At 36.5% G+C, this 72,089-nt stretch overlaps 2 protein-coding genes, 1 long non-coding RNA gene and 4 other non-coding genes across 7 annotated transcripts; 5 read left to right on the forward strand and 2 right to left on the reverse strand.

Moving 5' to 3' along the window:
- Positions 1–4,958: 4,958 nt before the first annotated feature.
- On the reverse strand, positions 4,959–6,119 carry LOC106351765 (E3 ubiquitin ligase BIG BROTHER-related-like). The gene has a single exon (XM_013791515.3). It carries the CDS (start codon positions 5,836–5,838, stop codon positions 5,185–5,187), a length of 654 nt encoding a protein of 217 aa, XP_013646969.2. The 5' UTR covers positions 5,839–6,119; the 3' UTR covers positions 4,959–5,184.
- Positions 6,120–13,572: 7,453 nt separating this feature from the next.
- Positions 13,573–14,469, forward strand: LOC111198899. Its single transcript, XR_002653017.2, has 2 exons — positions 13,573–13,793; positions 13,905–14,469. It is a non-coding gene; the product is annotated as an uncharacterized LOC111198899 (long non-coding RNA).
- Positions 14,470–26,947: 12,478 nt separating this feature from the next.
- LOC106347713 (asparagine synthetase [glutamine-hydrolyzing]) lies at positions 26,948–30,399 on the reverse strand. The gene is made up of 10 exons (XM_048734855.1): positions 30,150–30,399; positions 29,652–29,790; positions 29,478–29,573; positions 29,065–29,397; positions 28,832–28,996; positions 28,068–28,370; positions 27,855–27,989; positions 27,602–27,769; positions 27,405–27,512; positions 26,948–27,312 (listed from the first exon to the last, which is right to left on the reverse strand). Exons 1-10 carry the CDS (start codon positions 30,227–30,229, stop codon positions 27,079–27,081), a joined length of 1,761 nt encoding a protein of 586 aa, XP_048590812.1. The 5' UTR covers positions 30,230–30,399; the 3' UTR covers positions 26,948–27,078.
- A 12,124-nt stretch (positions 30,400–42,523) lies between these two features.
- Positions 42,524–42,609, forward strand: LOC125576033. Its single transcript, XR_007314567.1, has one exon. It is a non-coding gene; the product is annotated as a small nucleolar RNA SNORD25 (small nucleolar RNA).
- A 15-nt stretch (positions 42,610–42,624) lies between these two features.
- Positions 42,625–42,774, forward strand: LOC125576020. The gene has a single exon (XR_007314556.1). It is a non-coding gene; the product is annotated as a small nucleolar RNA snoR136 (small nucleolar RNA).
- Positions 42,775–42,818: 44 nt separating this feature from the next.
- On the forward strand, positions 42,819–42,893 carry LOC125576003. Its single transcript, XR_007314540.1, has one exon. It is a non-coding gene; the product is annotated as a small nucleolar RNA snoR64a (small nucleolar RNA).
- A 189-nt stretch (positions 42,894–43,082) lies between these two features.
- On the forward strand, positions 43,083–43,177 carry LOC125575989. The gene has a single exon (XR_007314529.1). It is a non-coding gene; the product is annotated as a small nucleolar RNA R38 (small nucleolar RNA).
- The last annotated feature ends 28,912 nt before the right edge of the window (positions 43,178–72,089 follow it).

Raw genomic sequence — 72,089 nt, forward strand, 5'->3', positions numbered from 1 at the left:
ACCCTAAATCGCCATGGATGGAGTCAAGAGCAACGGCGGAGAAGACAAGATAAAAAAAAAGAAATTAGGGTAACCTGAGACCTTTACTTTAAATGTGTCTCTTTTGTTTTTATTTTTATTTTTACCTTTTTGAATATTAAATCAGTTACGAAAAATTATAATTGTAAATATATTTCATATTAATTGGTTAATTTTAAGGGTATTATGGTATTTATAGAAATTGAAATCCTATTTTCCTAAAAAATCTGCTAAAGGTCCTATTTGTTGGACTCAATTTCGGTCAATACATTAATGGGTCAGTATCGAGGATATGGGCTACGAAGAGTTAAAGCCCATAGCGAACACACGAGCTCAAGACGGAGACTTCAAAGATCCAGAGATCGCGGAACGGTTGCGAAGATGACGGGAGCAGCCCGTTATAAGAAGAGATCAATGCATAAGAAAGGGAGACGTGGAAAACCCTAGAGAGAGGTACACCCACACTTCGACCTTGTTTTAATCTAGTTTTAGTCTTTGATCTGATTAATCTCATTTTGTAACATTCGATCTCAATCCATTCATTGTATTCATCCATACTCATCAAAAAAGTCCATTTTTGCCTACTGGAAACTGATTACATCGTTGTGTTCTAAAGATATCATTGCTTACATCATTTATCTTCCCTACTTAGTGTAGATTTTAGGATCTACATTTTGGCGCCGACTGTGGGAAAGATAAACGAAAAATATCTTTGCTAAGAAACCGATCTAAGTTTCCTAAGCGCGACTATGGATCCTAATCAAACCGTCGGAACCACAACATCGAGAGGCAACAACATCAATCCTACGGGATCCGACTCAGGAACCAAAACCTTACCCACTGGGCCAACGGGAGCCGATGGAGCGATCAGAACAACCCAGACACAACGAATCCCTCCGATCGGAATATCGAGTCAAGATCGATTTTCCCCGATTGATCGGAATTTGATTCCAGATCGAATCTCCATCCCTGAACGAGCCAGAGCCCGAGTCTGGAACCGTCACGGAGAAAGGAAGTCTGCCGACGATCTAACCTGATCCCAAACTACTAGACCGATATCTCCGACCCTCTAGCCCAGACTCGAGAAGAAGTGACCGAGCTTCGAGGAATGGTCTCATCGTTAATCGATGACACTCGCAACCAAAAGATCGCCTATTGAACCGTCGCTGACCGACTGGATCAGGACGAACGGGAACGCTTGAGAAAGAAACCAAACACCGCTTGACCCGTTAAGGGGAACGTTGAATCCCCAAAATACCGGATTGTTTAGCACCCCAGAGATCCCAAGCGCCCGATCCGGGTGCTACACGGGAGAAACTCCAACGACCGCCGCAGCAGGGCATGACCCACCGAAGCTTAAGCTACAACGGATTGGATGAGATAGATACTGGGCTGCAAGGTCCACGAAGCACTCCAATCCAATCCCAAAACAGATGTACGGGAAGACCTGGGGAGCCAAGAACTCGAATCCAGACGCCAAGTCATCCGACCTCCGAAAATCTAACTCCATCTGCTACGGGGACCTTTCATCAAACAGGGTTCGATGACCCAATAGGACAGGCTCGGGGGTACGACCTCTGCAGACCCATCGATGTGGATCTTCAAATGGAAGACCCAGTGATCCAGAACTATATCGAAAGAAACGATGCCGAGCTTAAAAGGATACATGCCATCGTGCATATGGCGACGAGCTACGCCCCAGACATTGAGTTTCATCAGGAGTTTAATTGTTCACGTGGTTATAGCTGCTATTTTATTGCAATAATGTGCCCACTACGTTTACCACGTTAATTCCATGTTCACTTATTTTTTTTAATAGAGTTTTAATAAATGATGGTGGTCATAATTAGTTTCATTATTTAAATTTACGACAGTATTTTTTACTCACAGATTTAGTTTCATTATTTAAATCTGATCATTGTTGAGTCTGCATTATGTTCTTTGGTGTATCTGTGTAGATGTTTCTTTGATTTCCTTCTCAACTTATATGTTTTTTTGTTGGTATCGAAGATCTGATAATGTTTATTGTCTTTCCTTCAGATAATGCTTCGATCATTTATCCAACAAAGATAATTAAAGCAGCCCAACCGGTAATCAAGAATTGGTGTTACAGTTACAAAAAATAAAGAGATCTGATGGATTCAAAATAAATGGTATACGGGATTCATCTTTGTGTCAACTCCTTTATTATAATATTATTACTGAAAGTGTTTGATTACATAGCCATGGTTCGTCCTTCTAGCTTTCACAACACGTTTCCACGGTTCAAGCCGTTTGCCTTTTTGAAGTTCCTTTTCAATTTTTTTCCACCTTAGCCACCAGCCCTGCAGATGTGAAGCATGAGAAGTAATATTTACAGATCAAGCACAACAAAATCTCCTTTTAGGATCAACAATGTAACATCCCGAGTTGTGATATATGAAAAAGGCTTAAGATAATTGATTTGGCTACCTATGTCACCAAAGTTGACTTACTTTTTCTGGAGCACATCCTGAAAGAACTCCAGAGTTAAGCGTGCTTGAGCCGGAGTAGTGGAAGGATGGGTGACCTATCGGGAAGTGATTCGCGATAGCGTGCGAGTGAGGCCAAAGCATGGGAAAAGGTCGGGTGGTGATTGCAGGGTCAGTAAACAGTGATTTCGAGCCTTTAGAAAATTAACGGACTGACCGTCAGACGGGATGGGGCTCACGGGCCGAGAGAGCGGGCGTGGGTGGCCCATTAGCCGTGGGCGGGTCGGGGCGTTACAAACAAACTTTGGATGCATTAGCAAAATCTCATGTGACCTGCATTATACCATCCAACTCTTTTCTCATTTATTTCAGCTTATACGGCTTATGAAACATGAGAAGAGATTACAGGTTAACCATAATAGCTATATGTTGTAAAGGCAAACAAACTCAGATGTACAACACCATTCTCACTTACCTTTTTCAACGACTTGGCTTTAGCCAACGACTGTAACATGAGAAAGAAAAATCAGATGGAGAGACAGATAAAAGAAACAACCGTAGTCCATAAAAAGACCCTCAAGACCAAAAAGGTTTCGAGTCCACTCATATATCACAACAGATCAGATCTCCCATTTCTTGAGCTACATACCATCAGGAGGAGTGCTCTCGATTTTCTTAGTTCCAACCTCTTTCCTGTCTATTGAGAACACTGTCCCATTAGATTCCACTTCTTCATTGTACAAAAAGAAATCGCAAGAGAGTCAATAAAAAATGACACAAAATTTGTAGTCTCCATGAGAGAAGAAAGACTACAGAGAAGATACTCACAAATGATTTGCTCATTTCACGCCTCATATCCTCATCAGCATTTGAATAAATTTTACGGAAGAACTTGTTCAAAGCCGTGTCACCTTCGGGCTTCTCATTCTTCTCATGTTTCTTCACTTCATCTTCAAGCTTGTCCCAGTCCTTAACACGCATGGAAGAAGGATAAGCCAGTCTCATAGAAACATTTGCACCAAAGTTCCAAATGTCAAGAGACTGTGATTTAAACCTCAAATTAAATAAGAAGAAAGTGTAAAAAACCTGTTGAGACATTAGGCTTTGGCAAAACCGTAGGCCCTTTGCCGTGTTTAAGAGAGGCCCATGTGATGATCTCTTCTTTTGCAAGACGTTTCTCAATCTTGGTTGACATTACTTCATATTTGCACTTCTCTGGTACTGCATGAATTAAATAAACAAAAGGTGAAACAATGATTTTCAAAATCAGTCTCGGTTGGAGATGATATGCTTCCTCTCCAGGAACATCAATCACAACACTCAGCTGCAAAATCACAGCACAATTAATACACACAGTTATAAAAGAAAGCTTCTACGTTGGAGTTGATCAAACATGGAATTCAAGTGTGTGAACATCAAATACTTAAGAGAATCTAAATTCAAGGAAGCGGAGATGTGTAAAACATTGAACCGGTGATTTCAGAAGGTGAAAGTGTGTGAACATCAAATATTTACAACATCAATCACCAGAAGCTGAAAAAGGACTCGGTGTGAAATCTATCTATCATTTAACCGGTGAAACCAAAACTAAAGGCGGAGCTAAATATATAACTTGAGAATCAAGCAGGAGCATGTCGACTCCCATGTGATCTCCACCACGGCGTACACTCCGGGCCTCCCAGAAACGGAACAGGCGAACTTGGACGGAGAAGGAAGAGCGGCCAGTATGTAGATCGGAGAGGAAAACCAAAGCGTTAGCCATAACTAAGAATTTTTGGTTTGCTTTTTAACTTTAGAATAGATGAGAGATGATTGTAAATTCAGAAATTCATACCTTTTTATATTCAAACGCAATCACCTCGCAGTCTCAAGAGCCGTATTGAATATAGATTGTGGATGTCGATTAATGGAGGTTTTTATGAGGATAATCGGTTACTGGTACTGTTAGGAAGAAGATGAAAGATCTCGACTGCGCAAACGAATAGCCATGAGCTTTAGAGTTGCGAAGATGATCTCGCGTTAAACCTAATGGAGGAAACACAGCGTTTCATCCGGATGATTCTGTCGACATCGACACAACGTTACGGGCCTCCGACACCAAAAGCCCAAATATGAATCAATATGGATCAATGCAGGAGACAAAAAAAATCTGACTGGTTAGAACAAAATAATTGACACGTGTAATGCTCTCCTTTCCCTATTTTCTTAGGTGGCAAAAGGAAAAAAGAATAAAGCTTTACTTTATATTAATAGATAGGCATGTAGATGAATTAATCAAAGAACTTAGGTTGGTCAATTGAATTTTACACTTGGATTGGGTGGGTGAGCTTTGTGCTGGGTTTTGTTTATCTGACAAGCAAATTTTGTAAAATAATTTTTGTTGCAAAATTGTGGACAAGTTCTTGTAATTTACAGTTTGGTATTAATTGTTTGAGGCATACTTAGTTGAACCATTAAATTAAATTATAAATAAAATTGACGAAAGCTAAAAGTATAAATAAGTATGAATAGAATGGGTTAATGTAACTAGAGACTAAAATTTCACATATAGAAAAACATTCACGAGGCTAAAAGTATAAATTGCGATGTATGATATCAAGACGAAGTTTGTATGATTATGAGACAAGTACAACTGAAGAATGTATAGAACTTTTTAAAGTGAAGAATGAATTTTGGCGACGTGTTTCTAATCGATGATTGAAATATCTCCGAGATTTTATCCGTGAGATGGTTCAGAGCCGCAAATGGGACAAACTTTCTTTGTCTGAAGCCATTTGGTTATACATTCAGAGTGGTACGGATGGTTACAAAGTCGGAGTACGACCAAAGATTCTCCTTCTTCAAACTCCATTTGGCAAACCACACAACGATCAATCTCGTTTTTGTTATGTGAAAATACGTAGCTAGATGGCTTCAGACACGTGGAGATTTCGATCTGCGTCAGGCCACGTTTTTCAACTCCGATGAATTCTCCAAGTGCAATCAGTTCCTCGTAAGACAACTGGTCGGGGTCAATCTCGTCTTCTTCCTCCAGGAAATCATCCTCCTCAACGTAAGAGTTGCTTTCTTGGTCCTCAAGATACTCATTGATTTCATCTTCATCTTCTCCAAACCCATTGCTATCGAAATACTCGTAGTAGTTATCATTTCTTCCTTCTTCGTCTTCGTCTTCATCTTCATCTTCATCTTCAGATTCTCCATCACTTTCCATCATGGAAAACCTTGAGGAGGCCAAATCATGGATACGAGGGGGAAAATGGGAATTAGCTTGGGAGGCAGCAAGAGCAACTTCTGAATTTGCTTGCTCAAAGACGGTTAGATCAGGAAATTTGTTTGGAGGTTGCTTGGGATCTTCTTCTTGGTTATCCATAGGAGAAGAAGAAGAAGCAGCTTGTTTTGTGGTTAGGAAGCCTTGCTCTAAGATTTATACGAAAATAAGTTTCATGCAATAAGGTTACTTAAGCGTCAAGACAGGAATAATGTAGACAGCCTCAGTACAAAGTAATACATAAGATAGAAGTTAGGGTATCCTTTTTCACTGTTGTAAGCAAAGTAATGCATTAAAATTTAGTTTACAGATCAGGTCTGCATTTTCTTTAACGTTGGGTCTTCCAAAAAAGTCATAAATATAAATGATAAATATAATTAAATAAGTTAATAAATTATTTTATTTATTAAAAATTAAGCTTGAATAAGTATGCATATAAAACAACACTATTTTTCAAATAAACTTAATTTTTGGTAAGTTAATATCCTAAATAAAATATTTAAATTAGTATCAATTGAATTTAAATTTTTATTAATTAAATATAAAATATTAAAAGTTAGATCAATATATTTAACTTAGAAAAAGATATATAAATTACTAAAATTATATTGTGGATCATATTTTTAATAGATGCTCTTACGATTACATGTATATTCACCAAACATATAAACTATTTAAATTAATAAACGATTTAAAGAACGATTTATCTCATTTTGTTAATAAAAATACTGAATCAAATTTTGACTAGTGTGAGGTGAGTTAAAAGGATTGATCTACTCATTTTAATAATAGAACATTCAAAAATCCAATGAAAGACAAATTACATAGACTAATCTTTTCAACAATAACTTTATTTAATTTTATCAACTAAATAAATCATAAAAATCAATTAATGAAGAGTTATATTTTCAAACTACAACAATTTTAGTCCAAACAAAAGTATATGAACAATAAATTCTTATCTAATCTATTAAAATGGGAGTATAAAATTAAATTAACCCTTAGTTTTACCACTTATTTACAATGGCATGTCATTGAGATATTTATTGAACATATATTTAACTATGTTTGTCTTTTCTTGATTTAAATTATAAAATTTCTTTAATCGAATCTTAACCAAAATATATTTTCCAATAGATTTCCTAATATATTTTATATTAATGTATTAAATGTTTTCTGATATTTATTAGTAATAATCTAATCTATTAAAATGGGAGTATAAAATTAAATTAACCCATAGTTTTACCACTTGTTTACAATGGCATGCCATTGAAATATTTATAGAACCTATATTTAAGTATGTTTGTTTTTTTCCTAATTTAAATTATAGAATTTATTAATCTAATCTTAACCAAAACAGATTTTCCAATAAATTTCTTAATTTTGTATTAACGTATTAAATGTTTTCTGATATTTATGAGTGATAAATAATAAAGTAAAAACCACATATCGTAATCAATTCATATAATATACAAATAAAATATAAAATAATCTATTCATAAATTATTGGTATAATGTTTTCATATATATAAGTCCAGTTAACTAATTGGACTTATATATATGAAAACATTATACCAATAATTTATGAAGCACTGTGATATAATAAACGATTAAAATAACAACAATATAATTATTCAAAATAATAAATAAAATTGTTAAGTTTTAAAATGTTACTAGATTTCAAGCGCGGGTTTTTTGGATTATATTATAATATAAAATTTTATTATATCGAAAAATATAATTTTTTAACAGTTATATAAACTACGAATTAGTTTAGTTGAGATTTTATATATACACTTTTATGTAAGTTTCTTTTAGGCATGATAATTATATCCGTATCAAAAAAAATAAACCGAACCAACCCGAAAATATAGGTTTAGTTCAGGTCCAGAGAAGATAACCTATTGAGTTTTTTTTGAACTGCAGGCTTTTGTTCGAGTCTGGGTCCTACTCTAGACCCGATCATAAATATATTGTGTTTATTAGGTATATTTGGATATTTCGATATGGATATTTTTTTAAGTTTTTGGTTTACGATTATTGTTTTTGATTTCATGTAAATTTTCAAATTAAGAAAAAAATCGGGTATTTTTCAGTTCATCGTGTCAAATTTTGAATAAGATTTTGAATTTTTAGGTATTTGAATTTTTTGAGTATTTGTTTAGAGTTTCGAGTATTTTTCAGATTTTTTAGATATTTTGAATATGTTTCCGGTATTATGGATCTTTTTTTAAGTTTTTGGTTTATGATTATCGTTTTTTATTTCATGGAAATTTTCAAATTAAAAAAATGGGTATTTTTCAGTTCATCGTATCAGATTTTGAATAAGATTTTGAATTTTTAGGTATTTGAATTTTTTGGGTATTTGTTTGGAGTTTCAAATATTTTTTAGATTATTTAGACATTTCTATTTTTTATAGGATCCTAAATACCCAAACATATATGGAACGTTATTGTACAAAAAATGGTTGATGAAATATTTTTCTGAGTAAAGGTATCATAAGTAATAATATTAGGATTTGTTGAAAAAAATTAAAATATTGTATGGTTAGAATGATTAATGGTATTACAAAAAAAATATTATACATGATTCCAACAACTTTTTTTATATTAGATTTTTAAGACTATTTCTCTTTTAATAGTATTGATTCGTTTTTAAGTGGAAAATATATAAAAGTATAATATCTAAACCAATAATTTTCAAAATCGTGAATAATCAATACTGATATCGTGAAGTCGGGTTAACTTTAACAGAACCAATGAATTTCTACATTTTTCTGAAGGTAACATGAATATTCAGAAAATTCATTTTTAAATATAAAAATATCTATCAAACTATAGATTGTTGAAAGTTTAGTATATGATATGAGATTTTAGTGGGAAAGTTTATATATGATATGATTACTTTATTATAAAGGAAAGAGGAAGTTAGAATGTACACATATATATCGTGTAACTTCTCTTGCCTTAAATCATATATTATATGATAAAAAGATAATATAAAACATTAGTTTCAATGCTTTTACGATTAAAAATCAAAATGGTAAATATAATAATAGTAGTGATTAGGATTTAGGAGTGAGATTTGAATAAATAAAGGAATTGAATAAATTATTGTTAGAGAAATATATGGTAACATATTGTTAGTCTATATTTAAGGTAAGACAAAAATATAATGAGATAAATGAAAGGGTCCAAACAACTTTCATAGGTAGATTTTTTAAGACTCCTTCCCTTTTAATAGTATTGATACTAACAATTAGTTAATACATTTTAATTTACAAATATATATTATACCATTTAGTACAAAAAAATTAAAGTGGAAACGAATATTCAGACAGTCAGAGGTCAAACTATAAAAATAAACAATAACAGAGCAGGATAATATTTTAACAATTTTTTTAATAGAAATCTTAATTCAAATTTTTTTAAAAATTTATTTTAAGGGGTGCTAAAATTTTGGAATTAGAAATATTTATGACCCAACCCTATATTGTTTTAGTATGAATAATTGAAATTTATATCATGGTATTTTATTAAAATTTTAATTTTACTTTTTGTTATAATTGCATAGTTTACTTTTCAATCTAAATCTATGAATAAACGGTGCAACTTTATTTTGTGATATACATTTTTGTTTGTGAAAAATAATTTAAAATATATACTACAAAGTTTTATGGAGTAAGAGCAAATAAATATAAGACTTTAAAATTCTTGAAATTATCTGTAAAAATGGTAGAAGAAGTAAAGGAAGAAGAAGATCATACATGTTGACTATTGCATTATTTTGTTCAAAAAAACCATAAATGTTTGAAAAGATGGTTAATGTTAAGAGTATTTACCATTAAGATGTAGAATTATTTTTTTACATATATAAAAATGAAAACAAACACCCGCGCGGTTGCATGGATCAAGATCTAGTATTAAATTACAATTACACCCAGAGAAACATTCGATGACAAGATGATACATGAGCGTAATAAAGCATAGATGTGGCAAATAAGAGAAAAGATCTGTAGAGAAGCTATACTTGGAATCCTAAAGCCAATGGTCGAAGGAACCTGATGAAATCGGGTTCAAGAGGGACATTGAAATACCCTACTAATGGGGTTTGAGAGCGATTGATGACCGTCTCTGATGATGCTAGGAGAGCTGGAGAGAAGTACTGAAAGGTCCTCCATGAAATCTCCTTGGTGTAGGAGAGATGGCCGTGAACTCTGGTTCTAGTATTCATTGAAAAATTACTAGATACTCTTTCCAAATCAGAATGACCCATTGTGACAGTTATAGGCTCGACGGTGCAGCGCGACGAATGAAAAGTTGGGTGAATAAAGGGCAAGCCGACGACACTAATAGTAGAGTCAACAATTCTGGTTCTAGAGTACTCATCAGGAAAGACAAGATGCCATTTCTGGGACAATAAAGAGACTCATCGTGACAATGTTTCCAAAATTTTCTAGTCCTAATATACTGTTGGATATATCGATTACTTAAGATGAAGAAACAGAAACATCTGCTATAAGAATATGAAGAGAAGAATATTTTGTACAGTTCTGTTAACAGAAACATTTTTTATATGCTCTATGGGCACTGGAAATATGTCTTAGAAACCACTGGATATATGTCCTAATGATTCAATAATAACTTTTTACCCTTTTTTTTATATGCTCTATGGACAGATACGGCCGATCTTGGAAGAACACACTTAGTGATAGAAAGCGGACTGGTTACTACAACTGTGTATTTCCTCTTTACATTTCCTAGTATTTTCATGCATCGTCATTAATTCAAATGAAACCACTAAATCAATATAAACTTCTAAATCGGTCAAACTTAGCAAAGGTGAATTGAAAATTTTATACCACATTTCACGAATGAAAAAATCTGAAATCTGTATATATGCAGAACAAAAAAAAAATGCATATAACAATGGAAATTTATGTTGACTTTAGGTCTTCATAAATTAAAGACGAGGTGACGACAACATTACGATGATAAAGAAATTGTCGTAAAATGGATGTAATCTTATAAGGAAGACATTTGTCGTAGAACATACAGCACATTAACAAGTTTTGTAAAGAGTCATCGTAAAATCTTTGTAAAGTAATGAATAGTTTGCGACAAAATATATTAAAACAAATGAGTGAGTAAAAACAATAGTAGGTGGAATATGATTGTAGTGTGTTATACTAACATATTTCGTTGTAAATTAACTGTTATATGGATGTAAAAGTTGTTTCCTCTGAACTAGTTAACGTAACACTCTCCCAAAAACACACATACCATAATATATTAAAGCAATTATAAGGTTATCCAATGTAATATCTCATCCTCTTATATATTAATTGAGAAGTCACTTTAATGACTTCTGCTGACGTGACACTCATACATGCAGTTTGAGAAAAAATCCTTATAATTTCATTGGTCAAAATTTTTAATTTTCATTTTTTTTTTAATAATTCGAAAGTTAATCCTAGAAATAACATAATCCTATTGCTAAACAACTAAAAATTTTAACCTAAAATTTATTTCTTCGCTATCTCCGTCGTTAACATAAACAAAACATAATTACCAGATTTGCTCACCATACATCAGATCATGCAATCGCCATTGACGTAAGAAGGAGGCAAGCTTTTCCATGTATTCTTCTTGTCCTACTTATGCATCTTGTAGATTGTAGGTTCTTTTTATTCTATGGCAAGTAGCAACAATAGGCTGCTATGTTCATTGATCTCAATCTTTCTCTTTATTATGTTTCTCATACTTACACTTAATTGGGTATATGTTAAAAGCATAAAGGTTAAGGTTGTGCCTTAAAGCTTGGTACTGTCTTCTAATAAGTCAATTTTTTGTAGGTTGTGTTACTGTATTCTAAATTGAAGGTGCATGATATATAACAACGAAAGGGAAGCGAGGCTTCGGGACAGTTTATGGGGAACGTATGATCAAGGGTTTGATGAAGCTGACTTCTGTACATGATAAAAACCAGTTGTATAAACATGGGATATTGGGACTCAAGAGCTTTCTGTTCGAGTACAGTTACCTACAAAGATTAATTTTTTACATTTGTATGCTTCCTTGGAAACATACATCAAGTGAAGGTAACCATGGGTTTGACTATTTATTAGCTGATGATTCTTTATAGTGATCAGGAGCAATTCTTAGTTTATCTTGTTGAGTTTCATGCCTAGAGTTGCAATATTGATTTCTAAACTGAAATTGCAATACACGCTATTAGTACATGTAAACATGTCTGGATGGAATTTTGAGTAATGTTACTTTATGCATGTGTTTGCTTTAATACGATCTGAGGATCCATATTGGATCCCTCGCATCTTTTTGTAGTTACATATATGAGGATTCATATAAAAGATGGTACTAGACGCTGCTAGATTTTAATCTCTCGGGCTTCAAGCTCTTGGGATTCAAGTTTGTGGAGCTGCAGGGCAAGAACTGGTATCCACTTCCTCCTTTCTGCCTGAGACTTCTCGTCACCATTATTATTTTTGTTTCGGTTGTCAGTGGAATTTACCGGCTTTTATTTCTGAATAGACAATGGCTTAGTTGTTCAGTTTCTCGATGATTTCCACTGTCTTATTAGCCATGTGCCTAAAGACATGTCAAAACATGTTGTTCATCGTATCTTGTTTTGATTCAATATTTATGACGTTTTGTGTTATTTTTGTTTGTTGTTGGCCGATCAGTCCAAGATTTCCACTTTCTTGTTTCTTGATCAAATCGTTTGGATTGGTAGTGATTTATATCATAGACTCGTCCAACAAGGTAAATTTTGTTACTACTAAGTAATGTAATATAATTATTAAAGAATTTAACCCAAAAATAAAAAAGCTACACATCTATCTATATATATAAAGAAATGTTTCTTCCTCCTGGTGATGCCACGTCAGAAAGTCAAGATTCATATGCTGACATGTGTCATCTATTAAAACTCCGCGTAATGCGTTTTGTTTACTGGTTACTTAATATTTTATGGGTTTTAATAACGTGATCCAGCCCAAAAGACAGCGAGCCCAACAAACAACACTGAGTTTTAGGTTTCATGATCTTCTTCCGTCGTTGAATCCAAGAGTCTTCTCCTTCTTTCTCTGATACGAGCCATGGAGTTTCCAGATTTCAATCCACGTGAGGAATCATTTTTTGAATCTCCAATCGCGACGTTTTGTCTTCTCTGCTAATCAACGGAAACGTTACACGTTATTGATTCATTGCCTTTATCATACTCCTTAACTCCATCACACCCCTTCGAGCATGATCTGTTATTGAATGCAGCTTATTCTTTTGCAAGGCAGTGTCTTTGCTCCTATAAAAGGTAACCTTTTTTCCTTGAACTTCATCCTCTCAATTCCAGAAAACAGTAAAGAAAACATATGTCCTTTGCAAGGTGTTATCTATTTTTTTGTTTAATTTTAACTTTCTTTGATGATTAGGTTACGGCAATGACAACCCGTCAATAGAACAACATATGTCTTCAATGATCTTTCATCAAACTTTTTTGTCCAGTTATTAATATATATTTTAAGAGTCCCTATATTTAAAGGTATACTTCTCTCACTTTCTTGGAAAATTTTGTTGTATGAGTCTTGGATTGTCAGCTAACAATAGGTTTATTCTAGGATTTAACATGCAGAGTCAGACACCGACCAAAACAATTTTATAGAATTTGTTTCCAATTCTTTTGTATAAACCAAGTATAAGATGATGATCTTATTCTTCAAGAAGCTGATATATTTTTCTGTTTCTCTTGCAGCATAACGAGAATGCAATTGAGAAAGAGACGCCTCCTCTGTTCCCAATGTTCCAGGTGCACTCCTTCTAAAAAACCTTGACCTTTTGGACACAAGTACACATGTTCTGTTTTATGTGCTTAGACTGGTGTTTATATAAATCAAAACTTTGTTTTCCCAAATTTTGTTCTAAGATTGTCTTTAATTCACCCTTTTGATTCTTCTTTCAGGATCTCCGATCAATCTCCCTACCAAGAATTGGTTTTAAAGGTTTTACTTGCCAATGAGTGACGTTCCATACATATTTCCATGGTATAGGAAAAAAAATTATTGAGTATCTTTCTTTCTTTATTTATGTTCTATGAATCTTTTATGTCATAAGCGTTCTATGATGGTTGATGTTTTTGATTTTGATATTGGCAGGTGAGCCACGAAGCCGTTTGCTTCATAGTGGATGGAGCGTGTTTGTTTCATTGATGTGAAGTATCTAATTTTTCTATAGAGGCGAGGATGTGGAATCACTTGAGAAAGTATTAAAAAGGACGAATTAAGTAAGAGGGAAGATTCAATGCAGAAAAATGTATCAATGGATCAGTTGCAGTCACCAATTTATATTAAAATGAACAGGGGAGGAGCTTGATATTTTCGTAAACGATGGAGGCTGCATCATGGAGAATCGGGGATGGTCTCTCAAGTGGCATCTGGAGCTATACAGTGTCTTTATAATTAATCCAACTCTCATGCCAGATTTTTTTATCAATCTCATAAAAAAAATTTATGTATTTTTCTCTGTTTTTCAATAAATGTTGAGAGCTTTGCAAATCTATCAAGAACACTTAGCAATTGTAAAGGAGAGTCCTTTTATTCACGTTTGATATCGTAACACCATTTATATGTAACGACATAGTATGTATCTTACAGCTATACACACTAAGTTACAGAATGTAACCGACCTATATATGGCCAAATACTTCATTAAGGTTACAAACATCCAACTTGAATAGACAAACACTTAACTCAAGATTTGTAGTTATAAAAATTTGTAAATCATTTTTATTTAAACCAGCTTCAATTTATAAACCACTTTCTGCTAACAAATTCATGCTAAAGTACAAGATGCATCAAAAATGGTTATTCGATTGTTTCTTATAAATTTTGAGATCTGAGATTAATATGTAGTGTACAAATTAAATAGGATAAAAGTAATCACTGTTTTGTTAAATGCGTGAAAATAAATAAATAAATATATATATATAATTGGAGGATTAAATTGACGCTATGTTGAATGTGTCATTAAAATTCTTAAAATGAATAGTAAAAATATATAAATAAAATTGTTGTAAAACAATTATGAACCTTAATGCTATTTTTAGTTAATGTATATTAAAATTTAAAATATATATTTTTTTATTAGTTTATTCACACGTCCGCCCGTAGGGCGGGTTTACCCTAGTATATATTATAAGTAGTTAGAATACATACAATTTTTTAGTTTTACAATGTGTATTACTGTAATATACTCCTATATATTAATTGAGAAGTTACTTAAGTGATTTATGCTGACGTGTCGCTTATAGAAGAACTTTCAAATAAATCATCTTAATTTGATTGGTCCATAATTTTATGTTTAATTAATTTAAAAAAAAATCGAAAGATCAATATTCCTATAGTAACTTCTTGCTGAAATGTATAAAAGACATTGTTTATTTCATATATATGGTAAAAACATAAGCGAGAAAGAGAAAGTTAGTAATTAACAATTTGGAAAATAATTAATGAGGCAAATTGTTAAAAAATATCAATGAGGCAACAGATTTGTAGAAACATTCTCGCGATAGTTATAGCTGTGTTTTTTTTTTTTTTTTTTTTTGACAGCAAGCATTTACAGACTCATGTTGACTATGTAAACCAAATTGGCAATTCCGCATCCATGTGAACGATGAAGGACGTTTGTTTCCTAGCACTGCGTGCTAAGCTATCCGCCCGTTTATTCTCCGTTCGGGGAACATGAACGATGTCTGAGTTTAGAAAACTTCCTTTCAAAAGCTCAATATCTTCTAAGTAGCTTTCAAATGCTGGTCATTCCTCTGGTTCTGAAACCATCTTTACCAGCTGAGAACAATCCATTGCAAGTGTTACTTGAGATTGTCTTAAGTTCTTCATACATTCCATTGCCCAAATTAATGCTTCCACCTCCGAATGCAGGGGTGAAAGACTTGCCCTGACATTCCTTGCCCCTAATAAACCATCAAAACCCGGTAAAGTACTATACCAGCCTTGGCCAGAAAAAACCTCCTTATCCTTTCATAATCCATCTATGAAACACCATCGTCCTTGGGTTACTAAAGTGGAACTAGGTCGTACCTGGTGCCCCCTCGTTGGATCACGTGCTACCTGTGCCTCAGCCCATAGCGATGATTCTAATTCTGCTTTTTGAAGTGTTTCCCTTGGATCTATATCTAAATTACTGAAAATTTTATTATTTCGCCCTTTTCCATATATACCATAATATCCAGGCAAATTGATGATCCTCCATCTTAGGATTAACCCGCCAAAAAAGATGATCCATATTAGCGAAAAATGAGCTAATAGGAAAAATATTGGGAGACGATGGTATCTTGGATAATGCCCACACTTGACGTGCTGGAGGGCATTCAAAGAACACATGGTTTATTGATTTCTCCGGGTCGCCGCAACAAGCACAACATATATCCCCTTGTATCCCTCTCGACTTTAGATTTTTCATAACTGCTATACATCCTCAGAGAAGTTGCCATAAGAAATGCTTTATCTTCGGAGGACATCGCACTTTCCAACAAAACGCTTTTAGGGTATCCACTGTGGGTCCATAAAAGTCGGGTGGTTTTTCCTTATCAGGATAAACCCGCTCCACCTGATAACCTGATTGGACCGAATATTTTCCATTATTAGTAAAATGCCACCCATTCCTATCCTCCATCGGATTTTTGCTTAATGGGATACTTTCAATAATTTTTACATCCTGAGGATCCACCAAAGCCCTAATTGCCTGAAAATTCCATGTTCGGGATTCCGGATTAATAAGGGAATCCACTGTGAGATCCGGGTAACTGTTTTGAAGGTGTTTGTTTGCTGGTCTCGGGCGAGTGGCTGGGATCCAAGGATCATTCCATACTGAAATAGATGAACATGTTCCCACCCTTTTAATTAGTCCTTTACAAACCAGAGATCTAGCAGAAATAATACTCCTCCAGCCGTATGACGGGGAGTATGAACGAATCGGTTCCAGGGGTGAAGCATTCCTAAAGTACCGTCCTTTGAAGACTCTTGAAAAAAGAGTATTCGGCTTTTCAATCAGCCTCCACAATTGCTTACCAAGCATTGCCGTATTAAAGTCCATAAGATCCTTAAAACCCAATCCACCCTTTTCTTTAGATACACATAATTTGTCCCAAGATTTCTAATGCATACCTTTTGTGCTTCCTCCTGGACTCCACCAAAACTGGGCTACTGCACTTGTTAGCTTTTTAATTGTAGTCTTCGGTAACCGGTAAACAGACATGACATGGTTTGGCAAGGCCGTAACTACCGACTTAATAATTACCTCTTTCCCTCCTTTAGTAAAAATCTAAACGTCCATCCATTAACCCTTTTATTCAAGCGGTCTTGTACAAACCCAAACACTTGTACCTTAGAACCTCCAAGGCTTTCTGGTAATCTCAAATAGGATCCCATCCCACCTATATTCTGAATTCCCAAAATATCTCTCAATTCCTGACGGCTAGTCTCCTCGATCTTATGTCCAAATTGGATTGAGGATTTTTGGAAATTAATTTGTTGCCCTGAGACAGCCTCATATTTCTTTAAAATTCGTAGGATAGTTTGACACTCCTCCTTATTTGCCTTACAAAAGAATAAACTATCATCTGCGAACAGCAAATGAGAAATCGTCGGACAAGCTCTTGCCACCTTTAGACCAGTTAATTGCTTCACCCTTTCCGCCTTCTGTATATTCCGGATTAATGCCTCAGTACACATAATAAATAAATAAGGAGACAAAGGATCTCCTTGACGCAAACCCCGCTGTGGAGTAATGAGGCCCCTTGGTTGACCATTAAGAAGTACCCTATATTGAACCGAAGAAATACATTCCACCATTAAATTAATCCATCGAGGATCAAATCCCATTTTGTGAAGAAGAGCCTTAATAAAATTTCATTCTATCCTATCATACGCCTTGCTCATATCTGTTTTTATCGCCATAAACTTATTCTGGCAAGATTTATTGGTCCGTAATCCATGAAACATTTCCTGCGCTATAAGAATATTATCTGATATTAACCTGCCCGCTACAAAAGCCGATTGTGTCTCTGAAATTAGCCGTGGTAAACACATTTTCAATCTTTGACACAAAACCTTCGAAATAATCTTGTAACCAACATTACAAAGACTTATTGGCCTTAATTCCGTCATCCTTGTGGGTCTCTCTGTTTTTGGGATCATACAAATATTAGTCATATTTAAACCTGGATCCAAATTTCCTGTAAGTAGAAAGTTATTCACCATCTCCACCGCATCCTTCTTAATAACATGCCAAGAGTGCTGGAAAAAAAGAGCTGTCATCCCATCTAGCCCTGGCGCCTTTTCCGGGTGCATCATAAATAGTGCTTGTCGGACCTCTTCCTCTGTTGCCAGTTTCAATAAATGTTGATTCATTTGAGGAGAAATGGAAGGAACTATCTCTTCCAAAAAACTATCAAATTCCATTGGTCCCGTGGTCTGAAACAGACCGTCAAAATAGTCAACCGCCACCTTCTCAACTCCGTTCTCATCAGTTATCCAGTTACCCAGATCATTATGGAGATCTACTATTTTATTACGGACCCTCCGTTGTTTAGTCAGTGCATGGTAAAACTTAGTATTAAGATCTCCTGATGAGTGCCACATATTTCGACTTTTCTGATGCCAATATTCCTCCTCATCCTTATAAGCTTCCTGTAACTTTCTCGAGACCTCAAGAATCTCCTCTTGTGATTTATTGTTATCCATTTGGACTTCTTCCAGAGCCTGCTGAAGTTCTTTAATTTTGTCCTTCCCATATGGTTGATTATCTTTTCGCCAGGAAGATATTTCATGACGACAATTATTAATTTTTGTAACAAAATCCACAATTTGTCCTCCCTGTCTTTCCGTCCAACCTGCCACGATTGAATCTATAAGGCCCTCTTGTCCGATCCACCGCTTATCAAACCTAAATTGTCCCCTTTTTTTCTTTGAAAACTTGTCTTCCAGAACAGCAACCACAGGGCGATGATCAGAACCCACCATCTTCAAATATTCTGTATAGGAACAAGGAAAAAGCGTATGCCATTCCTCATTTGCCAAGGCCCGATCCAACCGACATCTGATCGTCACTGCTCCTTTTCCTTTGCCTCTCCTTCCTTGCCAAGACAGTGTATTACCTCGAGCCGGAAATTCTAATAGTCCACTATTCCTTATCATGTTATTAAAAGGGATAAAGGAAGTTGTGCATCTCAGGGAACCCCCATCCTTTTCATGATTCCCGGTAATCTCATTTAGATCACCAATAATAAACCAGGGATCCGATCGTGATAAACCAAACCGAGTTAATCTCTCCCAAACTTGTTCTCTTAACTTTGGTACTGGATCCCCATAGACAAAAGTGAGATATACTTGTTTTCCTTTAACCACCGCCTCAATATCTATCATCCTTTTACTAGAATATAAAACTTTAACTTGATGCTCATTGTTATAAAAAAGAGCCAGCCCACCACTTCTCCCATTTGGGTCCACAGTAACCAAACTATCGTATCCAAAATGAGCTTGGAACCCTTGTACGAATTCGAGATCCTGTTTCGTTTCAGATAAAAATAGAAACTCTGGTTTATGTTTGTGCCATATTTCCCGAAGATAACTTATAGTCCAATGACTTTCTAGTCCTCTACAATTCCAACTGAGTATTTTCATAAAAAATAATATTTATATTGATCCAAAGAGCCATAAAGTACAGGTTTAATGATACCCGAATTTGTCCAAACCTCGTCCAAATAACTAAAGGGACTCAATGCCATCAGTTTCAAATTGTATTTCAATGACCCGTAGCGCCAAGTGACCCAGAAAACACCCAAGAAGAACCAAGTTACTGCAAAAGAACCACTAGACCAATCATACTGTAATATCAGACAAGAATGGTCACTCAAGAACATAAATTCATATCAACAAGATAAACTAAGAATTATATTTATCACGATTCTTAGTTTATCTTTGTTGAGTTTCATATTTATAGAAACACTTATTTATTTTATGAACTCATTCTATGAAACTATAGTAACTATTACTTGAAAGAAATAAATTCATATCATACGGATATATATTTGCTACCATATGTGTTCGTATAATAAATAATTTCAATGACCATTATAATAACCTTAACCAACTAACGTGATAGATTATCTTTCCGATACCAAGTATTTATGCTAATATGGATTATCTTTTTTGGAGAAAGAATAGTATTTTGGAACCCGAGGATGATAGAGATCCTTATCCTTGGATAATTTGGTATATCTGGAAAGCTAGGAATGATAAACTGTTTAGAGGTATAGACAGAGATCCATTGGAGCTAGTTAGGTATGCAGAGGGAGAGTGTCAAGCGTGGTATAATGCAAGAGAAAATGTACCGAATCTGCCAAATGCACAGAATAATGAAGAAACACAAGTCTTAAGCTTGAGTAATATTTGTATGGTGGATGGTTCATGGACCTCCACAGCGCAGTTTAGTAGAATGGGATGGGTTTGAAAAGATACTTTGGGAAAGATACAGCTCATGGGGTCAAGGAATCTGCGGAGGAGGGAGACATCACTACATTCGGAGCTGGAGGCGCTAAAGTGGGTCATGGAGAGTATGCTACAACACTCGACCTGTTAGAGGTTTGGGACGGACTGTAAGGACCTGATTGCAATGATAGAGCAGCCACAAGATTGGCCCAACTTCTCAACTGAGCTGGAAATCGTTCAAACTCTTCGGTTATGTTTTTCGGACTTCAAGATAAGCTACGTTCCAAGGACGCAGAATGAGATTGCGGATTCGTTAGCTAGGAATGCACGTTCTTTTCATAGATCCTTATGTTTTATTGGTTGTTCTATTCCGGTCTGGCTTCCCAGACCACCTCAAGTTTGAGTAATAGAATAGCCGTTTGCCGTTAAAAAAAAAAAAACCAACTAACGTGATAGAAACCTCTATGTATATATTCTATATTCACCTTATACACAATCTATACTAATAAAGTAGATTTTTTCTCTTCTTCTAACAAGTGGCAGGAGGTTTTTACGACACGTGGTATCTATGTATTTTTAATATATTTTAGATTCTTCTTTTTTTAGATTATTGCAATTTGGCTAAGTACTTTCTAATCGTGAATTATCTAATTAATCATTTTCACACTAACTAGTATGAAGTTTGATAATCTATTTTATTGTTCACTAAAATTCAAGATAAATAAAAAAATAAATAAAATAATAAAATATGTTTTACATATTTAATTTATTCACAACTAAAAATAACATAAATTTTTGTTGTTTTATTATTTTTTACCATTTTCTATTATTTAATTTACAAATTGTATATTTTTTTAACTATTAAAAATATAAAATGACCAAACTAATTCGAAGAAATTATAGTGCAATACATAATCTAAACATAAAACTTCTACAATCACAGAGAAAAAGCAAAATATCATATTAACACTAACTCAATAAAAGTTTGGAGTTGAAAAAAGATCAACAAAGAAGACTTACCTATCTCATCTTACCATAGAATGTTTTGGCTAGAACAAGCAGATGTCAGAAAAAAAGTAAAAAGATAAAATATGAGACAAAGCAATCCCCAGAACACAAAGGATCGCAATCAAGCACCAAAGCAAAAAACCAAAAAAGCAGGTCAGAGAAAGAATAATCATCGGAAGAAAAAAGCCACCACGAAACAAAAAGATGCATGTCTAAAGCACCGGAAGCATAACCACTAGCTAAGAGATAAGAAGTACCTCACAAACTAAATAAGCACATACAAGGCGCTCATGCCAGCGAAGAACCACGAAGCTCTGAATAAAAAAACCAAAGCTCCAAAAGACTAACTTCGCACACCTACACCAAGGGATACATGAGAAGAAGATAAACAACCTGAGTGGGGAGAATGGAAACCAACCACCGGGAAACCAAAGTTTAAGCTTGAGACCATAAACAACGTTCGAAGCGCACAAAGCATACACAGAGAAAAGCACTATCCAAACCTTGAGTAGAAAATATGGCGAAAGGGAGAGCCACAAGAGATGTGATCAGCGATGAAAGGTGCAACGAGATGATAGAATAAAGAGATAAAAAGAGACAAAATGAAATCAACAAACCGTGGAGCCATCCTCGAGCTATGAAAAAAGCATAGAAGTCAGATCACCAAAACAAAATCTTGAAAATCAAGACGAGCAGAGACTATTGACGGTAAACCATCGACGAAGAAAACAACATCAATGAAAACTAAACTCTGAACCAACCCAACGAGATGTAGTTTCTACCTTAGCCAAAACCTAAGGAAAAAGAAGACCAATACTAACCGAAATAATATACAACGTTGTAAGAAACAACTTCACAATATGGAACTAATATACCTGATCTATAACAAATACCAGATAATCTCACAGAAAAAGAAGCTGAGGAAAAACAAGAGCACAGAGGTGAGTCTTCTCCCAGTGATGGTGAGAAGCATTTCACACCAGAGAAGTAAATAAAATACATAGATTGTGATGGCTCAAGGTCAAAATATGGGGGAGAGTGCGAAAAACACCTAAAAAGAGTAATGTTCAAAAATGTGAAAAATTAAAATATAATTTTGACACTGTTAACCTTAGAATCAACAATATCTAAAGACAAAGTTATTGAAATTCAGTATGTTTTACATTAGAAACTCATTTCACCACTAACAAATAGTATTATGCATACAACAACACATTATTAAAGAGACAAACACATAATATATTAACTTATTAACTACTACTACATAACATAATAAAACATCAAATAATGCTCTTCACAAATAAATAATGACCACATAATCACATCATCAGAAAATCATATTTAAGAACAATAAAACAATATTCCGCGCGAAGTGCGGACACCCCTAGTAATACATAAACTAGAGTTATTTTAGCCATGTCTCCTTTTTATTAATGTCAAGGGTTTGTAGTGTTTATGTAAAACTCTTCGACATATTGATTGTTGTGTTTATGTAAAAAAATATTAATGTTTACCGTAAAAAACGTATATGTTGAATCACTTGAGGCTATATTAGCCAATGACAAGGTGAATGTATTTTTGTTTGTGAAAAACTATATTTTTTGGAAGTGTATTTTGGTTTTCTAACACATTCTTCTGTATTTTATGTATTATCTTCTGTATTTTATGTATTAAATCACAATTACAGAATACAAGCTTCTATTAAAAACTAGATTGTCAGCAAATATGAACCAGAGCTGACTGATGGTGTAAACTGGATTCAGATCTCGAAATTTGATATTTCACATGCAGATGAAAATAACATAACCACTGGCCATTTCTGCAAGATTTCTTTAAACAAACTGATACTATTGTTTTTTTTTTTTTGACATTGAAAGCTCCATATTTTATTAAGAAACTACCAGGAAGTTGGCTACCAGGAAGTTGGCGTATCTCATCTTACCATAGAATGTCTTGGCTAGAACAAGCAGATGTCAGAAAAAAGTAAAAAGATATTTGATTTTAATTGAGCAGTCTTAACCGAGTATATTTTTGAATGTATTTGATTTTAATCAGGCCACCACCTAATATGTATTAATTGAGGACCATTATAACATTGTTTGTAGCCATGTGTCATCACTATGATGATTTTTAGGATCTTTAGAAAAATCAATTGGTCCATCCATGTAAACATATATTATACTTATTAGTAAATTAAATATCAAATTGATTAGTAGTTTACAAAAAAAATATTCTCATGTCGTTCCTTCAATAAAAGCTACCAAAATACCTAATATGATTAACATATATATGACAATTGATGATTTTGAAAAAATAAAGATTTGATAACAATTTTTGTATCTTTCATCAATTTTTGTTTAATTTTATATTCTTAAAAGAAACTAAACAATCAGATTAATCATATAATAAAAGTTATATATTTTTTCTTATATGTTATATATTGAATTTTTTAAAATGACTATAGATTACTAATACTGTTAAAAGTCTCACATTAATAAATTTATGATCAGTGGTTTAACTTATTTTTGCTATAACAAAATACAAATGATCATAAAATCATATGGAATAAAAAGTTTCATTTAATAGACATTCAGATTAAATATATATATATATATATATATATATATATATATATATATTATTTAGTCTAAACCACATGCCATATAAAATACATATACATGTTAATTTTAAAATTTGCATTGAATTTTTAAAAATGATTTTAAATTATGAAAATCATTAAAAATATCACATTGAAAAAATTGTTATTAATAGTTTAATTTTTTTAGTACAACAAATATACAAATGTTAATACAATTATATGAGTAAGAAGCCTGAGTTAATAAATATTCATTTTGAAATATATTATATATCTATGTCAATATCATTTAAATTTAACTATATAACATATAAAATAAAGAAAATAACTATTTTATTTATTTACCAATAATAATTATTGTAAATAAACAAAATGGATAGTTTTGATTTATGTGCTTACTCCAATTTAATTATATACATAATAGTTACTATTTTTTCAATTATTCAATATATATTTATTATTTCATAATACGTAAATAAACACAAAATAAATAATAATATTTGAAACTAATTTGTATATATAATATTCATTCCGCGTCTTCATCCCTCACAAGGCGCAGGTTTTCACCTCGTATATAATTAATAACTATATTTTGCTCCGCTCTTTCCAAGCGCAAGATATTTTACATGATGAAAATCCAATGAAAACATATCAAATGTTTTGCTATAGATGTTATAATAGGAAAACATGCCACATTTGATCCATTCCATTTAGAAACTACCCCAATTTAAACTTCATTTAATTCAAAACCCGTCTTATTTAAGTTTGTCCCATTTATCTCCGTCCATTTAGAAACCTTCTCATATTTTGTAAATATGTTTGTATATTAAATTTAAAAAAAATATAATTTAACATGTTATCTTACCATATTTTGAAAGCTATAAAGTTTGACCACTATGATGAAAAATTAATTATATGAAAGGTATTTTACAATATAAAGATAATGAAATGTAGTATGATCATATATTATCTTTACTTTAATAAAAGCAAAATCATATTATTATAATGTAGATATGCAAACTCGATATAATAGCATTAAATATAATTTAAAAACAATGTAGTTAGACATGAAAAATGAAATATTAAGTGATTTACCATTAAGGATTCTTGTGTAAATCTCCAGAAAATAAACTACATTAAGATATTAATTGAAAATATAGTCATTTCGGTATATTTATACTTAAAGTGTATTTCAAATATATTATCTGTAACTATTATTAGAAAGTATTTAGTAGGAAAGAAATTAATATATAGAGATATTCTAAAGTTTGTTCGATATTTCAAATTATTTTTTTTGTTGAGAAAATTATTATTTAAAGCAAACTATAGTTTTGTACGTAATTTATATATATTAAGTTTTTCATAATATGTTTACATTTACATAAATTAATTTTTTTGTTGACCATTTACATAAAATAATTATGTTAGTTATATTTATTAACTGTGCTATTTTCAGGGTTTAAAGAGAATTATAACCGACCACATAACGCATATTTTTCAAATAATCAAAATTTAAATGAAAAATCTATCTTATTAAAATAGAAGTACTTTAAACTTTTGTTTGGCAACATAAATAGCAGTTCAAAAAAATAGTGCTGTTTGGAAACAAGGATAGCAGTAAGTTGGGAAAAAAAAAGTAATGGATTTATGCTATTAAAAAATTGAAAGTCTATTACATTATATTAAAAAGTAATGAGTTTATGTTACTTGATATACATATTCAAATCAAAATAATAATTTAAAATTAATTTATATCAAAAATCAATTCAAAAATATACATATGTTCAAAATTTGATTTTCACTACCATATTTTCCAATAACCATTATAAAAATAGTTTCAATATATATAAGAAAAATACAATACATAGCCCAATTTCAAACACCAACTTAAATTATGGTTTTTATATTTCACATTGAAATTTAAAATATAATATATGTGATTATTTATATGATTGTACGTATAAAATATTATTAATTATAAGAAAACTTATTTGATGGTAAGTATAAAATACGATTAATTATATGATATCACATATTTTCGTAACCTATGATGACACACAGAGGATATATAATAGTGATTAGGGGTGGGCGTTCGGGTTTGTTTTCGGGTCTGTTTGGGATTTCGTGTTCGGTTCGGATCTTTGAGGGTTCGGTTCGGATTTGGACAAACAATTTAAATTTGTTTGGTTTAAATATTTTGATAGAGAATAAATAATTATTTAATTTTTTTTTGGAGTTTTGAGTATATTTTAACTATTTTATATATTTACATTTGATTATTTGTATATATTTTTAAGTATTTAAATGAACTTAAAAGTATCATATATATTATGGATGTTTTTATATATATTAATTATTTTTGGATACCTTAAAATAATTTCGGTTCAGATCGGATTAGGTTTCAGTTCTTCAAATACCAAAATTTTGAATAATTCAGATATTTAATCAATTTCGGTTCGGATTTGGTACTACTTATTCAGATTGGGATCGGTTCGATTCTTCTAATTCGATTTTTTTGCACAACCCTAAATAGTGACATAAAAAACAAATAGCATTATATTTTTTTAAAAAAATACACACATGCCCGCGCGGATCAAAATCTAGTTATTTAATCGAAGTACTATCTCCAATTATTACAAATTTTTAAGTTTAACCTTTTGATATCAAGTGCAAATATAAGGGATCAAACTTTATTTTCAAATTCACCTAGAAGCAAGTTGGTCCCAACACAATCTTCATGTTTTAATTAGATAGATTAAATAGCACATGATATCGAAGATCATATTAATATATAATTGACCGAAATGTTTGTTTAGATTGGCTTGTTTATGTCTTACCATAAGATAAATTTTAGGAAAGTGATTAATAATATTAAGCTTGTAGACGTCTGTTAGAGAGTAGTTTTTATTTTATTTTTTTCATCTAGAAACAAGTTAATCCCGTCTGTTATAGAGTAGTTTTTATTTTATTTTTTTCATTTAGAACGACATAATGGTTCCTGTTTTAATAAGATAGACGTACAACCAATTATATACAAACATCAAACATCCCATTCAAACCTTACCAAAATACAAAAAAAAAAAGGTCATTCATACATTCAAATCTTCATTAGAGAAAAATAAAACCATTTTTTTATTCTGAAAATCATACAAAACACTTAAATCCAATAGGACAGCATATTTAAAAGACAACACAATCCCTCCATTTTCCCCTTCAAACTCATGTCTGAATCACAACTCCATGTCCCATCATCATAGGCGTGTCTTCAACTGTCTTAGGAGGAGGCAAGGACACTGCCACCTTACTGTTGCCGTCGTAGTCCGAGAGGTGAACTCCGACAGCGGCTCTTCCCGATGGATCCATATTGTTGGACCAGTTTGCATCCCACTCCACTGCCTTTGCGGTCGAGCACGCCACGGTCGCACCTCCAGGAACAGTTAGCCTTGCCGAGTTCTGCTTAAAAAGCCGGCTCCAAAGTTTGTAAATATGTTTTAAAACAAAACCAAAGAGATCCGATACATCTTCTGGAAATTTGCAAGTCTCACCTGTGGGAAGAACCTTTCAAAGATCATTCTGTAATAGTAAGCTTCTTTGGTGAGTGGAGTATTGTGAGGGAAGATATGTGCAGCGTTCGACATCATCTTGTCATTAACCTAAAACCATAACATAAACAATCAGATCTAAACCAGAATTTAGCTACACAGAAGGGATCAATATAATAAGAGATTTTGTTTTGTAGTACATTTTCAGCAGCATGGGCTTTGAGGCCATCAATCCAACTGTAGCCAACACCATCACTAAACTGCTCTTTCTGCCTGTAGAGAATGTGTTTTGGTAAATAAGGACGTTCTTCATCGTCAAAGGCTCTCCTTAAAACCCATTTCTCAATCCTTCCTTCCTCTGGTTTGATCTAAAAGTCCCATATAGAACATTTCTTCAACAAATCTTAATTTGTGAAAGAAGGTGTTGAATTAGCGTTTTCAGATTTCAATTACCATTTTGGATTCAGGGTCAAGAGACATAACCGTGTTGATAAACTCTTTGTCCAGAAATGGAATACGCGCCTCTAGACCAAAGGCAGAGGTAGCTTTGTTGGCTCTTAAGCAGTCGTATTTGTGAAGAGCCTTGATCTGCAAGGCAACACACACACAAAGTTAAAAGATCTCTGTTTTGATGATGTCCATTTGTGATTACATTGAAAATTCTACCTTGCGACAGGTTTCTTGGTGAAACTCTTGCTTGTTAGGTGCCTTGTGGAAGTAAAGATACCCTCCAAAGATCTCATCAGAACCTTCACCGGAGAGAACCATCTTAACACCTAGAGACTTGATTTTCCGGGACATCAAGAACATCGGCGTGCTAGCTCTAATTGTCGTCACATCATAGGTCTCAACATGGTAAATAACATCCTCAACCGCATCAATCCCGTCCTGCACCGTGAAATGGAACTCATGGTGCACCGTCCCCAAATAATCCGCCACTTCTTTTCCCGCCTTCAAGTCCGGCGAGCCCTTACAGTAAATAAGAAACAAAACGTGATACTAAATTTGAATTTCAAACTTTAAAACACTATTCACTCTGTTCTGAAAACAGAGGACCTCTGTTATATATAACACACCTCAAGACCGACCAGGGGCGGTCCTGGAAAAAGTGGGGCTCTAAACAAATGAAAAAATGGGGGCCCTTCTAACATAACTGAAATTTTAAAATTCGTGAGCAAGAATTTTTTTTTTAAGCAAAACAGAAAAAAAAAACTAATTCTCAAACAAAAAGCTAAAAAAACTGTAAATGTGGGAAGAGAAAAGATTTATTTTATGTAAGTCCCACTAAATTCTGTTGTTCGATTTTATTATTAATACATATAAATATTTTTTTAATGTTTCAAAAAAAACAAAATATTTTTTTTTTAAAATAGGGGCCTTTTAATAATGGGGGCCCCAGGCCCATGTTTCAAATGGCTCTCCTCAGGGACGCCCCTGAGACCGACGCAGAAGGAATGGAGCTGAGAACCCCATCGCTTAGCTGCTTTAGTACCAGCCAAGTGACGGGCAGTGATGGAAGCTACAAGAGAAGAATCAAGACCACCTGAGAGTAAAACTCCAAATGGAACATCACTCATCAACCGCTTAGTCACAGCCTACAGAGAAAACCAAACAAATTAAAAAGAAGAGGTTTTAAGCTTGTTTCAAGTGCAAGTTTTCTTACGGCTTCAAAGGCATGTCTAACTGCGAGAGGCTCATAAGGCGTCGAAGGAACTGACTCATTGTACCAAGGAGGATTGTACCATTGCTTAAACCCTCCTGATTTGCTTGAGTACAAAAGACCTGGAGGAAACACTTCGAAATGTTCACAATCCTCATGTAAGCCTTTCATCTCTGAAGATATCCACACAGATCCGTCTAGTCCCCAACCAATGTAGAGCGACGTGACACCAATCGCGTCACGAGCCACCATGAACGAGTTATCTCTTGTGTCCAGTAACACAAAGGAGAAGACTCCATCCAACATATCCACAAAATTCTCACCATGCTCCTCGTACTATATCTCCAAAAAACACACAACAAACTCAAATCAAATATCTAACAACCAGTAAATTAGCAGAATGAAATCACATCTACCAGATGAGAAATGACGTCACAATCACTGCCGGTACGGAACTTGTGATTCTTCAGATCCTTTCTCAGCTCCTCATGGTTATAAATCTCTCCATTGACCTTCAGAACAATATAACATTCAAGAAAAATCAAAAAAAAAGTTATTAGCTCCAAATGGATGAAGATCTTGAGGCGTACTGTGACAACAATGGTCTTGTCCTCGTTGAAGAGAGGTTGGTCACCAGAGTCAGGATCGACGATCGCTAGACGTTCATGGGCCAAGTAATTGTCTCCATGCTGGTATATTCCACTCCAGTCAGGTCCTCTGTGCCTCAGTCTATAACCAAATTGTGAAAAGATAAACTATTAAAATCAAATATTAAATATTTGATACTTTCTCCGAACCAACAATTTTTTTTAAAGAGATCCACATAAACTATTCACAGGGGATACGATTGAGCTGCTCAAGCATCACTGTTTCTGTCAAGTTCAACAAAAAGAGCCTAGAATAATACTACAAAATGGTTAAGTTCAAAAAAAAATAATACTACAAAATGGTATTAGATCACATCAAATCTTTGTAATAATAATCTGAAACAAATATAATTAATTATCGTGTGATGTTTAACACCAAACTAGCCGTTTCTTATTTTAAATAAACTGAAGAAAAAACAAAACAAAGAAAAGAAGAATTGCCTGCGAGAAAGCTCAAGAACACGAACTCTCTTGGCCTGAGAATCGTCGGTGCATCCTAGAACGGCAAGAATCCCACACATGTTTCTTTTTTCCTGTCGTTAAAATTTTAGTCTAGGTGCAGAAATGAAAGATCACGAATAATGTAAAACAGAATTTCCGAGTATAAAAGTCCAAATAAAAACAAAACCGACAGTTGTCGCGAAGAAGTAAAGTGAACGTAGTGCGTTTCGGCTTTCGCGTTGCATGTCTTGTTTTTTTGCAAGCGGTCGCTCTATTATAGGAAGTCCAAACGGCGCTGTGATGTCGCGTTTCATTCGAAGGGGTCGAGGGGCCAATTTAGTTATACCTTCTACGGATAACTCTGACCAGTTGTTGCCACGTACAATTAGGCCTACGTACAATACTGTTTATTTTCCGACGACTAAAGTGTAATAACCTGTGGAACGTGGAAGTTCTCTTAGTCCAGTGGTTTAACTAAAGATTCATTAATGCTTTTACATTAGGAGGTCTGGATTTCAATTTCCAGAGGAAGTGGAATTATACGAATTAATGGAGAAACGACATACAAGAGATTTGCAGCATGACCCAAGGAGTACCGTCAAGCATAGATCCGATAGGACGGCTCAGGTGATGCAGTCAGACGTGAATCCTCATAAGGTAGGTAGAATTATCGGCTGTAAAATCGTCTGTAATATTTCTCAGAATTTGTAATAGCATAATATATCCAGCATTAAAAAAAAAGGTGAAATGACCCAATTTCAGGCCCACGATTTTTAGCCCGTCAAAGTCCACATCCAATTGAAAAAGCTAGTCGATGATAAACTCTATAAAAAACCAGCTGTCCACTTTGTTTTCTTCACCAAAACAACAAAATCATAAGTTTAAAAATGAAATATAGAATCGTAGAGAGTTCTGAGATTGTCACAGGAGCCACCGCACTCCGAGACCACATTACTGTTAATCTTTTACCAACCGCTTGTGTTACACAACAATCACAGTGTGTTACACACGAGTTCGAGAGAAAATAAGATAGACGTTTCAGGCTTATAAACTTTTCTGAAAATACTTTTGTATTATTGAGATTCTTTTTGATGTTATTTACAACAAAAGATTAATCTTTATATAGAGATCGAATCATTAAGTTAAGAGACACACATCTTAACATGAACAGTTACAACTCTTTGTGTAATAACATAAATAACTAACTTATTTAAATGTATTAACGAGAGATTAGATTATATAGTTCAACACTCCTTCTTAATCATATCTCGACTTGACTCCAAGCTGCTTCTTGAGATCTTCAAAACCTTGAACCGTCAAATGCCTTTGTGAGAATGTCAACGAGTTGATCATCCCCTTTGCAATACTCCAGTTCAATGATTCCTTTTTGCTCAGCTTCCCTCACAAAATGGTACTTGATCTTTATGTGCTTCGTCTTTCTGTGTTGCACCGGAATCTTTCCAATTGCTATTGCTGATTTGTTGTCACATAAGATCGGAATGCCTCCTTCAAATTTCTGACCAAAATCTTCAAATAGTCTTTGTAACCAAACAGCTTGATTTGCTGCTGCACATATGGCTATGTACTCCGCCATAGCCGTTGATTGAGCCACTATTTGTTGCTTACTTGACTGCCAACAAAACATGGCTGATCCAAGAGTAAGCACATAACCTGAAGTGCTTTTCTTGTCTTCCTTACAGCCACCCCAATCGCTGTCCGAGTAGCCTACGAGTCTTGGTTCTTTCACGCTTGTGAAGTACACTCCAAAGCTTGATGTTCCTTTGCCATATTTTAACACCTTTTGGCTTTTTGGTAGTGGTTCATGCGAGGTGATGACATGTATCTTGAGAGATAGGCGCTTGCATACATCACATCAGGTCTTGATGCACACAAGTACAAAAGTCCCCCAACAATGCTTCCATACTTAGTTGGATTTCCATACTCCTTGTCATCCTCAACTCCTTTCCCTTGTGGTGTAAGTGGATTGCTTACACTCTTGTTGTCTCGCATCCCAAACTTATCTACAAGTTTGTTTGCATACTTTTCTAGTGAAAGAAATATGCCTCAATTGTCTTGAATTACTTCCATTCTAAGAAAGTAGTTCAACAATCCAAGATTCACCATCTCGAAATTATTTCTTCATGTTCTCCTTGAATGTGTTGATGATCTGAATGTTTCTTCCTGTGATGATTATATCATCCACATATAGACTCACGGTCAACACATCTCCTCTTTGCTTCATGATGTATAAGGCCGCATCATTCACACTTCTCTTAAAACCGTTGTGAAGAAAGTATGAATATATCCTTCCATACCATGCCCTTAGGGCTTGCTTTAAACCATATAAATCTTTGTGTAGCCTTAACACCTTGTGTTCCTTCCCGTGTGTCACATACCCAGGCGGTTGTGTGACATACACTTCTTCCTTGAGGTCGCCATTGAGAAAGGCTGACTTCATATCCATCTGATACAATCACCACTTCATCTGAGCCGCATAGGCAAGTATGAATCACTAGGCTCTCGCTTTCTAGGTTCGTCTATTGACCATTGTTGATCGATGATTCTATATGAATATCTATCGATTCACTATTCAAAACGTTGACCGATTATTCTATTTGAATATCGATCGACGCTGTTGGTCAAGCGTTAATGTGCGGGTTGAATGAGCTCACTAGATCAGCTCTTGCCTTACTCTTAGCAAGATCTTAGTTCAATTAGAATGGTTTCAGGATGAGATGAAAGCTATCGCTTATATCTAACAATCTTAGGGCAAGTTCTAGGTAGCTATTCTAGAATCAAACATTAATGACAATCCTAATGATTAATATAACAACTTAGCAATCTATAGTCGGGGCTAATCCCTCATAAACTATTTAAACCCTAAAATCTAACAAGAAACTACTCAGACATGGCCAAGCAATTCATAACAGCAAATAGATATGAAAACTGCATTAAAATAATAGATAGACGAGGCAAGATGGTATATGGTTCTGGTATCGGTTTTGGAGATGGTATTGTGTTTGGTCTCATCAAACCAAATGCAGATTGACTCTAGCTGCTAAAATTAGGATCATGTCAGGATTATGGGCTTATTTTATCAGCAGCTTTGTGGTCAGGACAATAACCGATATAATGGTGATGCTTTGCGTGCACAATGGTCAACTTCAAAGAAGTACCAGGCAAAGAGTGTAATAGTTTTAATAAGAAAAGACTTATGGAGGATATTAGTTGCATTCTGGTTATGGCACTGTATGGTCAAAGCATATAGATATTATACAGATCAACTTTTTGGCAAAGTTTGGGTACATGTAATGGTGAACATAATGGGCTCTTTAGTCGTACGGTATTTTGTCTTATGGGAACAAAAGCAGAGTGAAGGAAATCATCTTCAATATTTTTATCAGACAATTTTAACTGGTGAATGTAAATGGTCCTATTTAAGTAGGACTCATGCTTGTTTTGTTTCGATATGGTTTGCTCTGTGGGTGATGGGAATGGATTGGTATCGCGATAATTATCTGGTTATACGGACCGTAAGGCGAGTTTTTGAAACCATACTGCAGCGGTTTCAGTACTTGGTCTCATCAAACCAAGGACTGGATCAGTTATTTTATGTGCAGCACATGAGGACAAATGGGCTCATTTTTGTAGGCTACGAGATGGAAATATGGGATGATTTGTGGTTTGTTGTTGGTAACTATAGTTATAATAATAGAACAATAATTAAACAGATGAAGAAAGCTTTAGGATTTTCATTGAACTTACGGGCATTGACATGCACTAGAGGACAGAAAAGTCATAACAAGGGTTTGTGGACAATATGGGAGCAAGGAATCAATTCATCTTGTGGACGTTTTTTGGGTATATTGCTTCACATATGTGATAAAGACGATTACAAATATTATTATATATGAAAATACTAAGATGGAATTGTAGAAGACTCGGAAGTCACTGGACCATAAGTTATCTTTGGGAAATATGGCACAAACATAAACCAGATTTTTTTTATCTGAAACGAAACATGATTTCGAATTCGTACAAAAGTTTCAATCTCATTTTGGATATGATAGTTTGGTTACTGTGGATCCAAATGGGAGGAGTGGTGGTTTAGTTCTTTTTTATAACAACGAATATCAAGTTAAAATCTTATATTCCAGCAACAGAATGATAGATATCGAGGCGGTGGCAAAAGGAAAACAAGTTTCCTATGAGGAACCGGTACAAAAGCTAAGAGAACAGGTTTGGGAGAAACTAACTCGATTTGGATTATCACGTTCGGAACCTTGGTTTATTATTGGAGATCTAAATGAAATCACTGGAAATCATGAAAAGGATGGGGGTTCCCTACGATGTACAACTTCCTTCATTCCTTTTAACAACATGATAAGGAATAGTGGACTATTAGAATTTCCGGCTCGAGATAATACACTGTCTTGGCGAGGAAGGAGGGGCAAAGGTAAAGGAGCAGTGATGATCAGATGTCGATTGGATCGGGCCTTGGCAAATGAGGAATGGCATACGCTTTTCCCATGGTCTTACACAGAATACTTGAAGATGGTGGGTTCTGATCATCGCCATGTGGTTGCTTTTTTGGAGGATAATTTATCAAGGAAAAAAGGGGACAGTTCAGGTTTGATAAGAGATGGATTGGACAAGAGGGTCTCATGGAATCAATTGTGGCAGGCTGGACGGAAAGTCAGGGAGGACAAATAGTGGATTTTGTTACAAAAATTAATAATTGTCGTCATGAAATATCTTCATGGAGAAAAGATAATGAACCATATGGGAATGACAAAATTAAAGATCTCCAACATGCACTGGAAAAAAATTCAAATGGATAATAATAGATCTCAAGAGGAGATTCTCGAGGTTTCCAGAAAGTTACAAGAGGCCTATAAGGATGAGGAGGAATATTGGCATAAAAAAAGAAGGAATATGTGGTACTCATCTGGAGATCTTAATACTAAGTTTTACCATGCCTTGACAAAACAGTGTAGGATTCGTAATAAAATAGTGGGACTCCATGATAAAATGGGTAGTTGGATAACCGAAGAGAACGGAGTTGAGAAGGTGGCGGTCGATTATTTTGAAGGTTTGTTTAGGACCACAGATCCAATGGAATTTGATAGCCACCCCCCCCCCCCCCCCCCCCCCCCCCCCAAATGAATCAAGTTTTATTGAGAATGGCAACAGAGGAAGAGGTCCGACAAGCTTTATTCATGATGCACCCGGAGAATGCGTCAGGTCCGAATGGGATGACAGCTCTTTTTTTTCAGCATTCCTGGCATGTTATTAAGAAGGATGTGGTTGAGATGGTGAATAATTTTCTACTTATAGGAAATATGGATCCATGTTTAAATATTACTAATATCTGTATGATTCCGAAAATAGAGAGACTCACAAGGATAACAGAACTAAGGCCGATAAGTTTATGTAATGTAGGTTACAAGATTATCTCGAAAGTTTTGTGTCAAATATTGAAAATTTGCCTACCACGGCTAATTTTGGAGACACAATCGGCATTTGTGGCGAGCAGGTTAATCTCGGATAATATTCTTATAGCGCTGAAAATGTTTCATGGACTGAAGACCAATAAGTCTTGTTAAAACAAGTTTACGTCAATCAAAACAGATATGAGCAAGGCGTACGATAGGATAGAGTGGAGCTTTATTGAGGCTCTTCTTTACAAAATGGGATTTGATCCTCGTTGGACCAACTTAATGTTGGAATGTATTTCTTCGGTTCAATATAGGGTACTTCTCAATAGTCAGCCACGAGGTCTTATCACTCCACAGCGGGGCTTACGACAAGGGGATCTTTTGTCTCCGTATTTATTTATTTATTATGTGTACTGAGGCATTAATCGCGAATATTAAGAAGGCGGAGAGAGTGAAACAATTAACTAGTCTAAAGGTAGCAAGAGCTTGTCCAGTAGCTCAGTTTTGGTGGAGTCCAGGAGGAAGTACAAAAGACATGCATTGGAAATCATGGGATAAATTATTTGTGCCTAATGATAATGGTGGACTAGGTTTTAAGGATCTTATTGATTTTAATACGGCGATGCTTGGAAAGCAATTGTGGAGGCTGATTGAAAAGCCAAATACTCTTTTTTCAAGCGTCTTCAAATGACGGTACTACAGGAATGCTTAACCCCTGGAACCGATCCGCTCATACTCCCCGTCATATGATTGGAAGAGTATTATTGCTGCTAGATCTTTAGTTTGTAAAGGACTAATTAAAAGGGTGGGAACATGTTCATCTATTTTAGTATGGAATGATCCTTAGATCCCAGCCACTCGCCTGAGACCAACAAACAAAAACCTTCAAAATAGTTACCCGGACCTCACAGTGGATTCCCTCATTAATCCGAAATCCTGAACATGGAATTTACAGGCAATCAGGACTTTGGTGGATCCTCATGATGTAAAAATTATTGAAAGTATTCCATTCAGTAGAAATCAGATGGAGGATAGGAATGGATGGTATTTTACTAACAATGAGAAATACTCGGTCCAATTAGGTTATCAACTGGAACGGGTCTATCTTGACAAGAAAAAACCACCAGAATTTTATGGTCCCAAAGTGGATACACTAAAAGCTTTCTGCTGGAAAATGATGTGCCCCCGAAGATAAAACATTTCTTATCGCAACTCCTTTCAGGATGTTGACTGGAACGACGAAGAAGCTGTGCTATTCCCAAACTGGGAAACTCGAATCACATGATTTGAAAGTGAAATAACTTTTTCTTGCCAACTCCTATGAGATATTCAACTTCCTGGTGATTCTCCATCACTTTATGTATCCAAATAAAGCTTCTGACAAAGTGATTAATTCTGGTTTGATTGGAACGACGAAAAAGCTGTGCTATTCCCAAACTGAAAAACTGGAATCACCTGATTTGAAAGTAGAATAACTTCTTCATCCCAACTCTTATGAGACTTATTAAACTTCCTGATGATTCTCCACCACTTTATGTATCCAAATCAAGCTTCTCACAAAGTATTTCATCCTGGTTTGATTGGAACAACGAAGAAGCTGTGATATTCCACAACCTGGAAACTGGAATCACCAGATTTGAAAGTGGGATAACTTCTTCATCCCAACTCCTATGAGATTTATTCAACTTCCTGGTGATTCTCGACCACTTTATCTGTCCAATTCAAGCTTCTCACAAAGTGATTCATCCTGGTTTGCATGGAACGACGAAGAAGCTGTCCTATTCCCAAACTGGGAAAATGGAATCACCTTATTTGAAAGTGGGAAAACTTCTTCATTCCAACTCCTATGAGGTTTATTCAAGTTCCTGGTGATTCTCCACCACTTTATGTATCCAAATCAAGCTTCTCAGAAAGTGATTCTTCCTGGTTTGATTGGAACGGAAGAAGCCGTGCTATTCCCAAACTAGGAAACTGGAATCACATGATTTGAAAGTGGGATACCTTCTTCGGGTACAGACCAGTACATCAAGTGTGGACATTATCTAAGATACCATCGCATCCCAATATTTTTCCTATCAGTTCTTTTTTCGCTATTATGGATCATCTTTTTTGGAGAGTCAATCCAAAGATGGATGACCACCAATTTGCATGGATATTATGGTATATATGGAAAGGCCAGAATAACAAAGTTTTTAGCAATCTGGATATTGATCCGAGGAAAACACTTAAAATAGCAGAATTGGAGTCATCACTTTGGGCTGAGGCACATGTAGTAAATGACCCAACGAGGGGGCATCAGGTACAGACCAGTCCCCCATTTGCGACGCCAGGACGATGGTGCTTCATAGATGGATCATGGAACTATAAGGATTTATTTTCAGGGCAAGACTGTTATAGCACTTTGCCGGGTTTTGATGGTTTATTAGGGCAAGGAATGTAAGGGCATGTCTCTTACCCCTTCATTCGGAGGTAGATGCATTAATTTGAGCAATGGAAGGTATGAAGAATTTAAGACAGTTTCAGGTAACGTTTGCAACGGATTGTTCTCAATTGGTGAAGATGGTTCCAGAACCAGAAAAATTGTCAGCATTTGAAAGCTATCAGGAAGACATCAAGCTATTAAAAGGATATTTTCTCAACTTAGACATCGTTCATGTACCCCGAACGGAGAACCTACGGGCGGATAGCTTAGCACGCGGTGCTAGAAAACAACCGTTTTTCATCGTTTACACGGATGTGGAGTTACTGATTTGGTTTACAGAGTCAACATGAGTATGTAAATGTTTGTTGTCAAAAAAAAAAATAGATAGATATTAATGGAGTTCCAATCACAAATAACTTTGGATGTTCTCTCTAATCTACTAAAAATCCTAGAAAACCTTTGATGTGAAAAACAATAAAACAAGAAAGCACACCTTGCCTCTAACATGTTGGCAAAGCTTATATAATTAGGTTAAAACTCGCCAGGGATAATCTTGTAAATTGGTGAAGACTTGGGATCTATGTCGGCTGTGATCATACGGGCTTTCTGCGCTTCACTGTCGATCGATGTCAAGATGGGAACATCGATCGATTATTCCTCTTCAATATCGACCGATGGTCGAGCTCGATGGTCATCTCGGGTGCTTACTCCAAATATCTCCAAAATGCTCCAAAATAATCACTTTCCTCCAAATCACTCATGATCAAATATATACTCTAAATAGACTCTATAATATAATAATTAGTAATTAAAACACTTATAAACCATGGGTAAAAGTGGGTCAAATCCATGGTCTATCAAGCAGCAAGCCATGAAGAAGCGTATGGCTAGTACTATGTGGCGGAGACCATAAGTATTGAGCCTAGGTGTGATTATTCAAGGGAGGCGTGTGTGATCTGATCATGGGTAAGGATGGACGACCTGATCCATAGATGATGGATCAAGGTGTCTGATCTGATTGATCAAAGGATACATCGGTAGTAAGAGTAAGACTGAACGACTCCACTGGGACATGGTTCCATGGCCAGTTAGGTAAGTGTGGGCTCTTATCAGTTCTGAGTCATGTGGGATGGTTGGTTGATTGACTTAGAATTTGATGGGAATCATTAGTCCAATAGCTGGACTTGGTATCATAAGCTAATAAGCAAAAATGTTGTTGGATGATGCATGAGCCAGGAAGGGCCAAATGCATATCCTTAATTGTTTGAAGGCTTCTCAAGGGTTACTTAAGTTTATGGGGATGGTTGGCTGAATGACTAAGTACCTAAGCGAGTTGTTTTATGAGTAAAGGAGCTGAATGCAGTATATGGCAGCTGGCCATAGCTCGGTCTTAGCTCAGTTTGAGTGTGACAGCTCGATCAACTGGTCTACGAGTTCATTCAGCTAGAGCAGCTGGACCGATAAGCTAACAAGCTGTGTGGATGTGACCAAGTTATGATCTTGATCTAGCAATATTTGCTTAGATAGAATGGTTTAGAGGTATGGAACCTCAGATAGTTAGACTTGAACCGAGTTAAGAACTGATCTCTAAGCTGGATGGTAGTTAGTTGAGCTAACTAGAGCATAGATGATTAAACAGTTAAGTGTATGGTTGGATTTAAATCCAATGTTATGAAATAATATTCCGCTGCGTATAACTATGAATGATCTCAGCTATGAAAGGCTAAGGAAGTCTTTAGCTAAAGTCTAAGGTAGCCATTGCCTAAGGGCGAACTTATAGAAGTATGGTTAAAATTAGGAAGTTCTGGCAGTATGTGGTCTGAGCGACGAAGGACATCGACCGCGGCTTAGACAGCCGGGTTGGGGCCCTTCAAGATCCGCCACTGCTGCACCTTAAAACGCCGACTCCACACCTCGAAGACCTCGCCGCCTCGTTGTTGCTCCAGAGATTCACCACCTACCACTGGATCTAGTTCCCCTCGAGGTCGATTTAGGTCTCCGGCTAGCGACATTTCCCTATAAACTCAAACATATCGACGACAAAGAGAGATCCAAGGAAGAGAAGCAAAAGGAAGATAGAGGAGAGGAGAGAATGGACTGTCGGCGTGGCGTCTAAACACCACCAGCTGGAGGCAATCGACAAAATTTCTTTTCTGTGGCTAGAGAGGAAGATAAGGTAGAGAGACACCCAATATGTTTCGAGTAGTGGTTAATTTTGGTTAGAGTTTGATAGTTTATATAGTTTGTTCAAAATAAAATATTAATTTAAAATAAAATTAGCATGATAACAAAGTTCAGAGAAGAAATAATACGAAGATAATTGTTGACGTTGGAATTAAAAGGGGAAATTGGCATAAATACCATATTCATATTACCATTTTTTCATGTTTATACTAATCACTTTTACCTTCACTTTTAATGAAGGGTAAAAGATATTTATACCCATAGGTGAACTAATCTAGACTTAGTATTTAGAGTTGAAAGGTAGAGTAGAGTTTTTGGAATGTGAAATTTAGGATTATAATAAATATATAAATAATATTCAATTAAAAAATAGTTTCAAACATAATTTTTGATCCTTTTTGAAAAACAAAATTTCAAAAAAAAAATTACAAAAAATTCTAATTTTAAAAAGTATAATTCGAAAACATTTATTTTTTATTTTATTTATTTATTTATTTAAATAATTATTTATTTTATATATAGAGAATAAAGATATAAGAGTCTTTACCTTTTTAACGAAAAAGATATTTTTGAAAATATCTATTTAGTGGTGGTAAAAATGAATAATGTTACTTGTAAACATAAAAATTTTCCAGTATAAACAACTGACGGAGGATTTACTAATGCTTCTACACCAGGAGATCTAGGTTTCAATTCTCGGAGAAGACATAATTATGCGAATTAAAGGAGAAAAGGCTTACAAGAGATCTACAACATGGCGCAAGAAATACCGTCAAACGTAGCTCAGGTGATGCAGTCAATCGTGAATCCTCATATGGCAGGTAGAATTGTCGGCTGTAGAATCGTCTGTGACATTTCTCATAATGGTAATTAGGCCTGTCCAATATGGTAAAACCGAACCGTACAAAACCGAATCGAACTGAAATAGACAATATGGTGTGGTTTTGGTATATACCATATAAACCGAATGGATATGATTTTATAAAATCCGTAGGATTTGGATATGGTTTGGTTTATAACCGATTAAACCGAATAAACCGAACAAAACAGATCAAAAGTAGAAACATGTAAATATGTACATATTTTATAACGTCACATGAAAATCTATTTTTATATAATTTATTTGTTTATTAATAATTATTACCATATTTTTTATAGTAATAAAGAATCCTAATTTGAAAAACACTTAAAATATAATTAAATAACAATTTATCGCAACTAAGGCTTCTTATTTTCTTAATCTTCTTCTTTTAATTATTTTGCTTTCTCTTAGCATTGATTAAATTGAAGTGAATGTTATAAATTTGATGGATAATAATTAGAAAAAATTCTTCACAATTTTTTTTTTATTTATAAACGAACAGAACTTCACTCGAAAAAAGTATGACTTTGATGAATACTAAATATAGAAGAGTGTAAAAACTTTTCTTTCATACTCTCTTTTTTTTTTTATTTTTTTTTTCAAAATTTCGAGCTTTGATTTTAATTCTAAATTTGATTATTTCATCTGAAGGTATAAGCGTTTTTATTTGTTTTGTTCTTTTATTTGAAAATATAATATTTTTTAAATAAATAATTGCGATGACAATATGACTCTAAAATTTATATAATATGATCTCAAACTAAATAATTATGTTTGGTATAAAACCGAATAAACCGAAAATCGACGGTATATAAACCGAACCGAAGTAAATATGGATTTAAATGGTAATTATATTTTATTAATCGAAATATCAAAAAACCAGAAAAACTGAACCGAAACTGAACCGATATCCAGATTGAACACTTCTAGTTGTAATAACATTAAAAAAAAAAACAGCTGATGGAAAAAAAAGAAGGACGAACGTAATACAATTTTGGGCCCAAAAATAGTGGCCGTTACAATAACAACAAAAGTCTACAATTTAGCCCAATATTATTTGTCATTGACACACGGCTACACCGAAAGCCCTAATCCACGACAAGGCATCACTATATAACAATTACACACACGCTAACAATTCGTCTTACAGTTGTTCAGCCGATTTTCTAGATTTTTCTTTGCTTTGATTGATCTCAGTTCGCTTTCTGGTTGATCGCTAATTCGATTTTAGTTTTCATAGTCTAGGTTTTTGAATGGCTTCATCAGATAGTCGATGTGGATATGTCCGTTCCCATATGATTCGTTCCCTTGAAGCAATATTAATCGTGCTGTTCTCGTTATTATATATTTCTCCCTGATCAGTTCACAGCATCATACTGTTAATTCGAGTTTGATGCCGATTCTGGAGCATAACTTGGGCGACTACATATCTTGTTTATTCTTATTTTTCTCCGTCTTATTTATGGATAAGAACAGTGATGAGTCATTTACAGACCTGTAATGATAGCGGTAATGATCGCTTTTCATTATGAACATCTAAGGGACTGAGTTCTCTGTTTTCATTTAGTGGTGGCTTTACATGCTTTAAAGATTCATGCTTTGTATTATATATACGTGAAGCTTGATGAGAACATATTAGCCTACATTAAATTTAGTTCCCCTCGCTATCCTGTTCTTCAATTACAATGATGTTTCTCAGGACGTCGGTGAACAATAGTTCTCTTGTTTTACTCTGGTTTTGGTTTTATTTGATCAAATGAGGAACACTTTGCCAAGTTGTTGAATGCTCAGAAAATTTCTAGAGTATAATGATTCACTTGAATAGGAAGATCTGATGTTATTCTTTATAATTTTTCTGATATCAGATTTGTTTTTGATGGGTATTGTTGTAATATGAAGCCGGTGATGATTAGATTGGATGGTTGCTGAAAATTTCAGTGTTGAAAAACATCTACATGACTAGGACGGTCTGAGGCTTTCACGTGCAAGTTTTGTATACATTTTGAGATTGTTAGGAGCATGTTTGTGAATGTGTATGAGGAGAAACAAAAATCAAAATACAGTTATCCCTGGCTTAGGCTTCTTAAGCCGTTGATGAATCTTTTGTAATCTGACCACATCACAACAGCTTCTCAATGTATTTCTTTTTACTTTAGGAAATAAATTTGTCAACTACACGAAGTTTACTCTAATATAATGGAAACTATGTGTTACAACTACACTATGTTTATGTTAATGTTTGTCACATATATAAAGTAAATGTTTATATGGTATATTAAATTAAGTTAATGAGGTCAATTTGTGATATATTAAAATTCAATTCGTTTTATTAAATTTAATCCGACCCAACTCTTTTATCCGACCGGACTTGTTTGGATCTCCAATTCAAAAATTAGGGTTCATAACCAACAAAAAAAGGATTTCAAAGAGATGCAATACAGATGTAGTCTTACATTCTTTTCTCAGAAATTGGACCAAAGTTCTTGACAATGAGAATTTGACATTTCACTTGGTTTACATATCTCTTTTTTTTTTCAGACCAAATGAGATTTTACCTTCTAAGAGAAGCCTTATGTGAAGTCTCCTTCTCTCTTTCTGGCTAGACTTTCTAACTCTTAATGTATAACATACATTTGGTTTTGTTCCAATATCTTCGTTGCAATGGAGTTAATCAATGGAATTTCCAAATTTGGTTCTTGTGCAGCACTAGTTGGGACCGTTTACAAGAAATAACAGTAAAAAAAACAAGCGTTTCCTTCTTAGCAGAGAAGATAAAAGCATTGCATCTCTTTGAAATCAATTTTTTTTTTTGTTATGGGGTCTAAACAAGAGTCTTAAGTCGACACGGATCGGGTAAAGGAGTTGGGTCGGTAGAATTTAGAAAATCAGAGTTAATTTTAATATATTATTAATTGATTCCGCTAACTTAGCTTAAAATCAAGAAAAAAAGTTTTTTGCCTACATAACTTTAACATTAATATGGTGGAAACTATCCAATATATAAAAATGTGTCAACAACTATACGTAGTTTATGTTAATACATGTCACATGTATGAAGTAAATAATAATAGAAAAAATTGGCAAATTGGGCAAATCGCAAGTTCGATATTAGGGAGTTGGGCAACCTCAAATTTAAATTAGCAAATTGGGCAAATCGCCTTTTCCAGACTTGTGAAATGTCGACAGAGGGCGCACGTGGTTCTTGATATTACGACCCTGCCAAATCCAGAAAAGAGAAGAAAAGAAAAAAAAAGAATTAGAAAAACAAAAACCTCACATCAAAATATATCAGAACCACCTCTAAACAGCTGCAATTGAGAACCAAACAAGATTCTCACATAAGAACAACCCTCGACTGAACCCAGATCGTCATGGTACCCCCCTCCAGCGTAACGCCCTCGAGGAGAGTGACTCGTAGTCAATCCGCCAGTGATAAAGAACCAAATCCTAAGAAAATTCCCCGAGAAGGCAAAACTGCGTCTCGTTATGCAGGTATCTCCTTGCGCTAAGCTTCGCTGTGAAATTCTTTGGGAAAAGTTTTTAAAAATAAAGCGTTGGGTAAATGTCTGGATTTGGTCATTGTATTTCAGTAACGAGCACGGAGTCCGAAGTAGAGGAACCTGCATCCACCGACCAAGAAGAAGCTGCATCCACTGAACAAGACGTCGGTGCATCCACCGAGCCAGAATTTATTGTCACCACGCCGACTTTCCCGGAAAGACTGTTCGCACGTAATTGCTATCCTGGCAAACCTCGACTGAACATCTATTCAAAGGCGAGTATCATTGGCTCGTTAGTGAAGTTGCTAAGCGGCTCCCCTGAAATGAATTGTCTGCTATGAAGTCAGTTTGGAGCTCTGTTCCACTTACCTGTATCGCGCTACTCAAACTCTGCGAAACTTTTACATTCTCTCCTGAGCCGCAGCTGGTTACGATGCGCCTATATGAGCTCTGGTTCTTGTTTGCAGACAAGCCACTACGCTTTTCTCTGCGTGAGTTCGCAGACATCACGGGGCTGAAATGCGAGCCTGAAAGGGAAAAAGTTGGAAACGGGTCAGAATCTATCGATGCCACACCTGGACGTATGTGGAAAGAGTTGTTTGAAACTGAAGATGAAGACGTGACTGTACCAGATGTTCTTCGTATGCTTGAACAGCCTAGTCTTCCTGAGTGGAAGCGGTTGCGACTAGCTCTCATTGCGCTTGTAGATGGGCTCCTGGTTTGTGGTCACAAACTTCTTCGTGTGACGCCTGCTTACGTCCAGATGCTGGAAGACACCAGATCATTTCTTCAATATCCATGGGGGAGAGAGGCATTCGTCAGCACTCTGTCTAGGTTGACACCACCTCAGCCTTGTGATCCTTCTAAAATGGATAAATCCCTTTCGGTCATGCGCCTTCGTTTGAAACAGCAGTCAACAGCGTGTTATGGGTTCCCTCTGGCGCTGAAACTTTTTGCTTTTAAAGCTATCCCCTCATTGCTTGAGAAAATTCCCGAACCTAATAAAACCACTTCTTTCTTGCAAGAACCAGAAGGATGCGACTTAACAAATGCACTTCTGAATTTTGAAGACATACTTCTGGTGGAAACCCAAAGAGAGGTACAATGCTGTTGTCTATCTTATTTGCAAAACAGAAGTTTAAACGCTCAAACTTTGTGTACTTATGAATGTTTGTGTTCTTTGTTTGAGGTTATTGTTACGTATTCAATCCCAGATGAAGGTGGGGATCCAAAGTGGAAGAAAGAAGTAAGCGATCCCCGAATAGATAGCTTAGTTCGTTGAATGCGGGAAGGGCACAAGTTCAAAGCAACAGACTTTAGAGGAGGTGATTCATCCCTTCCACCTCTGAAGCCAGCCGAAAAGGCTGAAGGTGTTGCTGTCAAAAAAAAGTGTGAAAAGCCGTCTAGGCGGTTTGGGCAAGCCTGTGATGAACCTGGAAGTTCGACTCAGGCGCCTGAGCGTCCTATTCGACCTCGTCGTGGGATATGTAAACAGGCTGAACCAGGAAACTTATCAGATAAGGAGCAAGAGCTGAAAGAGTGGATACGAGTTGAACTGAAAACCCAGTTGGGTAAATTGCGGAACGAGATTTTTGAGTGGTTGCATCATGATAGGGGAGGCTCGTTCACGGTTCCGCAAAACACAGCAGCCGGTAAAACAAACAGAGACAACAGTCACGCTGACCCTACCGGCATGGAAGTTCCAAAGAAACGACGTCCGTTCAGTGGTGATGGTAATGATGAAGCTGAAATATTTGGGTCTGATAGTAAGAAACAGAAGAAGAACAACGGCGATGGGTTTAGCGACGATGAGACGATGAGAATGCATGATAATCATTGTGATGATCGTACGCCAAATGCTCGCTTCTGGGAAAAGGTAATCAAACTGCTCCTACAATTTTTAATGATAAACAATGCCTGAATCCCGGTCTAACTTTTTTGAGGAAAATTCAACGTGTAGGTAGATTCAATGGCGGGCGAAGGCCCCTCTTCCTCGAAGTCGGCAAACATTCCAGAAGTCGATGTTTCAACGCCTATTGTCCCGGAACCGTTGGAGGTAAATAGATTATAACAATGAATTTATAGGCTCTAGATATATTATGTTTGCTGTTCAGCTTGGTTTGGCCAGGTATTCAGCGTAGATTATCAGTTGTTCGTTTTAGTTAGTGAGGTGTACAGGAATACTGATTTGTTTGGTCAGGTATTCAGGTTATTTAGTTAAGGTATTCAGGTTAATTTATGAGGTGTACATGAATACTGATTTGTTTGGTCTGGTATTCTGGTTAATAGTTCTGGTATTCTGGTTAATAGTTCTGGTATTCAGGTTAATTTATGAGGTTTACAGGAATACTGATTTGTTTGGTCTGGTATTCAGGTTAATTTAAGAGGTCTTTTGCTTAAGTAGTCAGGTATACAGATCTGTTTGATAGTTTTCAGGTGTTCACCTTAGTTAGTCAAGTGTTCAGCTAATTTTTCCCGGTGTACAGATTATGTTGATTTAGTGTTCGGATTTTTTTATCAGGAGTTCAGTTTAGTTTGTCAGGTATACACCCATTTGTTCTGATTTGAAGTATTTGAATGAGCTATATCTGAACGTTGTCAGGGCGAGGGGGGAGATGAGTCTCCAATATCAGGGCTAAATTTGTTAGCAGAAGAGATTGAAAAGGGGTCACGGAGTGACAATGTCTATAAAGATCTACAGGAGAACACTTGTAGGATGCTTACCGTTTGGTCTCATCCTGAATCTTATGTCCTTCCGCCGGAGGAACAAGGTGGTAAAGCGTCACCGACAAATTCTGAAGATTACAAGACACTGCCAGAGGATGATCCGATGACTGAATCTCGCACACCAGACGTTGGGAATTCGAAGCTGAGTCGATATCTGACTAGGTCATTAAAAAATGCAGAGCTAGAAGGGAAATGTATTCCAATAAGCTCAACCAAAAAAAATGACCTCCAGACGAAGCGTATTCCGATACGTTCAAGAAAGATTGGAGGAGTGTACACCCCAGACAAGAGATTGAAGAAGCTTTTCCAAAGCTGCAAGAAACTCAAATATACGCCCTTAGCAGAGTTGGAGAAAGCGCAGTTTCAAGAGTTTCAGTCAATTCTCTGCGAGAAACCGACACAGTAAGTTGTTTGGATATACTGTATAAATTTCTTGGACTGTCAAATATTTAATATTGAGTTTTTGTTTGTTTTCAAATTTCAGAGAATTCGAAATTGTTATTGGGATCCATGTCTCAAATAAGTTCTTCCTGTCGTTGGCGAGGCCAACAAATTGGGTCAGTACCGAGGTATTCAAATCATCAGAACTTAATCCGTTTTATTCAAGTTACAACACGGATTTCCACCGATTTAATGTTCTAATGGTTTGTACATATTTTTCAGCACATTTCTGTGCTAATTAGTATGCTAGTAAGGCGACATGGACGCAATTACCTGAGTGGGAGGTGCAGATTTGTAGACTACTTCAGTATTGCGGGCATCATATCAAAGTTTGCAGAGTTCGAGAAGGCCTCAGATAAATTGGGATTCAACTGGGGAGGGCTTGTCAGTTACAGTTTCACCGGAAAAACGCCACGTCGGAATGACAAGAAGGTGTTGTTGGTTGATGTGGACAGGGTGTACGCCCCAATGATGTGGGGAAAAGATCATTGGGTTGGTCTTGTTATCAACTTGACATGCAGACAAGTGGAGATTTTGGACTGCAACATTCCCCATAATGAGTCCGATAATGAGGTGAACAAGCACATGGCTTATCTTCTACGCGCACTGCCTCATGTCTTAGCTGCGTTTTCGCCTCCTTCCGATAGTAGTCATCCTGAAGAAGACCAAGCATTTTCATGGGTGCGTCCAGACAATATTTACTTCAACGAAAGGTCTGGCGACTGTGGACCATGCGCGGTCAAATTTCTAGAAATGCATGCAGCGGAATACTCCTATGAGGATATGGGGCAGATCGATGACAAAATGGTGGACATATTCCGTCAGAAATACGCGATGGATACCTATGAAGAATTTATTGGAAACGCAAAAGTTCAAAACGATGGTTGAAGACGTGTATACTGCCTGCTTCATTTTGTTTGTTAAACCGAATTGTTAAACGGTTATTGTATCTTTTCATTCATCCAGACACTATAATTCAAACAGATCAGTTTATCTTTGAAGGTTTTACATCGTCTTTCTTATATATTTAGGGTTTAGGGTTTAGGGTTTAGGGTTTAGAGTTTTGGGTTTAGGGTTGCATGTTTAGGGTTTAGGGTTAGTTATTTGTTTCAAAGGAAAACAATTTCAGAAGTAGTTGGTGTTTTTACTGTTTCATTTAATAAGTATTAGTGTAAAATTTAAAAATTGATTGCAATAACTATTTCTCTGAGTGTGTTAGGTACAAAATGTGGGAGGGGACAATAACTTTCCTATTAACTCATAAGACTCCTTTGTTTATTTCTTTATTCTATATATACATATTCAATGCGTCTGATAAACATCTCCAACAGAACCCAATAGTATGGCATCTCTAAACATCCCCCATCTTCCAGAAGAAATTTTGTGTAAAATAATAGAGATGGTGGGAGTGGATTCATTCTACTATCTTGGTGGTATTTTGCGGGCTGGGAAACGCGGTTATGCACTTGTCCACGAACCCTCCGTCTTAAGGAAGTGTAATGTTCAGCCAATGGTCACCTTTGCAACATGTCAAATCTGCACTGGTGGTCAGTTTCGGGAGTTTTTGATCAAGTGCGTAACAGCTGGCAACACAAACGCTATCTACTATGAAGGGCTCTATGCAGCACTGATGGTAGGTCCTGAGAAATATATTAGAATATTGCAACAAAATGTCCCAAGTCATGATTTATCAACTTTAGCCGTCGGCATTTTCTACGTGTGTATTGGCAATGACAAGGAAGCCAGTAAACTGTTTCAGCAGTTCGCAGCTAATCACTATGACCTTCGCTCGGATGCGATAGTTGGACTGGGAGCTGATCTAGAGTGGCGATTGATATCATTTGAAGCGCCATACATGAACATATATGGTGCATCTTTCAAATTTCCGGATGATGAGGTTATCAAGTCACCAAGCTGCCTTTATGGCCATGATTACACAGTCGATTTTGAAGGTTCTTGTAAAAACTGCAGGCTATTTTGGATATGCTGCAACATTTCTCACATCCTCTAGGACTTTATTTATGTTATCCTCGATGTTATCTGTTTTCTATCGTATAGCTTAAGTATTCGTGGACCTTAAGTATTCGTATACCTTAAGTATTCGTCAATGTTATCTGTTTTCTCTTGTAGACCTAAAGTATTCGTCAATGTTATATGTTTTCTCTCGTATACCGTAAGTATTCGTAAACCTTCAGTATTCGTATACCGTTTAATCAATCAAAAGTGAGTAAAGATAAATACTAATGGAATTATGAATAGAGATGTCAATTGGGCTGTCCATTTCCAATGGGTATGTCCAAATTGGGCATTATTTTTCTTAAGTCCAAATTGACATTAGCCCATCTAATTTGGACTTAATAGGTTTCAGTCCAATTGGACAACTTTAAATTTTGGGCCGTCAGTATTCGTATACCGTAAGTATTCGTATACCGTCAGTATTCGAATACCGTCAGTATTTGTACACGGAGTCTTATCTTTTCATGATAACTGTATGAGTAAAGAAACGATAAACAGATGTTGGAGTTTGTCTCCTAGCTTTGATGGTATACGTCATTTTCGAAAATAACAGCTAATGTTATACTCGACAACGGAATTAGAACAATGCTTAATGTGATAAATGCATTACAACAAATAATAATTACTGCCAACTGTCGAAGGGCGAAAAAGTCGTGGCGCAAGGAAAGTCCCGGAGGAAAAGACCAACCTCTTTTATCCAGAAGCATCGGTTACACATGTCTTCAGTCTTGGCAAACTCCATATGCCACAGATCCCAATCGAAATTCAACGTAGGTGCACAGGGGCAATTATAAAACAAAGGTCGATCTGTTGACATGAACATGAACTTCTTTGTTAAGAACCCCTCGTTAACGACCGGCACCCACGGAACATCATCCATTCTAACAAGCCATCCAATTGTACCAACTGCTTCTCTCGTAAAACAAGCAAAGTATTCCTCATCATCCCAGTAGAGTTTGCGTGTCATTGCATAGGTATACAATGCTCGTTCGTATCCAGCATCCGCTGCTCTCTTCATCAAAGCAAGACCTTCTTCGTGGCGTTGTAGGGCGTAGAAATACTCAACACCCTTGATGTAAAGAGTACTTGGGTTTCCGACATCGTAGCATCTTCTCAACAACGTATTACGCAAGCCTGTCCACCAAGGGTATTTATGCAGATCAAACGAAGAATAGACGTCAGGCGTGTCTGCCAGCGCACGCATTGACTTACAAGTAGATCTGAGTCTATACAGATCTTGAAAGGAATTTTTTGCGACGCAGGAGACAATCAATTGTTGGATTTCGGAAGGGAGATCTAGAAAAGTCATCTCTGCCATTATAGCCAGATTGTGTTTTCATTGTTGTGCTAATGATGTCCAAAATTCAGTTATTATAGTGAGCGGACGGCGGCAAGCGAAGGGTTGTCTATTTACGATGGTCACGCCCGTTTAAGTCATTATACTGAGGAGACGCATTGAACCTATACCGAGAGAAACGAAATAATGGATTTTTTATTGACCCTTTAAACCATGATTTGACAGTGTTAGGTTTCAAATGTAGGTGGGACAATAAATTCTCGTATTAACCTCACACGTTTTCTCTACAAACCTGTCTTTTAAATTTCTATAATCCCTCTCATACCAACCATAAAACATACCACAAAAAAACTCCAACAAGTGACCCCAATAGTATGGAAGCTCACGTACTCCCAAATCTTCCCTAGGAAATTGTGTGCAAAATCATTGAGCTTGTCGGAGAGGAATCATTTTACAATCTTGGCCCTTTTCTGCGGGCTGGAAAACGCGGTTACGCCCTCGCACACGAGCCCTCAGTCTTGAAGAAGTGCGATGTTAGTGAAATGGAGGAGGGGTTCGTCACATGTCAAATACGCTAAGGTTGTCAGTTCCGGGAGTTTCATCTCAAATGTGTCAGTGTTGGCAACAGAAAGGCAATCTACTATGAAGGTCTCCTTACAGCACCGAGCATAGGACTTGAGGAGAGTATTAAAATATTAGAACCAAATGTCCCAATGCATGGATTCTCAACCCTAGCTGTCGCCATATTCAATGTTTGTCTTGGCAACGACAAGGAAGCGAGCAAAGTGTTTCAGCTGTTCGCAGCATATCACCATGACCTTCGATCGGATGATACTTGTGAAATGGGAGAATCCATAGAGAACCAATTGAAAGCCTTTGGAGCGGAAGACCTGAACTGCAACAAGTATGGGGAATCTTTCAAGTTCCCGGATGATGGCATTATCAAGACACCCAGGTGCGTGTATGGCCATGATTACGCAGACAACTTAGAAGGTGATTGCAAAAACTGCAGGCTATTTTGGCTTTGCGTCAACATTGCAAACATCCTCTACGACTTTATTTATGTTATCCTCGATGTTATCTGTTTTCTATCGTATAGCTTAAGTATTCGTATACCTTAAGTATTCGTATACCTTAAGTATTCGTCAATGTTATCTGTTTTATCTCGTAGACCTAAAGTATTCGTCAATGTTATATGTTCTATCTCGTAGACCTAAAGTATTCGTCAATGTTATATGTTCTCTCTCGTATACCTAAAGTATTTGTCAATGTTATATGCTCTCTCTCGTATACCGTAAGTATTCGTATACCTTCAGTATACCGTCAGTATTCGTATACCGTCAGTATTCGAATACCTTCAGTATTCGTAGACCTTAAGTATTCGTATACCGTCAGTATTCGTATCCTAATTTTACCAATATTAAACATGCATAAAAAGACAGCTTTAATAAACATAAATCATATACTATATTATAAAATATAATGGGCTGTCCATGTCCAATGGGTATGTCCAAATTGTACGTAGTCCAAATTGTCCAAACCCAAAATAGAACCATCACATTTCACAAATGGTTTTAGCCCATCTAATTTGGACGTAATAGGTTTCAGTCCAATTTCACAACTTTAAATTTTGGGCCCATCTAAAGGTCAGACCATTTGGGTTTGTTCTTGGTTAACCCATGGTCATTAAGCCCATTAATGGAATTATTCGTAGACCTTAAGTATTCGTATACCGTCAGTATTCGAATACTGAAGGTATTCGAATACCTTCAGTATTCGTAGACCTTAAGTATTCGAATACCTTAAGTATACCGTCCGTATTAGTATACCGTCGGTATACGAATACTGTCAGTATTCGTATACCTTCAGTATTCGTAGACCTTAAGTATTCGTATCCTAATTTTACCAATATTAAACATGCAATAAAAGACAGCAATAATAAACAGAAATCATAAACTATATTATAAAATATAATAAAGAGTTCAAAAAAAAAGAGTTCAAAATAATTACAAAAAAACACTAAAATTCAAAATATTTAATAATATTAAAAGAGGAGGAGGTTCCTAGTCGGAGTCGGAGGTGCTGGAGTCGGTGCCGGAGCTGTCTGGGTAGTTGTCCATCCTGAACTGCCCAGAACCCAACGTGTCGTCGGTCCTGTCGGACGCGTCGTCATCCACGTCCGTCTCCATCTGCATCCACTCCCAGTATTCACCTTCTTCATCGTCCTTAAACCCCAACGCTCCTTCGCCGTCATATCCGTAACCCTCATCCTCCGGGTCACCTTTTTTCTCCGCCTTGCGAGCACGTTTGCTACTGCGGGGATCGGGGCTTGTGCAGCGCCGTTTGCGAGGGGTGGATGGAGGTGTTTCCTTTAACCCCTCCTCGACTTCCTCCGCCTCCTCGAACAGGGCCTCGACTGTGGCGAACTCATCAGTTTCCAGACCGTCGCGGATCTCTTCCTTCAATCCGGCCTTGGCCAACTCGATCAACTGCTGCTCGGTGCGTTCGCCGACTATAGGCAAACTGTAAAAGAATCGCTTGTATTTTGCGACGGTCATTTTGCCCTGGCTGATATCATAAACCATTTTTGGAATGAAAGAGGTTTGCAGAGAAAGAGGTTTGCAGAGAATATGTTTAGAAAGATGAAAAAAATATTAAATGTCAACTGAGTAGTATATATATTACGAAAATAATTAATTATTTTTTTGGTAACAGACGCGGCGTTCCATTACTACTCCTCGGTTTAAACCATGCGAATTAAATCGTTGCGACTCCTCCGTAGAATTAAATCTCCGACTGATTTGACCATACGAAATAAAGTAGGAAACTTTATTGTCGCAGACAGAGTTCACTTAAATTTATTTTCGTGTTAAAACCATAAGTGTACGCGTGTTCGTACACCAACAAAGAGAGAGATGAGAATACCTTAAGTTCATACATTAATTAGTACAAATATGTATAAAGAAGATGTCTTCTCCGTGTCAGAAGGTAGCCCTAATTTCAAACTACAGTATGAAGCTTACGTAACCGAGGAGGTATAATGATGACTTCGTACACCTTAACCGAGGGTGTATAATGATGACTTTTGTACACATTATGAAACTAAATTAATTCAAATGGATTTGATTTTTAATTGGATATGGATAGGCCCATTATGAGATAAACAGTTAAAATTTGATAGAAGAGTACAAATTAACCTTAACATAAACAGTACAAATTTGATAGAAGAGTACGAAAATTACATAATAGATCCGAGAAATGCTAAGATCAGCGATCCACCATAATTAATTGCTTAAGCTCTTTGATCTCCTCACGCATTTGCGCAAGTTCAAATTGCAGCTCACGGCGGAGCGACACCTCCTCAGCATACTGACTTCTCAAGCAATCCAGCTCTTCCTCGAGGGCAGTAAGGCAGTCATGACGGATGTGCAAACCATCTTTCTACAAGAAAATATATTAGATTTGTTAGCTAAAAACAATACCATTTCCGTTAACAATGGAGGCAAATTTAAGTATTGTGAACTCCAATATTACCTTAAAATCTTTGCATACGTAATAGTTTTTTCCTCTGTCATCAGCTTCCACGGTGATAGCTCCACCGCAGATACACTTCGTTGGAATTTTGTAATTGGCATAGACACAATTGCTCACCCAGTCATACTCCCTTTTGTGATGCTTCATCTCTTTATAGTAAGGATCCGTCATTTTGTGGTACTGGTGAGTGTGGTGAAGAGAGATTGTTGAGTGTTGTGAAGAGAGATTGTTGGGTGTTCTGAATTATACTTAAGTAGTGCAAGATTGTAACGGCTATATTTTACTTCAAAAGCATTTCTAACGGTAATATTGAGAGGGATATATTCACCATTTTTTATTTCAAACGTGTTTATTGGTTCATAGAATTTTAGTAGAATCATAAAAAATGACACATTACAAAAAACCACATCAAGAGTTCATTACTCATCCGATTTATTACATTACAAAATAAAGAGTTACTTGAATATGATCACCAACCCAAGTAAAACTAATATAATAACCATTCCACCAACAAAGTATTCGAAGCCATTGGTTAACCTTGTTCTCTTTTCAGCTAATTCAGACACTACCTTCTCTAGCCTAACCAGCTTCTGCTCAGTCTCATTCTGGAGTTCCTTCAACTTGTTAAGTTGTGGGTCATAGTCATTCAAAAAGGTTAGATAATCTACCTTTTCAGACAATTGAAGTGTGTGCATATCCCTGGCTCTCATCTCCTCCATAACCGCATCATCCCACCATTTATGAACATGACAGTCTCCATCATTAACATTATCACACGTGTAGTATCTTCTACCTGGATCATTTACAGTGCGAGATGTTGCTAGCTTAGGCCGACCACCACAGTAGCATGTCTGCGGGAATCCAAATTTGACCTCGGGTTGCGGAGGGTACTGAACCGTCGAAGCATAATTGTAATTTAGCTCAGCTTGGTCCCGACGAATAAGATCTTCAACTTCACGGTCTTCTGTGTCGCTGGAGTCATGCCCACCATAGTCCTCTGATTCCGAAGGCTGGCTATAGCTATAATCAAGTCCCATCTTTAGTATAAAATTGAGAGTAAAGAGAGAATCACAAAAAATCTGAAATATAGACGACACAAGCACTCATACTTAAATAGATTGAGATTGTAACGGCTATATTATTATTGGATTACAATACAACGGCTACATTGTATTTAAATGTCTTTCTAACGGCTAGATTGGCTAAACAGATATCGTACACCTCAAGTTGTAAACAAGTTACATCAAATCAAAAGTCATCAAATCTTCAACTATGTTTACCTCAAGTTGTAAACAAGTTGTAAACCATATTAAGGAATGACAATAAAACCATACATATCTAATAAATTCAAGAAGAAGCTCTGCGTAAAACATATCGCAAAATAGCATTATAGATGTGTTGTAAACCATATTAAATTTCCAAAAAACAAGAACTCTCTTGTCAACAATACATAAAATCTCCTCCATCCATAAGCCATCATTGTAGCGGTTCTTTACAAGACTTTTTGTTGTGACCTGAGATATGACATCGACTACATGTGTTTAGTTTCTTCTTCTTCGGCCCCTCCTGAAAAAAACATAACAGCCTTTATTCAGAAAATATCCATGACTACAGTCAGATGAGATTAGGTCGTACCAGTATTTCTCCTGCAGAACGTTTACGCTTGGTCGGTGGACGTCCTGGTGGTCTCTTCGTCTTTGGTGGTAACATGATAAGGTCACTAACCTCCGAAGGTATGAAAAGATCTTGCGGATCTGGAACCGGGAGTGTAACACCCTTTGTTGTTTCATTCCATGTCTTTTTTAGATAGGCGTCTGCAACGAACTCTGAGTGCTGCAAGTTCCGAAACATAGACGCAGCAATGGCATGTCGACATGGTATTCCAACTTTCTGGAATTCAAGACATGTGCAAGACCTGGTTTCCAAATTAACAGAACTCCCGAAGCCGGTTGTTTTAAGAGTTACCTCAAATTCAAAAGCAGACAGACGCATCACAGCTTACGCTCTTGCGTCTTCTAGATTGTTTTCCATCAACTCGTCAATAGCCGGGGGGATCTCACCACTCATTTTCGATATCTTTCGCTGTCTACTCACAAACCAACGACTAATCATGCGTCTGATGAACTCAAATAGCGCCATTATCGGGGAATCGCGCGCATGAACTAGTGCTTTGTTGAGAGACTCAGATATATTCGAGCTCATTAGATTGTACCGCTTGCCCTCAAAGTGTGACCTTGTCCAATGCCTATGATCGATCTTCTCAAGATAATCCCAACAGCGCTTATCTGTAAGTTTGATCTCCGCGTAAAGTCTCTTAAAGTATGATACCTTGAATACCTCGGCTGCCCTGCCAACCATTTGCTTCTGATTCCTTTTCTTGAATTTTGCGTCGACGTTTCTCTGTAGGTGTACGAGGCAGCACCCATGGTGTGAAAGAGGATACCACTTATCTTTAGCAACACATATTTGACTTGATCTATCAGACACGATAGCTAAATCGGAGCCATCTTCTACGATCTCTTTCAGCTTCTCAAAAAACCAACTCCAAGACTCATTTGTTTTATTGTCTACAACAGCAAACGCTATAGGGAATACCTGATAATTGGCATCTTGCCCACTTGCAGTTAGTAAACACCCTTTGTACTTCCCAAACATATGAGTACCATCCACCACAATAACCTTCCGTAGATGCTTCCACCCGTCAATGCAAGCTTTCAGCGCCATGAACGCGTACTTAAACCTTGTCTGACCCTTATCATCTTTTTCAGTTTTGATATCAGTAATGAACCCAGGATTTGCATACTTTACAACATAAAAATATTTCGACAGGAGCTTGTAAGAGCTCTCTTCAGTTCCTTGTGCAGCCACAGTTGCTAACTCTTTTGCTTTCCAACATTTCCAATATGTGGCCGTAAACAAGAACTCAGTCCGGAGCATCTCGGGTAATTCAGATGCGCGCGGTCCAGCTTGGAGCCTTTCATACTTCGATCTCATTAGTGCAGCTATTACTTTCGACGTCGCATGTTTCTTATATTGCGCTTTAGCATCAGATGTGCAGACATGCTTCAGTTGCGCCTTCCTCACCTGATATGCCGAAGATTCCCCCAATTGCTTAGCCATAACATAAAATTTGCAGTTTTTGTCAATGCATTTCGCTGCGACGTAGTTAAACACATGTTTGTGGAACTTGAACCTGAACACCTGCTTTAAGGCATAAATGTGCAAACTGATCTTGAATTCTTGCTTGCTACTGAATAGTTTCCCAGTGTACATATCAGCATCTGCTAGAGTGAAGTCAATATCATCGACGGTATAGTCGTTAACTGCTTCGTTGTTAGACGAAGATTCTACATCCTCAAATCCATATAGCTCAACGGCTCTAATGGATTTCATGAGTGATTCGTCATCAGCCTTATCCTTTTGACGACGTCTTCTTGCGTCTTCCTCACGGCTTCGAGACTGAGGTACCGGTTCGATAAAGTCGCCATCCTCGTCTTCTCCAACCAGGGTTTCATGTGTCCGACCACCCGAAACACACTGAGGCACCGGTTCGACAAAGTCGTCATCCTCGTCTTCTCCATCCGGAGTTTCATGTGTCTGGCCACCCGAAACACACATAGGTACCGGTTCGACAAAGTCGTCATCCTCGTCTTCTCCTTCAGATGTAGCATCTGTCGGTCTAGACGAAACACATTGAGGGACCTGCCCAACGAAATCATCACTGTCGTCAACTTCCCAAGTATGCATGTTGAACGGCTTTGGAGGAGTCTGGATAACCAACATTTGGGAGCTGTTGTCCAAACTTGGGTCCTCTTCTTGATTTGGATCTGAATGATTCTTAGTGTCGGCCACTTGATCACTTGACTTGACACCTAAATTGTTACTTGCTTCTTCAATATTCTCCATCGAAATCCTAGATGAGCCTATGTAATATCTACCCTCATCTACGTAATCTTCAAAAGTTGATGGTGGGTTTGCGGTACGCTTTTTGTTTGTAGATGGACCACTACCTTTGTTTGAAGAAGGATTAGTGCGTCCACTCCTCGTTTTAGTCACCACCTCACCACGTACACCTCCATATGTTACGTTCGTTCGACCACCACCACCTACCCCTCCATCCTCATCCTTATCATCGTCCCATTCGCAATTTCGTCCAACAAAATCATGCCATAAATTGTAATCATAATCCTCATAGTCGTCATCTTCGCCTTCCCCTAATGCAGCATCTTCAGTCGTGTCCACTTTATTCTGAACTTCACATGCAGTTCCATCCACTTCACTCATCCCTATACCATTTGAGGCATAAACTGCTTCAATTTCCGCAACTCCCATCAGAATTATTTCATCTTCGGTCAAATCAGTCTCACCGTCATTAACTTCATTCCGGGTGTGCACATCAGCAGACGTACTCCCAACATGCATTTCGTTGCTGCTGGCAACTTCTTTGGACTTCAAAAGATTCCCCATTGGCCTCAGAAAATGGATTTTCCCATCTATTTCCTCTTTGAATGTGACAAATACGTTGATGTACTTGTCCACCTTACGTGCCGAAGTAAACAAGTCGAAATCCTTGTCGTTGGAAATTTGAACAGGAGCTTCTCTTTCACCAACAGCACAAGATCCGTGTTCACCAAGCCAATATGATATCTCAACGGCAACAGACATTCCAACTAGACCGTATGACTCAATAATGGCCCGCTTCAAGTCTTCAACAGAAGTTATCAACTTCGCATAGACAGTCCTCCCCATACGGTCGCTATAAAGTTTAAAATCCCAGTCACCAGTGTCGTACATAATCCACCGTCCAGAGATTACAACGATGTATGAATCCTGAACACCTACGAAAAATAGAACTTAAATTTATTTAATAATTCAATGTGCTAATCAGAAGCAATAAATATAGTTTCGTACAAACAAACACCTGAATTCCGAACACCCTCAAATCTGTAATAAATGATTTCAGCCATAACTATAATGTCATAAATGCAATGGTGTACGGCTTATATATGATTTACCTTCGATGCTAGATACAGAACACCCACCATCCACCATACCCTTTCCTCCCTCACCATATCGGATGCAGCTCATGCCTCTGTGTGTAAAATTCGCTGCCTCAAGTTCCCTTCTTCGGTAGCCTTTTTTACTCCTCAACAAGGAGACATGCAAAGAGATAGGGTTCGTACGTTTTTGTATTAAATAATTAATATTTGCCCTGTTTTTAATTAATAAATTAAAGTAAAACACATGTTTTCCAAAGTCACCAGTCATTAATGGCCATTCGTCCACTTTGGAGCCGTTGTTTCTCGCGAGAAATCTTCAACTATGAGGTCTTCAAGTTTTGGGGTCAAATAGCCCAAAAAAGAAGCCCACTACCATGTTTCCTTCTGAAATTAAAATAATATAATATTAAAATCGTCTCTTACACGCACATCCGGCGCGCGTGTGTCGGTTTTCCTGAGGCAAGTTTTTCTGGGCAAAAGACAGCTTGGTCCCACGAATTTCAGCTCAAGATTGTTGGGCAAAAAGGTTAAAACTGTCCACTTTTTCTTCTCTCTCCTACTAGGTTGCCCAACAACCTAATTAAAACATGGGCTTGCCCAAATTTCTAATTCAAACTTGAAAATTGCCCAATCTTCTAAATTTCCCATAATAATATGGTAGCAACATCACAATCGGGTTTAATTGATTTTAAACTAAGTTAATGGGGTTAATCCGTAATTTACTAAACTTAATAAACTTAATGATTTATTAAGTTTAATAAACTTAATTGATTTTATTAAAAAACTTAGTAATTTAATAAACTTTAACTTAATAATTTATTATACTTAATAAATTTATTAAATTTAATAAACTTAATAATTTAATAAACTTAATGGTTTATTAAGTTTAATAAACTTAATTGATTTTATTAATAAACTTTGTAATTTAATAAACTTTAACTTAATAAACTTAATAATTTATTATACTTAATAAATTTATCAAACCTAATAAACTTAATAATTTAATAAACTTAATAAACTTAAACTTAATAAACTTAATAAATTTATGAAACTTAATAAACTTAATAAATTTATTAAACTTAATAAATTTAACAAATTTATTAAGTTTATTAAGTTTGCTTTATTGTATTCGGTTTTGTTTGACCATCATTGGGTAATTTTGTTGTGCTAATCTTTTACATAAAAAAATAAGACATTGATTTGTAGTGACCCATATTTTCATGTTTTGTAATTAACACAAAATCAAAAACTTTTCAAAATATCATGAGAACTTTACATTATTAGAGAAAACTTTTACATATGTTTTGAGTCGGTGTGGATGCTCTTCTCTTTCTAATACAGACAAACGAGAAAGAATGGTGACTATCTTCTAGAAGAGTTTTCAATGTTAGATCTATCAGTGAAATGTTACTAAAAGAATAAAATTATATCATATTTTATCATATTTTTTTCAATATACGTTTTTATTTCAATAAAATGATAGATATTATTATAAAATTGATAAAATAAGATATAATTTTATTCTCTTAGTAACATTTCATTACTAATTACAAAATTAGTTGAAAATATTTATATTCAATTTATGACAATTAAGATCTTATTATAATCTTTTTCAAGAGATTTGTTATAATTTATTTTTTTTTTAAATTAAAAGATATAAAAGATATTATAATTAAAGTAGTTAAAAATATTATATATATTAGCATTAGTGATATACATTTAATACAAAATTTAAATGATGGTCCAAATAAAATATCACTCATCAAAAAATTATGATTTTTATTTTATTAGAAAACAAATTTGAAAAAATTAAAATAGAAATAAATATTTATTTCTAACAAAATCTTTAAAAATTATTGGTAAATGTATTTTTGAAATTAATTAATTTCATTTTATTTAAATTTATTCAATTTTAATTTCTAATTATATTTTATGATAATTTAAATTAAAACTAACTAATTTTTGAAAGTAAATTTAAAAAGATTCTAAGAAGATTTTAAAAAGATTTTGTTAGAACATTTTAAATATATTCATTTGTATTTCAAATAAAAAGATAAAGATATTAAAAGATATAATAATGAACTTAAGTAAAATATGATATTTTTTTGGAATTGTCCAAACTAAAAAAATCACACATGAAAAGAAGTCATGACTTCTGTTTTAATATATTAGATGAATTGATCCCACTAACTTAGCTTAAAATCAAGAAAAAAAGTTTCCTGCCTACATGACTTTAACATTAATATGGTGGAAACCATCCAATATATGAAAATGTGTCAACAACTACACGTAGTTTTTGTTAATACATGTCACATGTAGGAAGTAAATAATAATATGGTGGCAACATCACAATCGGGTTTAATTGATTTTAAGCTAAGTTAATGGGGTCAATCCGTAATTTACTAAACTTAATAAACTTAATGATTTATTAAGTTTAATAAACTTAATTGATTTTATTAAAAAACTTAGTAATTTAATAAACTTTAACTTAATAATTTATTATACTTAATAAATTTATTAAACTTAATAAACTTAATAATTTAATAAACTTAATAAACTTAATGCTTTATTAAGTTTAATAAACTTAATTGATTTTATTAATAAACTTTGTAATTTAATAAACTTTAACTTAATAAACTTAATAATTTATTATACTTAATAAATTTATTAAACTTAATAATTTAATAAACTTAATAAACTTAAACTTAATAAACTTAATAAATTTATGAAACTTAATAAACTTAATAAATTTATTAAACTTAATAAATTTAACAAATTTATTAAGTTTATTAAGTTTGCTTTATTGTATTCGGTTTTGTTTGACCATCATTAGGTAATTTTGTTGTGCTAATCTTTTACATAAAAAAATAAGACATTGATTTGTAGTGACCCATATTTTCATGTTTTGTAATTAACACAAAATCAAAAACTTTTCAAAATATCATGAGAACTTTACATTATTAGAGAAAACTTTTACATATGTTTTGAGTCGGTGTGGATGCTCTTCTCTTTCTAATACAGACAAACGAGAAAGAATGGTGACTATCTTCTAGAAGAGTTTTCAATGTTAATGGTAAAATCGATGGCCTAAGCGAGACGGTATGAAGCGGATAAGCAATATATGCGAGACAACGGAATTGTAAAACTTATATAATCCGCAAGAAGGAATTATTAGAAGGTTGTGTTCCCAACATTCATTTAACCAAGCTTGTTATGGATAATTAGATAATGTGGTTAAGGATATATTTATGATGTATTTTTGTTTTCAACGTCTTTCGTATTAGATTTTTTTTGGGTTTTCTAAAACACATAATGCAAGGAAACTAAAGCATTAAACCGGAAAATATAAGTAAAACAGATTTCGCCAAATAAAAAAGATCGGGTTATTAATGCGGGGGAGACTTGAAATCCTAATGAAAATGAAAGGGCAAAAGTGGTGATTATCTGCCGCCGAATGTAACATGCCGGACATTTTCTCCGGATCTCAACTTTTGCATATTGATCTTGAGAAAGTGTCGATCAACGCTATCAACAACCTGCCGATCGATACACCTTTCAAACCGTCGATCGATTCAACTACCGAGTTACCGATCGACGACCTTCTAGCAAGCTTTAGCGAACACGTAAACATGTTTTATAAGTTCATTAGGATTACTAAATCAGCTTCCGCTTGTTTCTAGCAATCATAGCACAATGTAAATTAATTCAGACAGAGAATCAAGCTTCCGCTTGCGCCCTAATATATATAGGCAATGTCCTAGTTAGCTATTCAAGAACACAACCATTAAAAACAATTCCATTGATTAATATTCTAACAACTTAGCAGTTCTATATTTTGGGCTAATTCCTCATGACTATCTGAACCCTAAACCTAACAGGTGGATCTATTCAGACATGAAGTTGTCACAGAAAATCATAGAAATAATAGATGAATAGAATAGATAAAAGCAAGAAAGAAACCTTCAGAGTCCTCCTTTCTCTCATAACCTAGAACTATGAATAAAAGAAAGCGTAGCCGTAAACAATAGCTTAGAAAACACATAAATAAGGTTTGAGGTTGTCCAAGGGTATTCTGGTAATTTGTGGTTGTTTTTGGGCTTCAGTCGGTCATAAAATATGCTCAGCCCATATTCTGGCATCACCGTCGAGCTGTCGATCAACAGTCCTTCATCTCCTCGACAGCTTCCTGTTGCGAGACAGACGGACCACTCTTCAGTAAACTGGACATAACTTCTGCTACAGGATGCTGATTGACCTCAAACCGGCGGCATTGGAAAACTAACTCAAAGCTCTATCTTATGTTAAATAATGGGATCAATCTAAAGATGGGAAGATCTCTATCCATAGCTAGACATCTGACGCGTCTGTGCAGCTCTGCACCAAAATGCTCTGAAAGACATCAAAATCACCACTCTCCTCCAAATCGTCCTTGAACCGGTAAACAATCTAAATAGACTCTATATCGTAGTACCTAAAATTCCCAACGTCAAAAGGGATCGAAACTATTAGAGGAAGTCAAAAGAGTTCCTGAACGTGCTACCTCATAAGCTTCAAGGATATCGAGCAGCATTCCTAAATCAAACATTCAAGATCCCGAACAGACGTACACACGTACACGAACGACCGAGCAAATGACCCTATTTCTAGGGAAAATAATCAAACTACGTTATGACTTGATCCCTCGCCGAGGGTACATAGACAACTCACGAACACGAGTTCAGTCGCCCACCAAAGTACGCTAACATGACAACATTGACCTTGAATTGAAAGTCAAGCTACCATCTTTGTCCCGAATTTGTAATATACCGACATTTGACATGTTAATAAGATCCAATTTTTTCTATACTTCGCACTTCAAACTCATTCGATATCCTATATCCAAAAACGCAATCTCTCGAATACTTATAACGGTTGGCTGCAAACCAAGAGTATCTACGACAACTCGACCCACAGCCTCAAAAGATCGGCCTACATAAGATAATAATGATAACTCAAGAACTCGTAGTCCTTTTCTTCATTAAAAGAATAATGCGACAAAAACATAAGGGAAAAACAAAAGCAAAAATCAAATCCCTGCAACTACTCTTCGGCGTCAACCTCGCCATCCTCAAAGTGATCGCCCGCACGCTTCGTCTCATCACCCGGTTCATTCACCTAAGAAGGAACTCTCGCAAAGAACTCCTCTGGCAGATCCTCAGAAATCTGAGGCAGATCCAATTTCCCAACAGAGAAATCCGACACCACCATCACATCGAGTTCGGACCCGAGCTCAACCTCTTTTGCTCGAAGACTCAACAACTCATCCGAAGCCCACAGGTTATTATTCATGATCTCCTTCAAGAGTTCTATATTAGCCATAACCTCTTTAAGATGAGTTTCACAATTAGCTGCAGCCTTCTTCTTCTTCTCCTTTGGAGATCTCAGCACATCTAAATAGTTGTCGGCTAAAGCCTTCTTAGCATCATGAGTTGCGCGACGAAGATCATCGGCGAATTTACTAGCGGAAGACTCGATCTTCGCCTCCAAAAAAGAAACCTGCTCGAGGGCCGATTTCCTCTCGTTACTCACAACTCGCAAACGAGCTTCGAGCGAAGCAGCCTGATTCCCTAATTTTTCGGCAGCAGCCAGCTGAGCAGCTTTAGCACGCTCCCGATCCTGAGTCATCTTCAACCAAAGATTTAGCTCCCGAATGGCCTTCTTGATTTCGTAAAGCTCGTCGGAGCGCGGGACATCCTGAAAACGCATCTATAAAGTCGCCACGAACTCGTTGTTAGCTTCCATAGGCTGGAACATGACGGGTCAGCACGAATAAAAGCGAATTATGAACTCAATATTGCGAGTATCAAAAAACCAACCTTTGCATGCGCAACAGACATCTAAATGTAGGCGTCACTGCTCTGTCATGTTTCGGAGAGAAGGAAGCGGACACCCGGCTGGCTTAAAATGCCTGACCAGATGAGTGATGCTATCCAGATCTTCCGTGATCGGGCAATCCTTGAAATGAGAAAATTGCCAATGAAACAGTTTCGCAACAGCGCTGTCACCCAAGACACCAAGACGATGATCGGCACCAGCCACTTTTGCCTTCTTCGGAGGACGGTCTCGACCTTCCGAGCCGTTCGGACTGTTCGAGCTCGTACTAACCACTACTTTTTCTCCTCCAAGATCCTTCCCCTCTCCACTTACGGGAGCACGAGGAAGTCGGGTCTCCTCGTGAAGGACTTCTGTAAGCGCCTCGCTCACATCACCAGATCATGAATTCGTTCTACGCCAACACTCGCATTTCGGCTTCGTATCCTCTCAGACTCGCGGAGACTTAGTTTTCTCGATTACATATCAATAAAAGAAAAAGAGGAGGTCTCGCTCAAAACATGAAGTCGATACCAAGTAAAACAGGACCTTATAAAGGGTGAAGGAACCGCAGGATCTCAACAAGAAATGGGAATAAAATCAAATGGTCGTATATTCCTAAAGTAGTAGTTATCCATTCAAAAATAAATATAAAAACGAAACAGAAAAGATCGCTTATATCTGATATAAAAAGAAACATGAGATATAAAACACCTAAGAACTAGCTCCTTTGCCGGAGAACGAACCCGCAGCTTCATCATTGGCAACCGAATCTTCGGAAACCTGAGGAAGGTCGAGACCCGCCACCGACCAGTCCGGAACAGCGGCCAAGCTAGCAATAGCTTCGCAATCCTTCTCCATTTCCTTCAGACAAACGATCTCTTCATCTACTACTAGCCCCTCGTTCTTAATCTCAGAGAAGTGAAAGGATTGACCGTGCTCATCAGCCTGAGGTTTGGAGCTGCATGTACTCAAGAAATAAAGCAGTTCATGGTTGTAGGCGTGATGATCCCATAAGTTCCCAACGGCCTAGAAAGCTTGATGATCGGTTCAGGTTGTTCCCAACACTTCAGGCCGTGTAGGAGAGTTATAGAAAGAGCACATACACGTCCCCATTCTCAAGATCTGAAGCATTGAGCCAAGAGCCAATTTATCCTAAGGAAGAACCAGCCAGACCAAAGATAGAACAGCTTTCATCACTTAGCCATGAAACATGAGGTAATTCCAAAACTTCTACTTTTATTTGTGCTGATGAATCTGTTAAGTGTCATGTCAGGAATCAGGTTACCAAGGACGTGCCCATGGAGCTTAAGTGTTTCCTTCTTTCTTTTCATTCTAATGAATTGAAAGAAAACCCAACAAAAGAGGCACCAAAGAGTTCACCACCAAAGAAACTGTTGGAGCCGGTGGAAAGCATTGAACCAAGGGCGATTCCTTAATCAATTCCTTGTGAAAGCCAAAATCACTGTAACGATCATGAGTTGATTGTCTCTGCTCATCATGAAAACGTTTTGAAAACAAGAATTTCTGTGCAAGAAAAGATCTTTACTTGGTACAAAAATGTTTTGCTTAAATCTTTTCATGATTTGTTTTCATTTAGCTGTGCATTGAAAGAAATTTGGATTTGGAAAAGGCATGAACCGAGATTTCTTGGACCAGAGAATCAATTTGATTTCGTTCATGTTGAGAAGTTTTCAAAGTTAGCACTTTCTCATTCTTTTCCTATCGGTCTCAAAGCTTTGCTTGCTTTTAAAACAAGTAAACAATTTTTAGCACTCAGTTTACTTTCTTGATGTTTATCCATGTACTTGATGATTATCCTATGACCTTGGATCCTGTTTCTAATGTCTTAAGGATAGAGAAACCCTTTGATTATTTTTTTTGAAGATTTGATGTGGTTTCTCTAGTTGTTTTGAAAGAACATGATAAGTATGATCTTTTCCCATGGAGAGCAAGCACTGGTGAACGTCAAAAGTCTTATGTATCAGGGACATGGAACTGGAAGTACTTGAGGGAAAAGACTTCAAAACTCCAAGGAAGTTTCTGTCCAAAATCTTCCTTCATTGAATTTTTCATGATTTTAAAATTCTTTTTGTCTGATTCATTTTCTTTTGTTTCAGGTAAAAGGGATTTGAAGTCAAATCCTTTTGAAGAGGGAGGGAATGATGTGCCACGGTCCGAGCACCGACCTGTCTGGATCATGGACACGACCCAAGGTGGCGATCTTGTCAACCAGCTCAACCAAACCGAGGTTTTACAATCAGATCATGCTGAACTTACTGACCATGTCATCCCATCAGTTCATTCCGTCCATACCAACCATGTGTTCCCATTGGATTGTGCTGATCAGACTGTCAGTACCATCCCATCCGATCACCCGACCCTACCGCACGTGCTGTGCACCGTATCAACCCACAGACGTCTGTATTGGAGCTCAGTCTGGAACCACGACCTAAAGATGAAATTGATCGATCCATATCACTTCTTTCCCAACCAATTCAACATTAAGAGCCCTTTTCGTGCGTACCGCGTGTTCCGAAGGCTGTACTGTTGTCCTTGCTTGCATGTTCGACCCTTTGATGGATTTCTCTCTTCCATATTTCACTAAGGCATGGAAACTCAGCTGTCTGAAGACTTGTCTCACACCAGTACACATCTTAGTCATGAAAATCAATTGGCAGGTCATGTGGAACGTCTGGCGTGTGTATGGATAGTCCCGCGTGTGTACTTATCCTTCCCACCATGGACCAGCACGACCAGAGTGAACCTGGACAGTAGGCGAATTGTTTCCTTGACCAGTCCACCTCAAAATCAGAGTCTTTGACTCCTTTATTATTTTCTAGCCAAAATTATCATTTTCTATGTCTTCTTTTCTTCATTTCTCTTTATTGTCTTTGACTACAAACCCTATAAGTATGTAATTTCGTCCATGAAGTAAGACATATTGTTTTCCCCTTTGTTTTGAGTTGAAACTCTTTGTTGTTTGTAGAACATTTCTTTGTTTCTTGGTGAGTCATATCCTAGTAAAGATTCCTCAAAATCGTTGAACTTGTGAGTCATATCAAGCAACGACTAGAGACCCTTCTTTTGGTGGACTTGTGAGTCATATCAAGCACCAACTAAAGTTGGGAATTCGGAGGCCTTCCACAACCTTCGTGCGACCTTCAATCCACCAGTTCTCCATCGGAGTTCATATCCAAACCGAACCTGTAGTGATCCGTTCCTAGGATCGTTCAAGTGGTATCAGAGCTTTAGCTGGGTGTTACGTCCAAATTGAAAGACAACTGAGTGATACGTCCTGAATTGAAAGATCACTTTAGCTGGGTGTTGGATATGATCCTTAAAGGCAAATGGCACTTCTGGAAGTGAGATGGATTAAAAGGATCGTCAAGAGATGTGGAATGGCTCTTGATATACCCACGATCTAAGGCTAACCACCTAAGAAAAAATGTAGTGCGTTGGCTAACCACCAAACAACACACAAAGATAAATTGCCTGACCACCAAACCAACAAGCCGGTTCACACCAATGAACTAGCTCTCTCTCTCTCTCTCTCTCTCTCTCTCTCTCTCTCTCTCTCTCTCTCTCTCTCTCTCTCTCTCTCTCTCTCTCTCTCTCTCTCTCTCTCTCTCTCTCTCTCTCTCTCTCTCTCTCACTCGAAGAAAAGAAGAAAACAAAAATAAACTCAAAACTTAGACTGATTTTATTCATAGAATGAGACAACATATATATAGTACTTGTGGTCAAAGAAAGACATAAAGAAATGCGGAAAAACACATCTAGAAAATAACAAAGATTGACTAGAAAATAATAACGGAGTCAAAGACTCAGTCTTCCGTGCTGATTGGTCAAGGATGACCCTTCAGCTACTGTCCAGGTTCATCCAAACTAGATGAGTGCACAACGATAAGGAGAAGGACACACACGGGACTGTCCGGATGGTTCGCCAAGTGAGAATGCATGTCGTCTTTGGGTTCTTCACGATCCAACTTAAGTCTGGCTCAACTATTGTCCTTAGAATGTCGAGATGGTCGGGAAAGACGAGCTCTGGTACGGTCAGTTCGGTCGTTTGATCGTGGTTCCAACCGAAACTCCATTTCAGACGTACGCGGGTCGATCCGATACACGGCTTGGTTAGTCTGATTGGTATGGTCGGATGGGCGAACCTCGGTTGAATTGTTCAGAACGTCCTGATCTCCATGCTTAGGTGGTTCCATGTACTGATCCATGGACTGGGGCGCATCACCTGCCACCGACCACTCCGGAACAGCATCCAAGCTAGCAATAGCTTCGCAATCCTTCTCCATTTCCTTCAGCCGAACGATCTCTTCATCTACTACTAGCCCCTCATTCTTAATCTCGTTCAACAAATCAAGATTGGCGATAACCTCATGGAGCTGAATCTTGGCGGACATTTCCTTCTTCTTGTCAACCCACCTCTTCTCCAAGAAAGCAAGAACCTCTCGGAAACTGCTAGCGGCTTCACGATGAGCAGCGCGAGAACCCTTACGGATGTCTCGATCACGACCTGCTTCGAGCTCCGCGAACATTTCCTTGGTCCTAAGAGCGGTTGCTTCAGCCTCGAAAGACGCCCTTTCACGACGAGCACTCTGCCATTCATCCTTCAAGAGCATCGCCTCCCCCATCTTCTTTCTAGTCTCTTCTTTGGCCACTCGGAGCTCTTCTGAAACCCTCCGAACCTCGGCCTTTCCTTTCTTAACTTCACTCTCATTGAGAAGAGCACGAACGGGTCCTCCATCGTTACAGTAAACTCGTTAAAAGCTTCCAAGACCTGAAAACCACGAAGTCAATACCCCAACGTTTCCTAAGAAAAATACGTATATGTATACATAGATCAGCGAATCGAACCTTGGAGCTCATAGTAACCACTTTGGCTTAAGCCTCCTCCTCGCCAGGAGAAACAAGAGATGGAGGACGACAAGCCTGCAGATCTCGTACACTAAGCAAGAGAAATTAGGTCGCCACGACCCACAGACAAGGGACCATCGCCTTCAAGGACGAGTTTCCAACCTTTTGGATTTCGACAAGAACAAGACGATTCGGGCACAGCATCTTTCGACAATCGACGTCTCTTACGACTTGTAACGACAAAATTGTCCTGCAAACCGGGACTCAAAGAAACAGGAGACTCCCGTCCACCAGGGGCGTCTTCATCATCCGAATCTGCGATCAAAATCGGAGGTAGTCCACTAGCGACCTTGCTTGTCGACGCCGATCTAGAAGTACAAAACGACGATCTCCAAGAAATCCGCCTCTTTAGTCTATTAGAAGCGACGAGATGGCGAGGGGTGATCTTTACGTCCTCCTGAGAGGGTTCGAACTCACATTCCAACGCACCGGGAATCGTCGGAGCAATACCCAATCCGTCTGGCAGCTGAAAAGCAGCTCGAATTCGGGGCTGGTCAAAAGACGACCAATCCGAGCGACCTCTCCTGAGAACCCTGATCAAGCAGCGCAGATCAGGGGACATCGAAGATTTGCCCAAATGAATTATTACGAATAAAAAGAGATCAATAAAGAATTATCCACCCAGACAAAGCAAACAGAAACATTAAAACGGAGAAGAAATCACCTATATCCTCAGCCCATAAGCGAGGAAGCCTTGAGAAATCGTAATCCCCTACGGACGCTTGATCGACTTTGAAAACAAAAAACCTCTTCTCGCCAGTTCTGATCACGATACGGGGCGCTTTGTATAATTTGACGCCCTGGACGATCGAGGAGCATAAGAAAAGTCATGGGATTCTGATTGTTTCTCTTCATCAGAAACAAGTGACGAATCTCGTCGAAACCCCTCCTCGCGAGCCCTGACCAGGAGTGCCAGAAGAAGTCTCAAGAATTTATGGCACATCTGAGTAAGCGACAGGCCTAACTCGCTAATATATCAAGAACATGCCTCAGAATTGGGAAGAAAAGACCGCAGGTATCGAATAAGGAAAGATTCGCTTCGCCGTATCCATCCCGAACAGCTTCTAGAGACTCTGACGTAGAAGCTGATATCACTCAAATTACCCTAAGGAGTGATTTATACCCTCTCAAATAAGAGGTCGAGTTGTAGTACTTAGTGGTTAAATTCACAGGGAGCTAGGGAACCAAATAAATCTAATCAGATTGATTAAGCTAGGTTGATTTAATGATTAAATCTACAGTTGCAAGTTTTGTGAGAAAGTTAATTGCCAGATTGATTGATTTGGAGTTTGATGGAAGGATGGTTGCGAGATCTAGGGTTTCTATTCAGGTAATCCAGATTATAATCTTGCAGATGCCTAACAAGTTGTATGAATGATACTATAGAGCTCAACACTTATAACCAAACCATTAGGCTTTCGCTTTCTAGGTTTGTCTATTGACCAATGTCGATTGATTATTCTATAGGAATATTGATCGATATACTTGTTGAAACATCGACCGATTATTCGATTGGAATATCAATCAACGCTCTTGGTCAAGCGTTAATGCGCGGATTGAATATGCTCAGTAAGCTTCCTAGACAGCTCTCGCCTACTCTAGCAATCTTAGCTCAGTTAGGATGGATACATGGTGAGATGCAAGCTATCGCTTATGTCTACAAATCCTAGGGAAAGTTCTAGGTAGGTAATCTAGAAACATGTATTAATGACAATCCTAAAGATGAATATCACAACTTAG

This window comes from Brassica napus, chromosome A6 (genome assembly GCF_020379485.1).
Source record: "Brassica napus cultivar Da-Ae chromosome A6, Da-Ae, whole genome shotgun sequence".
Classification (NCBI taxonomy): Eukaryota; Viridiplantae; Streptophyta; class Magnoliopsida; order Brassicales; family Brassicaceae; genus Brassica; species Brassica napus.

Coding starts and splice junctions, on each gene's coding strand:
- LOC106347713 (XM_048734855.1), bottom strand. CDS start 30,229: ATGTGTGGGATTCTTGCCGTTCTAGGATGCACCGACGATTCTCAGGCC. Junction 28,371..28,831: donor TCTGCGTCGGTCTCAGGGGC/GTCCCTGAGGAG, acceptor ATTTACTGTAAG/GGCTCGCCGGACTTGAAGGC. Junction 27,770..27,854: donor TTGACCCTGAATCCAAAATG/GTAATTGAAATC, acceptor TGGGACTTTTAG/ATCAAACCAGAGGAAGGAAG.
- LOC106351765 (XM_013791515.3), bottom strand. CDS start 5,838: ATGGATAACCAAGAAGAAGATCCCAAGCAACCTCCAAACAAATTTCCT.